The sequence below is a fragment of the Notamacropus eugenii genome, chromosome 3 (assembly GCF_028372415.1).
Source record: "Notamacropus eugenii isolate mMacEug1 chromosome 3, mMacEug1.pri_v2, whole genome shotgun sequence".
NCBI classification, from domain to species: Eukaryota; Metazoa; Chordata; class Mammalia; order Diprotodontia; family Macropodidae; genus Notamacropus; species Notamacropus eugenii.
Window position 1 is genome coordinate 253,369,509 of NC_092874.1, and position 72,089 is coordinate 253,441,597.

At 35.8% G+C, this 72,089-nt stretch overlaps 1 pseudogene; it reads left to right on the forward strand.

Annotated features, from left to right (window-relative positions):
- Positions 1-38,104: 38,104 nt before the first annotated feature.
- On the forward strand, positions 38,105-38,956 carry LOC140532027 (matrix metalloproteinase-26-like; annotated as a pseudogene).
- The last annotated feature ends 33,133 nt before the right edge of the window (positions 38,957-72,089 follow it).

Sequence of the window (72,089 nt, forward strand, 5' to 3'; positions counted from 1 at the left end):
CCTATAAGTGGTATTGCTGGATCAAAAGTTCGACACAGTTTTATAACCCTTTGGACATAGTTCCAAATTGTTCTCCAGAATTGTTGGATCAAGTTCTTTTAACTGATCTCATGTTAAGACAATTCTTCAATTCAATTGAACAACTATTTATTAAGTGTTCACTATATGTGAAGCACTGTTTTATGGTGGGAAGAGAAATGCCTTTGGCGTAAGAAGCATTGACTTTGGATATAGATTCAACTACTAGCTACTTCTGTAATCCAAGGGAATTTACGTCATTTCTCCATCTATAATTAAAGCGGATGGATTAGATTAGCGCATCTATGAAATAGCAATAATAATGGAAAAGTGATGACTAAGAATTGAAAATCAAAGGGATTTCCATCAATTGGAGAATGACTAAATATGCTCTGGTATATGATTGCAATGTGATATCATTGTTCTGTAAGAAATGCCAAGCAGGAGGATTTCAGAAAAACCTGGGAAGACTTACATGAACCGATGCGTAGTGAAGTTAACAGAACCAGGAGAACATTCTACATAGTAGTACCAATACTGTTTAATGAAGAAATGCTAATGACTTAGCACTTCTCAACAACACAATGATCCAAGATAATGCCAAAGGACTAATAATGAAGCATATTAACCACCTCCAGAGAAAGAACTGATATGGGTTGGGTACAGAATGAAGCATACTATATTTCACTTCCTATTTTTTCTTCCAATCTTTTGTATCTTCTTGTACAAAATGAAAATTTTGGAAATATTTCACATGCATAAACTATATCTGATTGGTTACCATCTCAGGGAGAGGTAAGGGGAGGAAAGGAGGAAGAAATAGAATTTGGAACTCCAAACTTGAAATAAAATATTTTTAATTGAAAAAAATAAATTATGCCTTTAAAAAGTTCAAAAAAATAGGTCTAGATCTGTGTTTTAAGAAGATTATTTTGGCAACTAAATGTCAAATTTGGAATCAAGTGGGCAGAGACATGAGCCTGGCAGACCTACCAACAGGGTGTTGTAATAGTCCAGCCTTGAAGGGAGGGGGCTTACACAGGTTTATTGCAGTGTTAGAGAAGAAGAGGGGGCCTACAAGAGTGGTGTTATGAAGGCAAAATCAATAGGAGTTGGTGATATGTCAAAACTGATGTTGACTGGAGGATTGTGTCCTGGGAGAGAGTGACAGATTCTGAAGCTGCAATATTTTACATTTATTTTTATTTTATTTTTATGAAAACAATTCAGTGTCTGGGGGTTAGGAGCCTAAAAATTAAATTATTGATTTTTTTTAACAACTTCCCAAGACAGAAAACAAAAACGTATACTGGAATCCCTCCTAGCAATGAATGGCCCAATGCTTAAAGGCTTATGGTCTGACAAGAATAAAAAGAATATGTCAATGTATAACCTATGTCAGGTTGCTTGCTTTCTCAATAAAGGGGGGGAGGGGAAGAAGGGAGGAACAAAATTTGGAACTTTAAATTTGAAAAGAGGAGTTCTGAAAATGTTTTTACATGTAATTAGAGAAAAATAAAATATTATGCTTTCAAAGGAACATGTCTAGAGGTATTAGAACTGAAATGATGCTTGCAGAATCTCCTCTGATTTAGAGAAAGTGAGAGAGGAGGAGTCAGTGGGGTACCTAGAGAAACAATCATACTCAAGGTGGGAAGTAGGTCCACCAAAAGATGAGAGACTGAGTAAGGTTGACAATCGTGCTCATTAGTACAACTCCACATACCTGAAAATTAGTTGCACTCTACCACTCCACCATCAACAATACTATTTCCATCTTTATTATAGATTCTTTGTCAATCTGAGCTCATTATAGTAGTTCAGACTTCTATGGAGCTCAACATTTTAAAAAAATTGCTTTGCCTACAACAACCTAGTGAAAAAAATAGAACAAATCTTGTTACTCATTGATGACCTCCCTGTGCCTAGAAAAGGTTCCAGTAATAATCTAAAATGTTTCATCATTTTATAGACTTAGAGATGGAGGGCAATCCAAAGATCATCTAATGCAAAATTTTATTTTATATGTCAAAATCACAGAAGTAATAAATAACAGAGCTGCAGCTCCCAACCAATCCCTTTCATTTCACGTCATCTTGGAATTGCATGGATCTAACTTACATATACTCATATAATATTTCTTCTTAGACTTGATGGTGAATTTATGCAAAGAACAGGTAAGAAATAATCTATCAAGTTCATTATTTGCAGATATTACAAAATATCAATTATTTTTATTATGAACTAGGATATAAAAAATTAACTTTCCATATACTAAGTCCCCCCAAAGTGAATTGAACATGAAATTGTTACATTAATAACTAAATCTTTTTCTTATTAGAATACATTAAATTTAATTTAGTAATATCATTACATACCTTTGGGATCTAAATCTGACACCATCCCCCCTCTGGTATCTGGTAGACACAACCCAGTGTTGAAAACTGGAGAAAATACTGGCAGGAACTTTCTCTATGAACATAAATTCACAGAACAGTGACCTAGAAATGATTTGTAATATTGGTTTTATTCCTGCCATTTGGTCATCACTAGTTTCCTATCATGATCCATAATTTTAGATCTCAAGTACACTGTTTATTTTCAAGGTTTCTTCAGTGTGAGGAGTTTAGAATGATTTGAGCATTACATGAAAAAAACATAATTTTCAAGACACTATCCTTTCTAGTCTACACAAAAATGGAAATCCCAGACTTCATATCATAACTCTCAATTTACTCTTAGAATTTCTTTTTTTCTGTACCACTTGATAGGATCAATCTTATTTTCTACTCTTTCTGACTAATAAAGTGGTTTAAGATGAAGAAAAAAACTGCATATGTATAACAAAATCTCATTTGAAGACTTTTTGAGGCAATATAACTTTAAAGGAAATTTAAATTTATTTTCTGTAGAATGCATGGAGCAATACACATATAGAAATCAGCAGCTTGAAAGAAGCATCAACATTTCATATTTTCTGATATTTCTCTGCAAAGATTATGGTAGAATGTGGAATGAAATACAAGCTTCTTCTGTTTTGTTTTTATCTTTGTATTTTGAGGTTCTAGCCCCTCACAAATGTTAATGAATATATAAGTATGCTTAAAAGGAGATTATTATAAATATTTCAAACAATCAATACTTTCATCACTATAGTTAAAGACTTCGCTAATAGAGATTGCAGTCCCTAAAGATCTTAATAGATAGTTATTTAGACAAAATTACTGTAGACAAAATTTTTTTTAAAGATCATCTGATGTCCATTTGGTGATGAGTCTGAAATTGGCTAGACTAATCCCTGGCTAATAGACACACAATTTAGAACTGAGTGTGAATCCTGCCTCTGATTCTTGCTATTTATGTGAATTAAAGTAGAAACTTAACAAATATATTTTAAATCCAATAATAATAGCTAGATTTATATTTTGTTTTAAACGTTTCACAACATTTTAAAATATTATCTCATTTGACCTTCATAGCAATCCTGGGAAGTAGGTGCTATATTATCTCCATTTTACAGATGAGGAAACTGAGGCAGAGAGGTTGACAAAGTAATATATATGACAAGTGCCTGAGTCCGGATTTGATCTCAAACTTTCCTAACTCCAAATAGAGAACTCTATCCACTTGCTTATCAACAGTGTGGGAAAAGCCCACATTCCTCAAAGGACTTGATTCTTTCTTTTCAGATTCTCAGATTTTCTTGTTAGAACTTATCCCCCATTTTCCTTCATGTCAGGACAGTTGTAGATCTGGATCAGAAAGGAGCTCAAAAGTCATGTATTGCCTTCCCTTGATTTTCCCAATAAGGAAAACTGGGCTTAGACAGCTTTAAGAGATTTGGGAACAAGGTTACAGTGGTAATAAGTGGCAGGTCCAGGATTTGAATAAGGTGCTTATGACTACCAATTCAGCCCTGTTTCATACTATTCCCTCAGATTCTGTATCAAAAGGGCAGGATTCACAGCATTGATGGTGACTGAATATGCCAGCATAGTTCTCAATAGGAAAGGATAACAGACTCTCCATATAGAAGACAGAAGAAAAACTTTTACTCAGACACCAGACAGCCAAATTCCAGAATCAACAAGCAAAAGTAGTCATAGTGACCAATAAGTCAGTTCACATTATCTCTGCAGGGGGTCAAAGTCATTCCCAAGCCTTGCCCCCCTCTGCCGGTACCTTCTCACAAGCAAACACTCAAGAGCCTGAGCCTTGCTTCTCTTGCCTATGTCCTTTCTCCTCTCACCTGTCTGAGCTCACTCATTTTCTCCAGGTTCTGCTCCACCTATAGTATCTCCCATACCATGTGTCTCAGGTTTCCAGGTGATTTAAGCAGGTCATATGGACCTATTAATGAATGAGAAAACATCTTTCCATTTTCATTGCTTTTACAGTACTGGAGAAGGAACTTATGGTAGTGAGGGTTTAATCAAAACGAATGATTAATCCTTGTGAATGTTAATTAACTTTTTTTTTGAAACATTGAACCAAATTCTCCCTGTGCATAAGCTACTCCCAGGGTGCATCAAGATTTGTGGAAGACTTTTGTCATTAACAAATTACCACTTCCATGTGCTAAATATGCTAATTGAAAACATTTAGAAGAAGTCCCATCAGGCACTCTACATCATCATTTTTTTCACGTATACTTATAGTGTTCCTTTCCACTTTCTCAGATCTTCTAAATATTTGCAGCCATTTTAATGACTAATTCATACACTAATAATTACATACAGTAGGAGGTACCTTGGGAAGCAGTTTTTTATAGTGGAATAAATACTAAACTTAAATCAGGAAAGAACAGGACCGAATCTTGTCTTTGATACCAGTTAGCAAGTAACTATGAAATTTTCTACTTCAGTTGTATCATCTGCAAAATGGGACAAAATCATGTGTGATCTTTTACTGAACCTTAGAAGAATTCACATGCCATGAATTTAATTATCATTTGATGATACATCTTCTCATAACAATTCATTCTAGAATGTAATAATGTTACAATGTATAGATGAAATTAATGTAGATCGTTATATGTTATTTGAAAACAGCTAAGGCACAGTCATATTTAACAAAACATAAAAGATGAACTTGGGAATTACAATACAGTGTGTTTACAAAATTTCAAAAAATACTGATATTGATTAATGATAAACATGAATGAAAAAGCAATAACCCATACTATTTAGAAAAGGGACAGAGAAGTGGGAAGAAATTACTTAATTAACCACATGATGGGGTTTTTTTTTTTGGTCATTTAATAGTTATACAGATCTTTGTAGTGTGCATTGAGTAGCTAAATCACAGTGTCCCTTATGGTCGCTCAAATCTCTTGAGCAAATTGTATTTGAATCGCCATCTTCTTACTTTACCTTAATTTCCTTTGGAAATATTCTTTCTAGAAAACGAATTGTTAACTCATATGTTGTCTGGTCATCCTGCTGGTGAAAGCTCTTATTTAAAATGATAAATTGACATTAGAGCTTATTCGCTAGTCTCAAAAACCTCTTTAACACAAGTTAATTTACCAAGGTTTGATGATACCAAGTAACCCAACAAAATCAAAGTTTTCAATTTACAAAGATCCAAATCTAAACCCATAATGACCAAATTAAACTACTCACATCAGGTCTTAACCAGGGAGATTAATGGATCATCAATACTGTGTATCACTGAATTTTAATCAAAATAATAAATCAATAATATGAAACAGGATAATTAACCCATAAAGTTCAATTATTAACTCACATAACTTGGGCAAATGCTATAAACAGATGATCATTTAATCCCAGAATTTAAAAGAAGGAGGAGAACAGGCTATATTTATTTTGGGTGAATTGAGTGGATTATTTTAGACCCCACGTTGCTTGTTGGTTCGTTTTTGTGGGTTTTTTTTTTTTTTTAATGAAGACCCATCTTCAAAATGTGATTATTCTTCTGGTAATGTATAGCATTGAGTCAAGAAACATCAATTTCTAATTATTTAAAGTCATTAATCACAGAAAGGGTCATGGAGAGGAGCATGATGGGTACAGTGAACCATAGCATGTGCCAATATAACATTTTTGAAGAATCAAAACACATAGGGTTCCACCAGAAAAGGAAGTGGGCAGGTTTTGCATATATATGAAGAGTAAGAGATAACAGATAGCCTGGATATTACATTGTCATCCAATGCTTCCATAATGTGATCAGGGAATAAAAAAGCACCTCCAGCACATTCTCTGGATGTCTGCTTGTGAAGAATTTATGGGAACACATTAGCTAAAATACTATAGAATGGACAAACATTTAATGAGAAGAGTACATTTTTTCTATGAAGTCACAGTTCTATCACAATTAATCACAGAATGTTAGAACTACAGATGTGCAGGAGAGGCCAAATATCATCTAATACAACTCCTTTTCTCTCAGCTTGAATGAGGTTCTACATTTCCTACAAGTGATGATTATCCAATCTTAATTGTTTTACTTAAAAGGAATCACAATGCTTGAAGATAGATTATATATCTATATCTATCATACGTTTATGAGTGTGTGTGTGTATACATATGTGGGTGTGGGTATATATATATATACATTCCTAAATTCCACAGAGTAGCTCGCGTAATGGATTAATTTGGAGAGGAATATTGCACATTAAGGTAAATCACTTAACCTATCTGGCCTCAATTTTCTCATCTGTAAAATGAGGGGTTAGGCTCAATCAGCTCTAAGATACCTTTCAGATCTAAATTTGTGAGTACAAAAACAAACTAACAACAACAAAAAAAAAAACAACAAAAAAACAAAAAAAAAACAAAAAACGTTTCAAGTCCAGTGTTCTTAGGCAATTATTTTCATTCTATTTTGGCTTCTGTTCAATGATGCACCTTTCTACCTCACTGCTTACAGCTAATCATAATTCATCTTCAAGAAAAAAAGCTCGCCAGGACAATAGTTATTTTTTAAATAAACAAGGTTAACAACTTCTAGTTACAGGATGATAATTCAGTACATGAAGATAAATGGAAGTGTTCTATGTTTTGCATAGAGTCCACACAAGAAATTGCTGACAATATCCCAGGTGATTCATCCACTCTTGCATTAATTGAATATGCATTTATTAAGCCCCTACTATGTACTTAATAAACTGTGCCTCATGCTAAGGATAAAAAGACAATAATAGCAACACCTACCCTTAAGTAACTTAAATTATACTGGGGCTAAACATTACGTAAACAAATAAGGAAATGTAAACCACATGCAAATTAAATAGAAAGTTATATAGAAGTAGAAGGTTCTATAAACTGGATTAGGGAATCAGGAATGATAGAATTTAAGGGAGCGCATTAGAGCTGGGACTTTTGGCTAAACATAGGGAAAGAGCTTGTTCAAAATAATAATAATAATAACAATATAGCTAACATTTATATAGTACCTATTACATCATCTCATTTAATGTTAACAGTTTCCTGGGAGTTAGTGCTAATATTAATTCTTTTCTTTTAGGCATGGAAGCTGATGCAAACAGACTTCCATTGACTAGTCCAAGGTCACACAGTCAGTAAGTATCTGAATTTGGATATGGAATCAGTTCTTACTGAATCTAGGCCCAGTGCTCTATACATGGAGCCTCATTGTTTGTTGTCGTTGATGTTATTGTCCTTTGTTCTCTAAAAGGACCGTGATGTCAGGCAGATGATGCCATGACTTGCAAGCAAATTGAATTTAAGTTAGGGAATGCTGTGCAAAGACACCAGCCTCACTTTCACCTCTAGAGTCATCTGGATGCAGAGCCAAGATGTAATCAGAATGACTGGAGATGATCCCCATTGAATCATCTAACTGAACCTTGAAAGAGTAGATCTAGAGTTTAAAAGGCCAACAGAGAAATTTAGATAAAATCAATAGAAAGATAATTAACTTTCCTAAGTTTGGTAGTAACAACATGAGGACTTAGGATTATCAATTTAAAATATTATATGAATGATGAATTAGAAATATGAAAGATGAAGGCCTATTAGAAAGCATTTGCCAAATTTCAGGTGAAAAGTAAAATTCTAGATGTTTAGGGATGTTCAAACAATGGTGGTTGTCATGTGAGTGGAGAGAAAAGAATGGGAGAGAAAGGGGAGGGCTGAAAAGAGAAGGAGCAAAGGGAGCATGAAAGGGTGATAGGCAAGAGGAGTGAGAGGAAATAAAGGAGAGAAAGAGCGATACAGACAGAGAGAAATGGAGACATAGAGATAAATACACACTTCTTCAAATTTCTATATACACACATGCATACATGCACAAATATATGTGCATACCTATAGATGTGCAATATGTCAAGGGTAAATACTAGATAAATGTTGTATACACATAAAAAGGAAAACCAGTTCCTTAGTGCATGCTTAGATTTGCCCCTCCTAAAGGGTTAGAAAAGGGGTTTATTGAAAATATAAAGCAAGAAGAGTAGTTACTAGCAGTTACAGTTTGCTTCACCATGCAATGTCCTCCTGGAGAGTAGGTTCAAATTCAAAGTCTAATTTCCATGTGTACCAAGGCACACATGGAAAAATTATATGTGGCAAAACATTACCTTCAAATTTCTGTCCAGGAAGGGATTTTTTTTTTCCTTTCTGAAGTGCTCTTGAAGTTCCTATTAGGTATAGTTTTCTGTGAGGCTCTCAATATCAAATTCTAGAGTTTATAGTTGGCCCTTTTCAAGGACATAGTCCTTGAAGTCCCAGCTATCTTCAAGAAACTTACTGTCTACCTCTTTCTATCCTCATTTCGTCTGTAATAAGACATTACCAACTCTGGTGAGAAAAACCACTACTATTGACTTCGGTGACGTAAGGACTTTTGATAGATCTCCCTAATTTATGTTGCTACCACCTAGAACACTGTACCTCCAGCTACTCATTCACTTAAGATAAAAGAACTCACATACAAAAAGGGAGATGCTATCTGTTCCTGGACTCATGGCGTCCTGGGAGGGAGTGTTGTTTTGCTTCTGCTCCCTAATGCAGTACTCTACAGAAGATTTTTTTTTTCATATTCATTTGCAAGAAGTAAGAGAATTATAGAACTACATTACTTTTGCAGGCATACTCACTTTCAACTCAGCACTTCTTGAACCATCAATTCTTCTAGTTCCATAACTAATTAGGAGCCCTTTGTCATCAGAGGACCGGCCCCTCAGTGACTCCCATATAGAAGTTGGCCTTCAAAGTTTTTATGGCAAACTGGAAATCTCTTCACATACTCTGTCTGGAGGATGCTCTTAGGTTTTGAATTTCACAAGCCACTCTCTTCATTTTTTTCTATGCGTATACATATACTATTATATTACATTGCCACACTGCATTACTACGTTCTACATTACATTACTATATACATTAGGGGCAGCTAGGTGGTGCAGTGGATAGAGTGCCAGTGCAGGAGTCAGAAGGACCTGGGTTGAAATCTCACCTCAGACACTTGACACTCACTAGCTGTGTGACTTTGGGCAAGTCACTTAACCTCAATTGCCTCATCTTGGGTCATCTCCAGTCATTCTCGTGAATATCTGGTAACTGGATTCAGATGGCTCTGGAGGAGAAGTGAGGCTGGTGACCTGTACAGCCCTCCCTCCCTCAAAACAAAATCATTTCTCTGATGGCATGGTCTTCTTCGGCAAGGAAGGATGAACACACACACTATATACATTACTATTTTAAGGATATATAATTTCATTATGCATACTTCCATTACTGAATCAGATAGCCATTTTCAATTATTATTTTCCTGGAGTTTTAGCATCCCTGTGACTAGATAATTAATCGCCTTGCAGAAATCCTGAGGTCATTAACCTCGTGAACTTAGATATACTGGCTGTTAGACAAAACAAATGAAAAAACACACACATAGATTTTTCAGGTAATTATCAGTGTATATCCAACGTCTTGGTCCAATCACTGTAAAGAGGAAGAAAGTAACTTCTGAGAAGCCCAGCACTAGATTTGGTGTTAGAGAAACATCCTGGGCTCAAACCCTGGTTTTATTACTAACTTCTGGAAATTAATTTAACCTCCCTTGGCCTCAACTTACTTATCTGTTAAATCATGGCACTGAGTAAATTTTCTCTAAGTTTTCTTGCAATCCAGAATCCCTGTTTACATTCAGATGTACATTTTAAAGGGGATATGTTAGAATTAATCTTTAATTTTAAAAGAATAGTGACTGTTCCAATTTTACCTTATTTAGAAAATAATATGTTAAAATATGGACTCAAGCTGATGTGATAACTACAGGACTGAAGCTGGCATGGATGGACTCTAATAAGAGCTCATAATGTCATTCAGCTAAAAGAATATCCACTAACAGTAGAGGCACTGGGACTGGCAAGTAGAGAGAGCGCTGAGTCTGGAATTAGGAAGACCTGAGTTCAAATTTGACCTCAGAGACTTGCTAGGTGTATGCCTCTAGATAAGTCACTTCACTTCTATTTCTCAATTTCCTCAACTGTAAAATGGGGATTATCATAGTACCTACCTCCCAAGGTTATTTACTGTGAAGATGAAATGAAATATCATTTATAAAAGCACTTAGCACAAGGCTTGATACATAGTAGGCATTTAATAAAGGCTTATTCCCGTATTGTCAACGTGTTTTGACCCAGTGTAAGTCCATGAGACATAGATAAGCTCAGAAATGAATCTAGAAATAAGCAACTACCTTTTACTCTAAGCATGAGTTCTTCCCTTAAGATATGGGACAATGGCTCCTCCCTATGGAGGTAAAAACAATTGGAAGTGATTCTGATGCATTTATGTGATTCATCAAATGATATAAATGAACTGAAATGAGTATTGTTAGAGAACTAGCAAAAGCATACAAGAAAAAGGAGATAATAGATTATGTAAAGTGAGAAAAATATGAAATATCCTGGACACAAAATTGAATGGACACATTGATGCTAGAGAAAAACTGTGTTTTTCTTCTTTTTCTGGTCTTTTTGAATGTACTATAATTGAGACTTTTACTAAATTATGAAAATTGCTCATCTCACTTCATGATAGAAGAATTCAGATATTTTATGTAAAATTAAGCGAACTCCTCTTCATTTTCCACTCTAAAACCATTCTGAATATTCAGCACTTTACATAAGATCTCTTTAGTTAATGGAGAGGGATAAAAAAGACATAGATACATGGGTTTAGAAGTTTTATACAACTTTGTTATGAGGATTATATTCATAATATTATGTTTGACTACCATCAATCGCTTTCATTTATACAACCCAAAGACACATAATAAATGCTTAATAAATACTGTTGAATTGAATAATTATCATAGCCAGAAAATTGAACAATTCCACAATATACCTTATGAACATTAGAAGATAAACATTCTTTCCAATTGTGATATACCCTAATAGTATTTTTAAGTGGGAATTATGCATGAGTTCTGATTTTTCATTCTCCATAGTTGAGTTTCTTTTGCCTAATTTAGTGCAATTAATTCATTACTTACTAACTGCTGTTTTAGATCATTTTTGCAATTTGTATTTTGTTAGCTCTTCATTAATTTAGAATGGAAAAAAAGCAATTAATTTCATACTGAATTCCAAGGTTGTCTTTGCTCATGCAAAGTTTTCGTGTATATCATTATTTTGAGGGAAATAAAAGAATTCTAAAAGCCTGATAAGTTTCTTCTGCTCAGACTAGCTTACATTTTCATTTTATTTTATATTCTTGTGGGAATAATAGGGCATTATAATATTTATTTCAGATGGTTAAATTCCTGGAACCTTGATTGAAAAATGACTTAGGATAATAGACTCTTATTGTCTATTATCATCTGGCCAGAGAACAAAGCTTGGATTTACCCTATTCTTAAGCACTGTACTTTCAAGAAGGCAGAAAAAATGAAAATAAAATTGAATCATAAAATGATGCAGTCATGTCTGACTCTTCATAACCTTTTTGCAAAGATACTGAAGTGCTTTGATGTTTCTTTCTCCAGCTCAATTTCCAGTTGAGGAAACTGGGGTAAGCAGGGTTAAATGACTTGGCCAAGGCTGTATAGCTAGTAAGTGTCTAAGGTCAGATTTGAAATCAGAAAGATGAGTCTTCCTGACTCTAGGCCTGGCACTCTATCCATTGTACCACTTAGTTCACCCTCAGTTTACAGAGAAGAATAATGATCATAAAGGTTGAGTTATCCAAGGCGGCACAGATAGTGGGGAACAGTTAGGATTACATCACAAGTCTTTTGCCTCATTGACCAGTGTACTTTTCACTATGCCAGGCTGATTCTCTAGTAAGTTAACTGAGAGCTGGGTGGCACAATGTATCCACTCCAGGCCTACAGTCAAGAAGACCTGAGTTCAAATGCTACCTTGGAAACTGATTAGCTGTGTTACCCTGGACAAGTCACTTCTCCTATACCTACCTCAGTTTCCTCAACTGTAAAATGGAGATAATAATAGTACCTACCTCAAAGGTTTGTTATAAGGATCAAATGAGATAATAATTGCAAACTGCTTAGTACATTGCCAGGCTGTATAAATGTCAGCTGAACATAGTAAGTGCTATATAAATGCTAATTAGCTATTATCTGAATGGCACAATTCTTTTCACATGTTATGTTTACTTTCTAAAGCAGAAGTTCTTCATTTCTTTTTCTCTGTCATGGGCCCCTCTAGCCATCAAGTTACACCTTTGCAGAATAATGTTTTTTGCCTATATTAATAATTGATGGAAATGCTAAATTTCATTTAGAGGTTAATGCAAACAGAGACATAAAAACTTTCCAGCCAAGTGCATTGAAATGCTCCTGAAATCTATCTGAAAACCTTTTTGGGTGCCCAAGGACTTCAGGTTATACATCGCTGCTCTTTTCAGTCATTTTTTAGTAATTCCTGACTTTTCCCAAACCATTTTAAGTCTTCTTGACAAAGATACAAAAGTGGCTTGCCATTTCCTTCGCCAGCTCATTTCGTAGATGTTGAAACTGAGGTAAACAGAGTCAAATGACTTTCCCAGGATCACATAGATAATAAATGTCTGATGCCAGGTTTGAACTAAGGAAAATGAGTCTTCCTGACTCCAGGTCCAAGACTTTGCACCCCCTTGCTGCCCATCACTGTTGTAAGGCAGTCATTGGAGAAGTTATCCTTTTTCGCATTAAAATGTTATTTTATATATTTTATTATAATAATATTGGTTTATATAATGTTAGCACATATGAATGCATCAGGGCAGAGCATTCTAAGTCATTGTGACAAATCACTGGGGTTTACAATATCTTCTTATGGAATAGCATTTGACATGCAGGTCCTTCAGCCTCTGATGTCACAGAGAATAAACACATAGTAGAATATCAAGGATAATCAGCTAGATTTTTCAATTTTTTCCAACCCTCTGAAGTGGCCAAGCAGATCAGGTGTTTTATATTCTTTTCAAATACATATAGATATCTACCATGTCCTCTCAAAGTCTACTCACCTCTAGAACAATATCCTCAGGTCCTCCAAGTAGTCCTCATATGGCATGATCCTGAGGATCTGCACTCCTCTGGTTTCATCTTATTCTCCATGACCTTACCCTAATATCCATCTTTTATTGTCATTTAGAAACATCGTTATGATGACACCTCCTATTTCATCTACAGTGGAAAAGAGGTTGCCACTAAAGAAAGGAAAGACTAAGGTCAGATATTTGTATTTGATTTTTCTATTTAAAAAAAGAACAATATGGCTTTACTATCAAAGACATTTAAGATACTCACGATGACCTATACTCGGGAAACTCTATGCTATCTCTTTAAGATTTCCATGTGATATGTAAGAAATCATTGCATATAAAGATGTTGCTGCCCCTCCTAGAAGGGATGTACAGTTGCCCCCGCCCCCCATTCTGTCATTCCCATGCCGCTCTCTGCCATTTCCACATCTTGAAAACAAAGATCATTGACCAGACTCCAGAGATCATCATGTCCCTAAGAAGGAGGCTCTCATTTTTCCAGAGGAGAGAACAAGCTCTATCTGGAGAGGTGAAAGGATTCACCTCCTCTGAAAACGTATGGTTGCACTAAAAAAAACAAAACAAAACAAAAAAAAACCACTTTAAATTCATATAAATTATCAGCATTCCTAAATATCACAAGCAAAATGTTGTAAGCTGAGATAATAAGACAATCCCTTTAAAATAACTCTGTCTAGAGTGTAGACAATATAAGACACCTGGGAGTACACTTGCTGAAAGATACCCAGGAACTATACAAACAAAATTATGTTTAAAAAAAAAAGGTTTTATGCAAATAAAATCAGACTTAAATGTCGGATAATATTCATTGTTCATGGTGAGGCAGGGCCAACATAATAAAGATGACATTTTACCGAAATTAATTTATAAATTCAATGCTATTCCAATTAAATAACAAAAAATAAATTAGAAAAAAATTACAAAATTCTCATTTGAAACAACAAAAATTCAAGGATATCAAAGTAACTAATGAAAAAATGTAACAGAAGAAGACTTAGCAGTACCAGATTTTAAACTATATTATAAGACATTTATTACTGAAAATATCTGGTATGGGCTAAGAAACAAAAAGATCCATGGAATAGAATAGACATATCATTTACAGAAGCAAATATGTATAGTAATATTGTTATTTGACAAATGTAAAAACTTATATTTTGAGGATAAGAATTTGTTATTTGGGAACAATTATTGGGAAAAGTGGAAAGTAGTATGACAGAAATTGTGCATAGACCAACATCTTCTACCAAAGATATAAATATATCAAAATGAATATGACTTAGATACAAAGAGAGATATTACAAGGAAATATTAAGAATATAGAAAATATTGCTCATCAGAATTATGGATAGGCAAATAATTTATGAATAAACAAGAGAACAGAGTGAGGTATAAAATGGAAATTTTAATTACATTAAATTAAAAAGGTTTTGTACAAATAAAACAAATTTAATCAAGATCACAAGAAAAGCAGAATTTTGTTTTGTTCTGTCTTTTGAAGGAGGGGTTATAGACAGTTTCTCAGATAAAGGTCTCATGTATTAAATAATCAAAGAACTCAAATCTTTAAGAATGCATGTCATTTTCCAGTTAATGACTGATCAACAGATATGAATAGCCAGTTTTTAGAGGAAAAAATTAAAGTTATCTATAGTCATATGGAAAAGGCTCTAACTTGTATTTCTCTAATCAATAGAGAAATACAAATTAAAACAATTCTGAGATACCACCTCACACCTATCAGATTGGTTAATATGACAAGGAAAAAGACAATGATAAATGTGGGAGAAGATGTGAGGAAATTGGAACACTAATGCACTGTTGGTGGAGTTGTGAATTGATCCAACCATTATGGAGATAAATTTGGAACTATGCCCATAGAGCTATAAAACTGTGCATACCCTTCAATCCATCAAAAACACTACTAGATCTGTATCCAAAAGACATCATAAAAAGGTTAAAAGGATCCACATACACAATATTTATAGCAGCTCTTTTGGTGATGGCAAAACTAGAAATTGAGGGGATGTGCTTCAATTGTAGAAAATTGAAGAAGTTCTGGAATATAAATGAAATGGAATACTGTTGATAACATAAGAAATGATGAGCAGGCAGCTTTCAGAAAAATTTAGAAAGACATGAACTGATGCATAGTGAAGTTAATCAAACCAGGAGAACATTGTCCACAACAACAGCAACACTGTGCAATAACCAACTATGACAGATTTAACTCTTCTCAGCTACAATGATCTAAGACTGGGGTGCGGAACCTTTGGCCTCAAAGTCACATGTGGCTCTCTAGGTCTGTGGCCTTTTGACTGAATTCAAGTTTTACAGAATGAATTGCTTTATTAAGAGGATTTGTTCTGTGAAATTTGGATTCGATCAAAGTGCACTTTGATTTCTTTTGGTGCACTTGAGGACCTAGAGCGGCACATGTGCTTTAGAGGCTAAAAGTTCCCTGCCTCTGATATATAAGGCAATACCAAAAGACACCTGATGGAAAATGCTATTCACGTGCAGAAAAAGGACTATGGAGTCTGAACGAAGAGCAAATCATTCTATTTTCTCCTTTTTTTTTCCTTTTGTTCTGTTTCTTCTTTCACAATATGACTAATGTGTAAACATGTTTAATGTGATTGTATACATATAGTTAAGGTTGAGAACTAAAATATATAAATAAAAGAAGTTGGAAATACTCTAAATAATTATTGATGAGGGAAATGTCACTTAAAATGATGTTGAGATATCATTTTAAAACTTATCATGTTATCTAAAATGATTGAAAGAAAAAACAAAATAAAAAATAAAAGGGATGTGGAAAAATTGGGACACAAATTCATTTTTTATGGAACTGTGGAATGACTGAGTCATTTTGGAAACTCCTGGGGTAGCCTGTTTCATTTTATTGTCATTCATTTTGTGGGGGGAGGGGGAGATACTGCTTTACATCAAGTCTAAATTTATATCAACTCTTTAAACTCACTCCCTTCTCATTCTGCCCTCTGTGGGCATAAAAAAGGATGAATTATTGTTCCAAGCAATAGATTTTCACCTACTTAGACAGCCATCATATTTCCCTAATTCTTTTCTTCTCCAGCATTAGACATTAATTGCTTTCAAACATTTTTACTTGCTAAATTACTTATTTATTAAATTTCTAATTTACTTACCTAATTGCTCTTCTCAAAATTGTTCAGCTTATGAACATATTCTAAAATCTAGAACCCAGAGTGAAACACAGCATTCTAAATGTGGTTTGACCAGCTTAGAGTTCAGTAATTTCTTTAGTCTCAATATTACTCTTCAATTCAGCCAAAGATTGGCATAGATTCTGTTTTAGGAGGGCTGCCATATCACATCTGATTCTTAGTTAAAAGAGTCAAATTAGGAGATCCCAAGCACCAAGACTCTTTCTTTGTAAAATAACATTGTCACTTGTGATTAATCCTTCTAGGAGATTTCAAGATATATTACCAAATGGGGATAAAAAGATCCACATTTAACTCAGTTTACATGACAGCTATGTATTTTTGAAACATTTTGCCTCAAGGGTAGATTGAATGCATTAACCTCCATTTCTACAAAGTCTGTTTTCTGTATGGCATACTTCTAGGTGAGAGAGAGAATACTGTGGTGGAAGAGCACTGAACTTAGAGTGATAGGACCTGATTTTATGTCTTAAGTCTCCTACATTTTGACCTTGAGACTATCGTTTGATGTCTATGTGCCTCAGTTTTCTTACCTGTAAAATGAGTATGTGTGTCTGTGAGTGTGTGAATATGTGTGTGTGTGTATTATCTGACCTCTTAAATCATTTTTATTGAAGAGATAGCATCTGAGAAAGACTCTAGAGAAAAGGAAGAGTTCCAATAAATTCATGGGAAGAAGATAGTATAATCCTAGTACATTATTGTATAAGTGTGGGTAGGGGAGAGTAGGATGATATGTAGTGTTTCTTTTTCCTGTTAATTTTGGCAAACAAACTGATTTAAAAAAAAAAAGCATGAGGGAATAATAAATGACACCCAACTGCAGTTAGTATTTCCTTTTATTTTCCTCTTGTTTTCTCTTGATATGGGTTTGACATTAATTAATTCCTTAAAGATTTATTTTACTCATTTGAGAAAGAAGATATTACGTAGAAGACAGATCTCAGGACAAGCTGAGTCCTCCTGTGACTCATTACCCATGGGACCATCTGGACAATGAAAAGAAGAATTGGTTCCTTAATCCCAATAAAAGTTTGATTATCTACTCCATGTAAAGAGATTAGGAAGGTCTCTTCCAAATGCACACTGCATAGTATGAGCAATAGTCTATTTCACTGAAGAACTAAACACCACCGAGGGCAAGGCAAAGTTAAATGATTTCCAATTACTAAAAGCAAACATATAAACATCTGTAATTCTAATGGCCATAATAAATCTTAGCAGTTAAAAGAGGACCATCCTGACTAGCTTGATAATTGGATCAATTTTTCACTTATGGGCTGTCAATTACTTGATGTTTTAATGCATGTAGAATGCAGCTAAAAACTATTTTAATTAGAATAACAGAACAAAAAAGTAACCTTACAGCTCTAATAGTGGTTTTAAAGCACAAAATATGCATCTGAATGTTTATTTACTACACTGAACTTAATTAAAAGTATGGGTTCACATTGAATATGAACTAAACAGGATAAGGAGAAAAAATAATTAGCAGTTAGGTATATTTTAGTATCAATTCCATATGGTTAAGTGTACTTCCAATGTTTAACATACATAAAGTAATATTTTCTTTTGAAAAATGTAAGTGGTTATACTCAAAGTGTGTGACATTAAATCAGTGGTTTGAAAAAATTCATGTAGCCAAATTCAAAATAAAAACATAACTTTTTGGATATTCACTAGTTTCAAACACTTATTTTCCTACAATTAAAATAACACTTTATTATATATATATATAATTTTATTATATTTATATAACACTTTAACTATATATGTATATGTGTATATACATATATGTATATATATATATGTATATATATATATATATATATATACATATATATATATACATATATATATATATATATATCCTCATTTGATTACCACACCAACCCCATAGATAGGAAGGAAAAGAATTATTGTAATTTCCAGTTTGCCAAGAAAAGTTGAAGGAGATTATGTGATTCATCCAAAATTATGTTGACTAATTGGTGGCAACTAGAAATCAAACTATTTGAATTCTTATCATTGCTTCTTTCACCATGTATTTATGCCTACGTCAGCATGAATTCCTTCACCTCCATCTTTTAACTGGAAAGGCATTAACGTCTTTCTTAGTCTTCACATGACCTACTGAGTTAATTTCAAGTATCACAACTTCTTCCATAGGTTAAGAATTCGAGCCATAATTCAAGCGAACAGCAATTCAATAAACATTTATTAAACACCTACTACAAAGCCATGAACTAGGTTCATCGGATATGGATAACAATCAAAACATAGATATTATACTTGAGAATTAGGAGGGGAGATAAGCTACCATACTATGAAGTTGAATATGATGAATGCAAAGAGATCAAAATACTGACAAGTTGTATGATGTTAAGCAAGTCACATAATATGTTACACATAAATGAAGGGACTAAGATAGATGTTTTCTTAGAATTCATTTGATGTAAAACTATAAATGCCATCGGAGAGAGATATTATAAGATTGGACATGAATTTGACTAAGGGAATCAAGGGAGAGAGAAATAAAAGGCAAGGTAATTTAAAGGAAAATAAAATGTTTAAGAAATATTTTTTTGTGAGTGAACATATTTTGAGGGCATGCAGTCACATCACTTGAGCTGGTGACAGCCGAAAAATTTGTCCTTTCAATTTTATATACATCCATGTACATACAGATATATAGTTGCAAACAAGTGTTTCCATATTTTAAATACTCCATGCCTACATACTGAAAGCATTCTTCTCCTCATTGGCTTTTTGAACTCTTTTGCCAATTGAGTTAGCCTATTTTTCAGGGTGTTATTTTCTTCAGCATTTTTTTGGGTCTCCTTTAGCAGGGTGTTTATTTGTTTTTCATGCTTCACTTGCATGTCTCTCATTTCTCTTCCCAGTTTTTCCTCCACCTCTCTAACTTGATTTTCAAAATCCTTTTTGAACTCTTCCATGGCCTGAGCCCATTGAGTGGGCTGGGATACAGAAGCCTTGACTTCTGTGTCTTTCCCTGATGGTAAGCATTGTTCTTCCTCATCAGAAAGGAAGGGAGGAAATACCTGTTCACCAAGAAAGTAACCTTCTATAGTCTTATTTTTTTTCCCTTTTCTAGGGATTTTGCCAGCCAGTGACTTGCCTTCTGAATATTCTCTTCACACCCAGTTCGCCTCCAGATCCTCCCAGCCAGTGCTTGGGGTCTGAAATTCAAATGCTGCTTCCCAGCCTCAGGGCTTTGGGTGGGGGCAGGGCTGCTATTCAGTGTGAGTTCAGGTGCTCAGGTGGGGGCAGGGCCGACTCACAGGCTCAGTTCCCTCAGGAGGTTTATGCAGAGACCTTCAACAACGGATCAGGGCTCCTGCCTGTTTGGGGAGTCCAGGTCTGCTCCCGCCTCTGCTGCTGCCTTCCGAGGGGGCCTGAGTTATGGGGGCACCCCACTCCCCTCTCGACCAGCCAAAGAGACCCTCTCACCAACCCTTGTCACCTGTGGGTGGAGGGACCCACGTGGCCTATGGAGATTCCATCCCCAAAACCCGCTGGGATCCGCTCCTCTCTGTGCTGTGTGGCCAAGGCAGAGCTGTGCTCAGCTCCTGGTCCGCAGCATGACAGACCTTTTGGTAGAGGTTTTCAGGCTCTCTGGAACAGAAATCTCATCTGCTCCATTGTTCTGTGGCTTCTGCTGCTCCAGAATTTGTTGGCAGTTCTTTTTTACAGATATTTTATGGGCTTTGGGTTTGGAGCTAGCGTATGTGCGTCTGTCTACTCCGCCATCTTGGCTCTGCCCCCATACATACTTATATATGAGTAAACATGAATGTTATTGCTTAGTCATTTCAGTGTTGTTCGACACTTTGTGATTCACTTGGGGTTTTCTTGGCAAAGATATTGGAGTGGTTTTCCATTTCCTTCTCCAGCTTGCTTTACTAATGAGGGACTGAGGCAAACAATATAGGAAGGTGACTGTAAAAGGAAGTTCTGTGTACTGTGAAATTATTATTGGATAAAAAAGAACTAACAGTTCTCATTATCTACATAAAAAAAAAAACCTAGGTTCTTTTTTTCTGATTTGGATTTTCTCAATATCTGGGTAGAAGATGGTAATAGTCATAACTATATAGTGCTTTAAAATTTTCCAAGAAGCTTACAAATATTATTCCATTTTGTCCTTACAATAACTCTGGGAGGTAGGTGATATCATTACTCTAGTTTACACATGGGAGAATTGAGGCAGACAGAAGTTAAGAGATCTACCTACATTCACACAACTACTAAGTATTTGAAGCTGGAGTTAAAGTCTTTCTCTAAGTGCAGGGCTTTGTTCACTACTATATAGAGAGGAAGGCACAAACATAAGTATTTGGTAACAGTTTGGCTGATTTTGCTTTTGTTTATGTTTTCACAAAGGGATTTAGTTTTATGGAGACACACACTATATTTAATTTTCTTTTGAGTTCAAGTTCACGGTTCATTTGCTACAAACATATGTCTAAAGTCTCTTAGTCTAATGCCATAGAGAACAATTGAAAACACTGGACATAAAGAATCTATTCTCTATTGGCTAATAAAAGTGAGACAAGGACAATTAGGTCAGCCGCTTAGGTTTTTCCCAAGGCAAAAGGAAACCATAAATTAGTTATGGAATGGAACACATGATGACATCTTGATCTATAATTTTGTCACTTTAATTAAGAACCAAGCACTGCTAATTCATGACCACCCATTTTTGAAACAGTAATTCCCGAGAAAAATGGAATATATATATATAGATATATAGATAATATATATCTCATCTACATTAAGCTTCAACAAATCCCCAATAGATATTTATTTTTTTTAATGAAAATTAGTAAATTTGTTTTAAGTTTGCATAAATATGCATATATAATAAAATGCTTATATATCATTTTCAGGATGAATTGTCATTTACATTTGAATATGGGTACATGTGTTGTTCTAGACATTTTTGACACTTTGAACCAATGGCATTCATCTAAATTATGTCCTTGCTTCTCAATCACTGCTATCTACCTAAAAATATACCTTTCAAAAAGAGCCCTATTACCCTCTGTTAATTGCAAAATAAATGGATCTCCAGAAGGCCACTGTTCTACTGAACATATGTGCACTAGCATAAATTACTTCATCAGATTAGCTGGTTGATACTTTGGGCCGTGAGATAATGAAACAAACTAAAGAAGAGATACTGAAGGAGAAAGTTTGGAAAGACCAACAGTTCACAGGCTAAGGATTTAGGTTACCAAGAGAAGGGCTGGTGCCTCAAGAGAGAAACTTAATAGAAGTCTCTAGAAGAAAACAAGATTCCCATCAGTACTAGTCAGGAAATAACAGGAAGACTCTGCCTTATTGAAGCTTTATATCTCCCCCAAGGCCTGGCACTATGCTCTGGCCTCATTCAATTCTTAGTATTTGAATTGAGTTTGCAAAATTGTGAAACAGAAAACTGTCTCTTCTTTACTATACTCCTCTTCAAATCTACTTTCCACACCCTTCCACATATCTATCATCTTAATTCACTGTAATTCAAAATGATTTGATAGACTCATTTCTGGGCACCAAGATGATGGAGTGTTCCAAATCCTGGAACAGCAGAACCAGGAAAAACACAGGATGAAACAATCTAAGTCTAAGAAACTTAGAAGATTGAGAAGAAAGGTCTGTCTCACTTGAGTAAAGGGGAAGTGCATTCTATGGCATGAAGCATTCCAGCAAGTCACACCTCAGCAAATCAGGGGGAGATCCAGAGTCTCATTCTGGTGAAGCACACAAAGGTCAGCACTGGAACCCCCCTTCCCCACATGCCTTAGCATAACCAGTGGATCTGCAAACTGTAGCTCCAAGAACCACCATGTGCTTCAGTACAGCTCCAGGGAAACAGATATACTTCAATGGCCTCACCTCCACATGCATCAGTATAACCCAGGACAAACAGGCATCTTCCAGTAGCCACACCACTATGTACTCCAGGGTAGTCCTGGGTAAACACAGAAACACCCATAAGGCCATGGCATATGCCAGACACCACCAGCAGGAACACAGTTTAACACCAGGTAAGCTGCTAGACCCCTGAACCTCCTGCAGCAATAGCCACCCCACACCCACAGACCAGCACCAGACACCATGCAGTCTAGGGCCCTTAGGGGAAAAATGAGTGCAGCATCAGGTAAACAGACAGTACCTGCAGTCACTGGCACATAAGCCTGGGTTCAGGGCTCTGGGTGCAGAATTTAAATTTAAAAGAAATAAAAAAGGCAAAAAAAGATGAGAACAAGGTAAGAAAACTTTATCTGACCATTGAAAGGTATTATAGTGACAGGGAAGACAAACTCAAACTAGGGCAACAGTGTCCAAGGACCTATGGGCAAAACCACAAAGGAAAATAGAAAGTGGTCTCAAACTCAGGAAGACCCCAAAGAAGAGCTCAAAAAATATCTAAAAATCACATAAGAGTTTTAGAAGATAAAAATGGGAAAGAAAAAGAGAGGTATGTAAGAAAATTATGAAAAGTAAGAGTCAATATCTTGGAAAATTGATGAAAAACTACAACTGGCCAAATAGAAAGGGAGATACAAAAATGCACTGAAGACAGCAACTTCTTACAAATTACAACTGACTAAATGGAAAAAAAGTACAGAATCTAATTGAAGAAAACAGCACCTTAAAAGTTAGAACTGGACAAGTTGAAGGTAATAACTCTCTGAGACATCATGAATCAATCAAACAAATTTTAAAAAATAGGAAAAAACTGACTTGTAAAACAGGTCCAGGAGAGACAATACCAGAATCATTGGACTATGTGAAGGACTTACTCAAAAGGAGGGGACGTGGACAGTATCTTTCAAGAAATTGTCAAGGAGAATTTCTCTGATGTCTTGGAACCAGAGGAAAAGATGGGCATTGAAAAATTCATGAGGAAATAGATCCCAAAAGAAAAGCCATAAATAACAGTATAGCCAAATGTCAGAAATATCAGGTTAAGGGAAAAAAAAAACTACAAGCAGCCAGAAAGAAGTAATTCAAATATCAGGTTGTCACAAGCAGAAGAGCACGTGTAACAGTATTAGATCAGAGGTCATGGAACATGATATTATTGAAGTTTAAGGAGTTAGGAATACAACCAAGAATCACTTTCCTGGTAAAATTAAACATAATACATAAAGGGAACAATGATCATTCAATGAAATAGAAAGATTTCAAGTTTTCACAAGAACACCAGAACTAAATCAAAAACTTGACTTCTAATAGCAAGGACCAAGAGAAGTATAAAAAGGTAAAAAGGTAAAAGAACACATAAAGGATTCAAAAGAGCTAAACTATTTACATGCTTACAGGGGAAGATGATACTTCTGATTCCTAAAAATTCTATCACTAATACTATAGCTAGAAGGAATATATATAGACAAGGTGTAAGTATAAGGTGAATTTGAGAGAATAATAAAAAATTAAGAGCTAAGAAAGAGGAGTCTAATGGGTGCAGAATGGAGAGGCAGAATGGGATAATTTAGTTCACATGAAGAAGTGTGAAAGATATATCACATTGGAGGGGAAAATGGGAGGTTGCGTAATAAGAATCACTTGAACCTCACTCTCATCAGTATTGGCTCAAAGAGGGATACACATGCACAGTTATTTGAACATAGAAATCTATCTTACAAGACAGGGAAGTAGGAGAAGAGGAGATCAAGTAAATGAGGTGAGGTGTGGATTGACAGATGGGATAGCATATCAGGGAAGGTGGTAGACAGAAGTAAAACACTGGTAAAGATGGAAAGGGTTACAGGAGAGAGAGCACAAACAGGAGAAAAAATGAAATGGAAAGAGATACGAAGGTAGTAATCATAACTTTGAATGTGGATTGTATGAATATTCTCATAAAATAGAAGTAGAGAGCAGAGTAGATCAAAAAGAAGAATCTTACAATACCTTATTTACAGGAAAGACACTTAAAACAGAGAGTAAGTACCAACAACAGTACACCAGGTGTGCCTTATCACAATCATATGAATTAGACAGACACAGTCACAGAAGGGGGTTCATCAGTCACTTGAACATGCCCATGCTCTAGTATAGCCCTAGGGGAGGAGGAGATTTCTTTTTTTTTTTTTTTAAAGTGATTGTTTTTTTTTTTAATTTTTTAATGTTTAACAATCACTGCCATACAATTGAGATTTTATCCCCCCCACACCTACCCCCCATTACCCCCCTCCCTCCCCACGACTGCATACAATTCTGTATAGGTTCTACATAGACTTTCCTATTGAGTATATTTTCACTATAGTCATGCTATGTAGTCAGACTAAAATAAATGAAAGAAATCATATAACAAATCAAAACATGATACACAAACACATACACATACACAAACATGATCTGCTACATTTTTTGAGTGACTTCCATATTTCTTTCTCTGAGTGTGGAAGGCATTTTGCCTTGAGAACCACCTTTGGGATTTTTTTTTTTTTATAAGAAGTTCTTGCGTTATTACAAAATTCCAAGTCTACCAGAAAAAACTCTCGCACACTGTGGTTGTTGCTGTGCACAAAGTTCTCCTGGTTCTGCTCCTTTCACTCAGCATCAGGTCATATAAGTCCTTCCAGGCCTCTCTGAAGTCTTCTTGTTCATCATTTCTTATGGCACAATAGTACTCCATTACATTCATATACCATAATTTATTCAGCCATTCCCCAATTGATGGGCATTCCCTTGACTTCCAGTTTTTGGCAACTACATAAAGTGCTGCTATAAATATTTTTGTACATGTGGGACCCTTTCCCATTTTTATGATCTCTTGGGGATATAGTCCTAGTAGCGATATTGCTGGGTCAAAGGGTATGCACATTTTTGTAGCCCTTTGGGCATAGTTCCAAATTGCTCTCCAGAATGGTTGGATGCGCTCACAGCTCCACCAACAATGAATTAGTGTTCCAACTGTCCCACATCCTCTCCAGCATTTATCATTTTCTTGTTCTGTCATGTTTGCCAATCTTATAGGTGTGATGTGGTACCTCAGAGTTGTTTTGATTTGCATCTCTCTAATCAATAGTGATTTAGAGCATTTTTTCATATGATTATAGATATCTTTAATTTATTCCTCTGAAAATTGCCTGTTCATGTCCTTTGACCATTTATCAATTGGGGAATGACTTGTATGATTATACATTTGAGTCAGTTCTCTATATATTTTAGAAATGAGGCCTTTATCCCCGAGCTTAGCTGTAAAAATTCTTTCCCAATTTACTACATCCCTGGAGGAGGAGATTTCTTGCAGCCAGACCACCCTTCCCTCCTCCACATCTCACCCTGTGAGCCTCAATGTAACCCTGGGGAAACTCAGATAAACTCTGCCTGGCCTTGACCTTGACACACACCAGCCAGTTTTGCACCAGGTAAGATGTAGAATTATATAGTTTCTAGTTTAAAGAACCAGAAACCACAGCAGTGGCTTATACAAAGCCAGTACACAGATCCCTAGCTCCTAGCATAACAAATGTGGGACAGAGTCCTGTGTAACTCAGAACCAGAGATCCATTTTAAAAATCAAGGAAAAGACAATCACCATGAGCAAGAAGCAAATCAGAAAAGCAAAGACTATAGAAGGGAAGACCAAAATACGAATTTAGAAGAGTACAACATTGACATTAAACCCACATAAGAATCCTCAAAAGCAATCCAGATCTCAGACAAAGTGAAAGCAAAAGCAGATTTAATCAAAAGATATAAGGAAGTAAATTATATACTACTAAAAGCCACCACAGATAACAAAGCAATATCATTACTAAATATATATGCATCAAGTGGTATAGCCTGTAGATTCTTAGAGGAGAAGTTCAGGGAATTACAGGAAGAAATAGACAGCAAAACTGTATTAGTGAGAGACCTCAACCTCCCCCTCTCTGAACTTGGTGAATTTAACCTCAAAATAAACAAGAAAGAAGTTAAGGAGGTTCATAGAATTCTGGAAAAGGTAGCTATGACAGAACTGTGGGGAAAATTGAATGGGGGTAGCAAGGAATATACCTTTTTTCTCAGAGGTACATGGTACATACAGAAAAACTGGCCATGTACTTGGTCATAAAAAATTCACATTCTAGTGCAGAAAGGCAGAAATATGCAATGCAGCATTTTCAGATCATGATGCAATAAAATTAGATGTAATAAGAGGCCATGGAAAAATAGACCAAAACTAATTGGAAACTAAATAATCTAATAATAAAATTTGAGTGGGTCAAATAACAAATCATAGAAATATCACTAATTTCATTCAAGAGAATGACAATAATGGGACAACCTAACAAAACTTATGGGATGGAGCAAAAACAGTTCTTAGGGGAAATTTCATATCTCTGAATGGTTGCATGAATAAAATAAGAGAAAGAGGAGATCAATGAATTGAGCATGTAACTGAAAAAGCTAGAAAAAGAACAAATTAAAAATGCCCATATAAATATCAAATCAGAAATACTGAAAAACAAAAAAGAGATTAATAAAATGTAAATTAAGAAAAGTATCGAACTAATAAAACTAAGAGTTGGTTTTATGAAGAAAACACAATAAAATTGATAAACCTTTGCTCAATTCAATTAAAAAAGGAAAGTAAACCAAATTTCCAGTATCAAAAATAAAATGGGTGAATTCACCTTCAATGAAAAGGAAATTTAAAAAACTAGTTAGAAATGATTTTGCCCAACTCTATGTTCATAAATTTGACCTTAGTGAAATGGATCAGTATTCGCAAAAATATAAATTCCCCAGATTAACAGAAGAGTAAGTAAAATACTTAACTAACCCCATCTCAGAAAAAGAAGTTGAACAAACCATCAAAGAACTCCCTAGGAAAATATCTCCAGGGTCAGATGGATTTACAAGTGAATTCCATCAAACATTTAAACTATAATAAATTCCAATAGTATACAAACTATCTGGGAAAATTAGCTATGAGGGAGTACTACCTAATTCTTTTTTAAGATACAAATATAATTCTGATACCTAAAGTGGGAAGAGCCAAAACAGAGAAAGAAAATTATAGACCAATTTCCATAATGAATGTATATGCGAAAATTTTAAACAGGATATTAGCAAAAAGATTACAGCAACTTATCAAGAGAATAATACACTATAATCAGGTATAATGTATATCAGGAATGCAGGGCTGGTTTAATATTAGGAAAACTATCAGCATAATTGATCATATCAACAAAAAATGAACAGAAACTATATGATTGTCTCAAAAGATACAGGAAAAGGTTTTGAAAAAATACAACACCCATTACTATGGAAAACACTGGAGAGCACAGGAGCCTTCCTTAAAATAATAAGTTGTATCTACTTAAAACCATCAACAAGCTTTATAAGTAATGGAATTAAACTAGATGCATTTCCAATAAGATTGGGGGTGAAACAAGGATGACTATTATCACCACTGTCACTTAGTATGGTACTAGAAATGTTAGCTTTAGCAATAAGGGAAGAAAAAGAAATTGAAGTAATTGAATAGGCAAAGAAGGCACTAAGTTATCATTGTTTTCAGATGATTTATTTAGAGAATCCTAGAGAATCAAGTAAAACACTACTTCAAACAAAAAGCCACTTCAGTAACATTACAGGATAGAAAATAAGCCCACATAAATCATTTGTATTACTAATGTAGTGCAATAGCAAGAGACAGAAATAGAAATCCCATTTAAAGTTACAGTATGCACTATGTAAAATATTTGAGAGTACACCCAACAAAACAAACCCAGGGAATACATGAACACAATTACAAAACACTTTTCACACAAATAAAGTCAGTTCAGTAGACTGAACTAATATAATAAAAATTACAATTCTCCCTAAATTAATTTACTTATTAAGTGCCATACCAATCAAACTGCCAAAAATATTTTATAGAGCTAGAAAAGATAAAGTCAAAATTCATCTGGAAGAACAAAAGGTCCAAAATATCAAGGGAATTAATAAAAAGAAATGCTAGGGAAGTTGGCCTAGCCATACCAGTTCTCAAATTGTATTATAAAACAAGAATCATGAAAACCACTTGGTACCAGCTAAGAAATGGAAGAGTAGATCAGTGGAACAGGTTAACTATACAAGATACAGCAGTCAATGATTATAGCATGCTATTTTTGATAAGTCCAAGGAACCCAGCTTCTAGCATAAGAATTCACTGTTTGACAAAAACTGCTGTGAAAACTAGAAAATGCGGAAACTGGGTATACATCAACATCTGACCCTGTGTACCACAATAAAGTTCAAATGGGTACATGATCTAGGTGTAAAGGTTTATATGTTAAACAAATTACAGCAGCAAGCAATAGTTTGTCATATTTATGGAGAATGGAGGAATTAATGACCAAACAAAAAATAAGGTACATTGTCAAATGCTAAATGGATAAATTTGATTACATTTTATTGAAAATGCTTTGCACAAACAAAGCCATTGCAACCAAAATTGGGAGGGAAGCAGAAAACTAGGAAAGAATTTTTGCAACTAGTATCTGTGAAAAAGACCTCATTTCTAAAATATATGGAGAAATGAGTCAAATTTTCAAGAATACAAGTTATTCTCCATTTGATAAATGGTCCAAGGATATGAACAGCCAGTTTTCAGAGGAAGAAATTAAAGGTATCTATAGTCATGAAAAAAATGCTCTAAATGACTATTGATTAGAGAGATGTAAATCCAAAGAACTCTGAGGTACTACATCACATCTATCAGATTTTGGTTCACATGACAAAGCAGGAAAATAATAAATGCTGGAGAAGATATGGGAAAGTTGGAAAATTCATTCATTATTCATGGAATTGTGGGTTTATCCAACCATTCTCAAAATCAATTTGTGACTATGTTCAAAGGGCTATAAAAAGGCTGGCTCTTTGAGCCAGCAATATGACTTCTAGGACTGTATCCCAAAAAGCCTGTACAAATAGGAAAAAGGACCCACATCTACAAAAAATATTTATAGTAACTCTTTTTGTGGTGCTCAAGAACTGGAAATTGAAGGAATGCCCATCAACTGGGGAATGGCTGAACTTTTTGTGGTATATGAATATAACAGAATACTATTGTGCTACAAGAAATAACAAATAGGCAGACTTCAGAAAAACCTGGAAAGACTTATGTGAACTAATGCTGAATGAAGTTAGCAAAACCAGGAGAACATTATATACAGTAACAGCCACAGTGTATGAGGACTGCTTCTGATAGACTTAGCCCTTCACAACAATGCAAGGGCCTATAACATTTCTAAAGGACTCATGACACAAAATGCCATCCACATCCAGATAATAACCGTGGAACTGAGACGCAGAATGAAGCAGACTATTTTCGCTTTTGTTATATTTTGTTTTGTTTTTCTCCTGGTTTCTTCCATTTCTTTCAATTCTTCCATGCAATATGACTATTGTGAAAATATGTTTAAAATGAATACATGTTTAGGGCCCATATTATGTTGTATGCCATCTTGAGGAGGGAGGGGGAGAAAAATTTGAAACTTATGGAAGTGGTTGTTGAAAACTGAAAATAAATTAAATAATTAAAAATTTTGGGGGGAGAAAGCAGGGCTAGCAATCCTGATCTCAAAGTGAAATCAATAGTAGACATAAATAAAAAATAATAAGGAAGGAAACTAGATATTGCTAAAAAGTACCATTGAAAATGAGGCATTATCATGGACAATGAAACAATAAACATATATGCATCAAGTGGTATGACATCCAAATTCTTAAAGGACCCAGTTAAGTAACAGGAAGAAACAGACAACATAACTATGCTAATGGGGCACTTCAACTGTCCCCCTTCGGAACTTAATAAATCCAAATAAATAAGAATGAAACAAGGAGTTAAATAGAATATTAGAAAAGTTAGATGTGTCAGACCTATTGCATAATTTAGACATAAATTGGACACTATAAGCAAATGAAAAGAGCAAAGAATAGTCTACCTGTCAGATCTATGGGGAGGAGGAATTCATGACCAAACAAGAAATATAGAGCATTAAGAAATGTAACTGTATTAAATTAAAAAGCTTAAAAACATGTCACCAAGATTAGAACAAAATCAGAAAACTGGGGAAGAATCTTTACAGCAAATATCTCTGATAAAGATCTATTTACTCAAATACGTAGAGGACTGTGTCACATTTACAAGACTAAAAGCCATTCCCCAATTGAGAAATAATTAAAGAATTTGAAAAGGTAGTTTTCAGATGAAGAAATCAAAGCTATCTATAGGCATACGAAAAAGCACTCTAAATTACTTTTGGTTAGAGAAATGGATGTTGAAATAACTTTGAGGTACCATCTCACACCTATCAAATGGATAATATGATGAAAAAAATGAAAATGATAAATTTTGGAGAGGATGTGGGAAAACTGGGAAACTGATGGACTGTTTGTGGCATTGTGAATTTATCCAACCATTCTTTAGACCAATTTGGAACTATGTCCCAACAGATAACCAACCTGTGCCTTATATAGCAATGCCACAACTAGGTCTATATTCCAAAGGGATAATTAAAACAGGGACAAAAGAAGATTTTCAAAAATATTTACAGCACCCATTTTATGTTGGCAAAATATTGAAAACTGAGGGGATGCCTCTCCATTGAGGAATGGCTGATCAAGTTTTAACATGTGAATATAATTCAATACCTTTGTGAAACAAGATGAACCATCAGATTTCAGAAAAAACTTGGAAAGATGAGGGGTGGAGCCAAGATGGCAAAGTAGAAAGATGCACATCCTCTAGCTCTTCCCCCACAGCCCATAAAATACCTGTAAAAAATAATTCTAAGTAAATCCTAGAGCAGCAGAGTCACAGAAGGAGAGAGTGAAAGAGATTCCCAGCCAAAGGTAACCTGGAAGGCCGACAGGAAAGGTCTATTACACAGAGCCCAGAACAGAGTGCAGCCCAGCCTTGGTCATGCTGCACTGGGAGGAACAGAACTGGAACAGGCCTTGGGGGCAGAATCCCCAGCAGCAGAGGAGGTTCCCATATCCCTCAACACACAAGCATCAAATAAAGCCTCAAAGGTCAGTGAGAGGACTTTTCTAACTGGGTGAGAAGGGATGAGAGTCCATCCCTAGCCCTGGCCCCAGGCAGTGACTGCAGCAGCAATGGTGGCACAGCTGCAGTGTCAATTTCAGGAGCCTTCAGCCTAAAGCCTCTGGGGGAATTGAGCAGCTGATCTGAATCCCAGCCTGAGCATAGCCCTGGGGTGAGGAAGAACACTGGGCTGACATGGCACATCTGGAGATGGTTGTGGAGAGGGAATTTTACTACATGCAGATTCTGGGCAGAAAAGTTTTTGATAGCTCCTAGACCAGTGTGCAGGCCAGGAGAGGAGTGAACTTCTCTCCCTTGATTGTGCAAACATGGAGGAACTGAGAACTTTCGGTTCCCCAGACTATACCCTCCTCTTGACAAAGGACTCAAAAGTCAAGTAACTAGCTGGGAAAATAGCCATAAAGGGGAAAAATAAGACTGAAGAAGGTTACTTTCTTGGTGAACAAGTATTTTCTTCCATCCTTTCAGAGGAGGAAGAACAATGCATGTAGTCAGATGAAGTCAAGATTTCTGCATCAAGTACCTCCAAAATAAAAACGACATGGACTCAGGCCATGGAAGGACTTGAAAAGCAAGTCAACAACTTGCTAAAAGAGACCCGGAAAAATGCTGAAGAAAATTACACCTTTAAAAATAACCTAACTCAATTGCAATAACAGATCCAAAAAGTCAGTGAGGAGAAGAATGCTTTCAAAAGCAGAATTAGCCAAATGGCAAAGGAGATTCAAAAGCTCACTGAAGAAAATAATTCTTTCAAAATTAGAATGGAACAGATGGAGGCTAATGACTTTATGAGAAACCAAGAAATCACAAAACAAAACCAAAAGAATGAAAAAATGGAAGATAATGTGAAATATTTCATTGGAAAAACAACTGACCTGGAGAATAAATCCAGGAGAGACAATTTAAAAATTATGGGCCTACCTGAAAACCAGGATCAAAAAAAGAGCCTAGACATCATCTTTCACGAAATTATCAAGGAAAACTGCCCTGAAATCCTAGAACCAGAGGGCAAAATAAGTATTCAAGGAATCCACAGATCACCGCCTGAAAGAGATCCAAAAAGAGAAACTCCTAGGAACATTGTGGCCAAATTTCAGAGTTCCCTGGTCAAGGAGAAAATATTGCAAGCAGCTAGAAAGAAACAATTCAAGTATTGTGGAAATACAATCAGGATAACACAAGATCTAGCAGCTTCCACATTAAGGGATCGAAGGGCATGGAATAGGATATTCCAGAAGTCAAAGGAACTAGGACTAAAACCAAGAATCACCTACCTAACTGAATATAATACTTCAGGGGAAAAATTGGTCTTTCAATGAAATTGGGGACTTTCAAGCATTCTTGATGAAAAGACCAGAGCTGAAAAGAAAATTTGACTTTCAAACACAAGAATGAAGAGAAGCATGAAAAAGTAAATAGCAAAGAGAAGTCATAAGGGACTTTACTAAAGTTGAACTGTTTACATTCCTACATGGAAAGACAATATTTGTAACTCTTGAAACTATTCAGCATCTGGATATAGGGTGGGATAACACACACACAAATGCACACGCACACGCACACACACATAGAGAAAGAGTGCACAGAGTGAACTGAAGAGGAGGGGATCATATCTTAAAAAAAATGAAATCAAGCAGTGAGAGAGAAATATATTGGGAGGAGAAAGGGAGAAATGGAATGGGGCAAATTATCGCTCATAAAAGAGGCAAGCAAAAGACTTTTTAGTGAAGGGAAAAAGAGGGGAGGTGAGAGAAAAACATGAAGTTTACTCTCAGCACATTCCACTAAAGGAAGGAATAAAATGCACACTCATTTTGGTATGAAAACCTATCTTACAATACAGGAAAGTTGGGGAGAAGGGGATAAGCAGGGTGAGGGGTATGATGGAAGGGAGGGCACGGGGAAGAGGGAGCAATTTGAGGTCAACACTCATGGGGAGGGACAGGATCAAAAGAGAGAACAGAAGTAATGGGGGACAGGATAGGATGGAGGGAAATATAATTAGTTCTTACACAACACTACTATTATGGAAGTGATTTGCAAAACTACACAGATCTGGCCTATATTGAATTGCTTGCTTTCCAAAGGGAAGGAGTGGGGAGGGAGGGCAGATTGGCAGACAGGGGCAATTAGAACGCTCAGTGTTTTGGGGTGGGGGGAGGGGACAAAAGGGGAGAAAATGTGGAACCCAAAATTTTGTGAAAATGAATGTTAAAAGTTAAATAAATTAATAAAAAAAATAATAAATAAAAAAAAGATGCCTGTAATCTCCTTCTGACCAGTTGTTCAATTTCCTTACTCTCTAGATTGAAAGCTCCAGAAGTTGCTGCTGATTTAGTATTCCAAAGGCATGCTCCTGGTTTTTTGGGGCCAGTGCAGTGGGCTGTACTCCACTGTCAACCTGATGGGACACACCTTTCCAACCTTCTAAGTTATCTTTGCTGTCTATGTGCTAAGAGGTCTAGAAAAAAATGTTTCAGTGATTCAGTCACCCCAAGGTCTGCTTCTAGTTACAGGGGCCAGGGCTGGTGAGGTATGCAATAGACTGTACACCTCTCTCACCCTGTTACAACAGACATCTCCAGCCAACCTTGCAAGTTGTCTTCCTTTCACTTTGTCTTTCTGTGGGTTCTGCTGCTCTGGATTTTGTATAGAGTTATTTTTACAGGAATTTGGAACGGTTTGGGGGAGAGACCTCAGAGGAGTCCCTGACTGTTCTCTGCCATTTTGCCTCCACCTCCCAGGCCCTTATTTTTAAGATTTGATAGATGAACATTGTAGAGGGGCTATACAAAGTACAGAATCCAAATGGTTTGATAAATCTTGCTTTGTGGGCTAAAAATGATGCATCAACTAGATATGGTATGTCAGCAGAGTGGTTTTGGATTGGGTCAAGCATGTGGCAATCTCCACTCACTAAGTGGTCATAAGATTGTCATAAAATGGGTACCTGCTCATGTTGGACAGTAAAGAATGTTCTAGAGGTACAAACAATGAGTTGGGAATTCAGTTACCTCCACTATGCTGGGCTTTGTCACCTTAATGAAGTAAAACAAGGGTAGAGTAGGGGTAGTAAGCTTCCAATGATTAAGTAAGTGAACTTACAACCTTCAATTCACAGATCTGGGACCTAATATGATTAATACTGATTGGAATAGAGTAGGAATCCAAATGAATCATTTCTCACATACATACAACTTGAAGTATATACATGCACTCAATCTTGATTAAGAATGACTTGATTAAGTCTGAAAGCACTTACCTCTATGATCTTACTTAACTTTCACTCTTACACTACCACTAAATGGATGACCCAAGGAGCAATATCCACCTTTTGAACATATATACCCAAAACCCCAAAATACGTATAGAGTTTGTCCAGAGAACTGTAGGAAAGTGTATTTCCATTTGATTACAATGCTTTACTATTCTCTGACAACATATTTCCATGCAACAACTCATTCACTCAAATTAAACACTAACCCACCAACCTCAATGTACCTGCAAAATATTACTTACCTTCCAAAAGGAAGTAGAATGTTCAAAAGTTAACTAATCACTTTGTTTACTCTTTAAAAGATATTTTGCATCACAAAGCTAGCCCAGTGTAAGACAGATTTGTAAAACCTGCTCCGTAATATGTAACAAAAAGATGGAAAAGATAATTATCTCTTTAACATGCCTACTTTGCCAGTTAACAGATTTAGAGGGTTATCATAATACTACTTTATAAATGAGAGCAGCAGTAGGAACGGAAATGAATGTGGATTCCAAGTGTTGGAATCTATAAACCATTTCCACCAAAGACACACATCTGTTACTGACTTAAAGTTTGCCATGCTTAGCACTTGGCCTGAAAATCCAATTTCTGTAGTGAATTGATTGCAGAATATGACTAGGTGTCAAATATAAACTTAATGGGACCTTAGAAATTATTTATTCCAACATTCTTTTATTCTACACAGTCCCAAAGTGACTCTGTACCTGGAACCAAACACATGGTCATAGAGCAGGAATCTTCTACTTCAATTTATTTTTCTTTCCATTGCTATGCCATATCCTCAAATTCTGACATTAATTAATTAATGAGTAAACAAGTGAACAAATAAAGCCAGCTTTCACTGTGGCAGAGATCATCTTTCCATTGATTTATGTTGTTTTTAAAGTGAATCCATAAAAACTTCATTATCTTTGAAATCTATGTGCATAAAATATTTTTATTGAAACAATATGGTATTGTGCCAAACAACATTTAATCATTACTGCTATCTGTCTAGGTTTTCAGTTATTTGGAAATGGAAGGAGAAATCAGTTGGTGGTGTGCCTGCTTATAAAATATCAACAAAAATTAATTACAATCCGGATGTAAAAGTTCATGGCATGATCGTGTTAAGGGACCCTAAATTTATGTCAGACATGAATTGATATAAGAATATTTTAATTCCATCCTGGAAATCAGAGCCAAAAGCTATTCATATGAAATAGAATATCTGTCTACCCTCCCAAGAGCTGGTGCAGGTAATTAAGAACAAGGTAGTATATCTTTCTTTACCTCAGCAGGAGACGATATTTACTTTGTAAGATAATGGTAAAATGGAGAGTAGTTTAGATATTCTGGTAAAATGAGCTCCTAGCAAAAGGAGTACAATAGGATAGTAATTAGTAGTGTTAGCAAGATGTGTCACATGTATAAATGTGCTGATGCATAGTATGCAAGCAAATTCATTGACATACATGCTGCAACTGGCTTCTAAAAGGAAACAAAAAAAAGGTGGAGAGACTGCATTATCATGAGTGCTTGCCAAAATGCCTATGAGTTTTGTGATACTTGAATACACCAGAAACCCTAATGTAGATAATATTGATTTGTAGTAAATGAATCAGTTAAGAGATGAACCCAGACCCAGACTCAGATACAAAATATCAATTTGTCCTTTAGTTTCCAACTTCTTTTCCTCCCATGTCAGACATGGCCTAATTTATAACAAACATACTCTAATTACTTGGACTGTTTTATTTAGTAGATTTATAGGTACACAAATCCTAAAAATAAATGTAATCTCATCAATTTGGGAATTCCCACTAATGGTTCGTACTTTAATCATGCCATGTCTAGCCATGTTTTGTGACATTTGCTCATGTTCAACCAAAATTGGCTATTTAAGGGGTTCATCTAATATGTTGTAATCATTTTTTGCATTCTCCAATTTTCTGAGCATGCTAATGGAGTGCTATTGACCTGTCATTACTTTTACATTCCATGTGATCAACTAATTTCTTCTTCTGATCACACAATTCCTTGATCACAATATTTACTAATATTACAAAATTTGATTTATAATCAAAATCATAAATATGATTACATGACATGACAATATATGATATGATAATCATAAGTATGATGGTCACATATCCACAAAATTCAACAAGGTAAATCAAAATCATGAATTTTTGCTCTCATGGGAAGCTTGGGGGTCAGCCAAAGGACTTGTGATTTCTTTTATTTTAATTAATTTATTTTTAGTTTTCAGCATTCACTTCCACAAGCTTTCGAATTTTAAATTTTCTCCCTCTGTCTTTGCTTCTCCCTCCCCAAGATGGTAGACAAACTGATATAGTCTGTACATATATATTCACATTAAACATATTTTCACAGTAGTCATATTGATGAAAAGAACTATAACCAATAGGAAGAAGAAACACAACAAAACAAAAGAGAGATAGAGCAAATAGAATGCTTCAATCTGCATTCAGGTTCTGTAGTTCTGAATGTGGATGGCATTTTCCATCATGAACCTTTTGGAGCTGTCCTAGAGCCTTGCATTGTTGAGAAGAGCTAACTCTATCAAAGTTAGACACACTTCTATCATCATACAATGTAACTGTTACTATGTACACTGTTGTCCTCGTTCTGCTCACCTCACTTAATATCAGTTCATATAATTCTTTACAGATATTTCTGAAGTCTGCCTGCTCATCATTGCTTATAGTGCAAGAGTATTCCATTACATTCATATACCACAACATGTTCAGCCATTCCCCAATTGATGGGCATTCCCTCAATTTCCAGTTCTTGCCTACCACAAAGAGAGTTACTATAAATATTTTTGCACATGTAATATTTTAACTATATTTGCTTTTGGCAGTTATTTCTCTCCATTTGTTAAGTCTGATTTTTGATGATTAAATGATTTCTGTTTTCTCTCTGTTCTTTCTCTGAGATTAATCTCTGTTGTGGCAAATAATTTACACTGGTAAACTTTGGAATGAAACTACTTCACTCAAAGTCTATGCAGAAGCAACTATATTCACGAAAATGTATCACTGAGATAGCCTGCAGTAGAACTGGAACTTTAATCAGGCTGTCTCCTCTTCTCATCCTTGTCCTTTTCCTACTTTGCTGTTTGTTCTTTCCAGTAATCCCCAAAACTGTCCTTGATGATTTGGATTTCTTTACGGACTACTTCTGTCAATGTTTCTTCACGAAAGAAGAATCTCAGCACCAAACTCTGGAGGCTCAATTGCACTTCTTACAACATTTCTTCAGGGTGGAAGAAAATGGATGATTGGAGGACCCCAAAAAGGCCATCATAAGGAAGCCTCAATGTGGGGTCCAAGATTTTGCTAAGGACTCATTTTTTTTTTCCTGGAAAGTCCAAAATTAGAAATAACTTCATAACCCACAGTATCATCAACTGTACAGGGAACATCAACTTTAAGACAGTTGGAAAGATTTTGTAGAAGGCAGCAGAAGTCTGGAGCAGTTGATGTCTTTGAAGTTCCAAAGAGTACATAAACAGGATTTAGACAATGAGTTCGCTTTCCTGGCTAGAGATTGTGGAGATGCCTACCCCTTTCATGGAGGAGGAAACATCTTAGCTGATGCTTTTGTCCCGGATTCTGACTACCAAGGAGTTGTCCACTTTGACAATGATGAAGAATGATCATATTCTGAAGAGGAAATCATCCTCTTCTTGGTGGCTGTTCATGAGTTAGACCATGTCCTGGGCTTAGGACACTCTCAGGATTCAGAATCCATCATGGTCCCCAATTATCAATATCAGGACCCAAGACTCTTCAGGTTCAAGGGATCCATATCCTTTATTAAGAGAAAAAGAAAAGGCCATATGCTCAAGTTCTAGCCTTAGTGCACATGGATGCTTTTCCATAGAAAGTGTATATTTCCCTGACCCAGCAAGCAAGCCAATAACTCATGAGGAAGTATTTCCCATGTTAATTTTGAGACCTGTTGGAGCTAAGAGAACAAAGATGTGGGGGGAGAAGAATGGTCTAATTTAGAATTTGAACTCTGAACAAGAGAACAAAGGAATATTTTAAATATGAAAATGAAAATCCATTGTCTAATGCCTTCTTTAAAGAATAAGAGTAAATTTTATGTATTTCTAAAAAAAATACAGCATTGGTACTAAAGAGACAAGGTCATTAAAATCACTTTTAATTGTCTGTCATATTCTGATTTATAAAGAATTTTGCATTCATTAGTCCAGAAATAACCCCCTGAATATGAAAGAGCAGAATGTTAATCCTAACAGAGATACTTATTAACTGTGTCATCATTGGCAAGGCACTGAACTTCTAAGTTTATCAGGTAACTACCTAGAATTTAACTACTATGTCTAAAAAAAGTTAATATTTGCCATAGCTGGAGGAAATTCACATAACAATCTAAATGTATGACATTGCAGTTTCTTTCTATATTCATATAGTTCCTGCAATCTATATTAATCAATAGAAATTGGAGAAACAGTCAATATGGTGTTTGCTGCCAACAACTCCAGGGGAAATGCCAAGAGCAGAACAGAGGTCTGTACACAATGTTTGTAGATCTGGCCAAGACCTTTGACACTGTTAGTCGTGAGGTCTTGTGGAAAATAATATCAAAATTTGGTTGCTCAGAGAGGTACATCAATATTGTACATCAATACCATGATAGAATATTTGCCCAGGTTCTGGATAGTGGACAATGCTCTCATGCCTTCCCAGCCTCTAATAGAGTGAAACAGGTCTGCATACTTGCTTCCATGCTTTTTAGCATGATGTTTTCAGTCATGTTGTCAAATGCTTTCAGTAAGGATGAACAGGGCATCAAGGTCAACTACCATATTGATGATAAGTTCAACTTGAAAAGGCTACAAGTCAAGGCCCAAGTGGAGGGAGTGTTGGTGCATGATTTTCTGTATGCAGATGATTGTGCACTCAAGGCAACCTATGGAGCTGAGAAGCAACAATCAATTATCTGCTATGTGGGCTAATTTTGACTTAATAATTAACACCAAGAAAACACAGGTGTTCCATCAGCCACCATCACACCATCCGTATGTGGAACCATCAGCTACAACAAATTTTGAATGCTGTGGATAAGTTCACTTACCTAGGTAGTGTACTTTCCAGGGATGCACACATTGACAATGAGATTGATACATGCATTGCCAGAGATAGCTCAGTGTTTGGGAGGCTCTGGAGAAAAGTTTTGAAGAAAAGAGGTGTTAGACTGACTACCATACTGAAGGTCTACAGAGCCATTGTGCTGACCTGATTGTTGTATGCCTGTGAAACATGGACAGACTACCAGTGCCATGTCAGGAAACTGAATCACTTCCATTTGAACTGTCTTGGGAAGATTCTGAGGATCATCTGACAGAATAAGGTAACAGACACTGAGGTCCTTGGTTGAGCTGAACTGCCAAGCATTCAAATTATGCTTAACGGAGTGCAACTCCAATGGGCTGGTCATGTTGTTCAAAGGCAAAATGTATGCTTTCCAAAAAGACTATTTTATGGAGAACTCACATGGGGCAGGTGATCACATGGTGGTCAGAAGAAGCAATACAAGGACAGTCTTAAAGTCTCTCTCAAGAACTTTGGATTTGCCTGTGCAACATGGGAGACACTGGCACCAGACCTCTCAGCATGGCATGCACAATTAAGAAAAGGTGTTGTGCTCTTTGAGCAAAGCAGATTTGAGACAGCACAAAATAAATATAAGAACCACAAATTTGGAGTATCTGGCCTAAATATTCATATGGACTATCTGTTCCCAAATAGTGGTAGAGCATTCCAAGCTCATATTGGTCTGATCAGCCACAATCAGACACACTGAATCTTCACTTTATCATGGTGATGCCATTTTGATCCTCTTCAAAAATGAAGGACAGCAACCAACCAACCATTAATCAATAAGTACTTATTCAATAGTTAGATATTAAATTCAATATATCCAGTATTAATTGACTAAATAAAGATGCAAAAGAAGGAGAGGAAGCAGTATCTCCCACTACAGATCTTAAAATCCTGTTAGGAAGACAAAGTAACAGTCAGGCTCAAAGATGTAGACAACAGCAACAAGAAAACAATAAAAGGAGACCTTAGAACTGTAATGCTGAGAAAGACTTCCAGTGCAGAAAGAATTTGAAACAAGCTTAGAAGGAAGTGAAGATTTGGGGAAAAGTCAGAAGAGTTTATAACAGAAGAACTGCATAAGCAAGGGCACAAAAAATGGAATGAGAATGATACAGGTCAGTAAGGAAGTTTTCATGAGTACATTCTCCTCTGGTTTTCATGATACAGTGGATGGAATGATGGGCCTGAGGTCAGGAAGACTTACCTTCCTGAGTTCAAATCTGACCTCTGACACTTACTATCTGTGTGACCATAGGAAAGTCCCTTAACTCCATTAACCTCAGTTTCTTCATCTGTAAAATGAGCTAGAGAAGGAAACAAGAAACCACTCTAGTATCTTTGCCAAGAAAACCCCAAATGGCTTCATGAAGATCCAGACATGACTGAAATGATTGAACAACAACATTCCCATAGCTTTGCTCTCACCTGGCTGATCACTCTTTCTTAATTTCCTTTCAGCTTAATCCATTTCATATATTCATATGTGTTACTCAATGACCAGTTCTAAAACCTCTTTTCTATACTCTCTCCCTCTCTCTTAGTGATCTCATTTGCTCTAATGAAGTTATTGTCATTTCCGTGCAGATGGATCACAGATCTACATATCAAATTGTAATCTTTTCACTAACCTTGAGTCTCTCATCAGCAAACATCTATTGGATATTTTCATATTTAATGTGCTGAAGAAATCTCAAATCTCAGCATGTTTGAAATAGGATTCATCATTGTTCCTTAAAAACATACCTCCTCAAACTCCCAACTTCTGTTGAAGTTTCAACCATTTTCCCAGGCTTTCTAATGCATAACCTTGAAGTCATCCTCAACTCCTAAGTCTTCTCATAACTTTAGTTCAGACTTTCATCACCTTTCACCTAGATGATTTTAATAATCTCCTAAGGGATCTTTTGGCTGTAAATCTTTCCATATTCTAGGTTTTCCTCCACACAGAAGATAAAACAATTTTCTTCAAGCAAAGTTTTCAACACACCATTCCTCTTATCAACAATGTTCCGTGGGTCTCTATTGCCTTTAGGATAAAAAAAAAATACCTCTTATTTTATAACATAACTTCCAAACTATCTCTCCATTCTCATTGTACTTGACTCTTCTATTTTTAGTCTTGTGATCCAGTCAAACCAGCTTTCTGCGTTTCTCATACACAGAGCTCCATCTCCCACATCCATGTCTTTGTGTTTGCCGTGCCTCATGTCTGGAATGTTTATCTTCATCATTTCCTCCATTTATATAGTAGAATCCCCACTTCCTTCAAGACACAATTCAAGCACCACTTTCTGCAAAAATCCTTTTTTTGATTTAACCAAGTAACTTATATTTAACCATTTTGCATTTATTACATTTATTATTTTTATATCTATTCTAAATATTTTTGTACACTGTAGCTTAAATCTTCACTAAAACTTTGAGAAAGGCTGTAAGGGGGAGGGACACTGTGTGCACTAAGACTTTTGGAACACCTTGTATATGTGTTTGTTGTCTCCATGCAATGTTTTGGAGAGTGTGTGTGTGTGTGTATTTGTATTCTAGAATGTAAAACAGTTCAAAGAACAGAGTAGAGATGTAATAATTGCTTGCTTATTGATGAGACACTAAATCACTTGCCATCCAGAAGATAAAAAGAGTTGTACTCTTCCAGTGATGGTTTCATTAATAGATAATTAAAGCAAATTTCAATAAAATGCTGTAACTGCTTTGAAAAAAAAGTGCATATCTTTCTCTCTGTGTGATCCTCAACCTTCCCAAGTGTAAACAAAAAAGATAAGGATGGTTTTACAACTTTCTTGAGATTTAGTGACCCCATTAAAATGACTGGAAGAACCCTATCTCTTCTGGCAGATCATTAACCTGGAGAAGGGTGTTAAAACTATCTACAGAAGTTGTATCTAGAAGGGACATGAAATATTTAAATCCTTTCCTGTAGTTCATTTCAAAGTTGCCTAAAATAAGAATTTAGGAAGGAGACAAGCATCCATTAAACATTTACTATGTGCTAGGAATTGGGCTAAGCAATTTGTAGACATTATCTCATTTGATCCTTAAAACAAAACTTAAAGGTAGGTGCTATTATATTCCCATTTGACAATTGATAAAATTGAGGCAAACAGAGGTCAAATAATATACCTAAGGTCATACAACTGAAAAATGTCTGAGACCAGATGTGAACTGAGGTCTTCCTAACTCCAGACTCCAGACTCAGACCTCTATGCACCACTCTACTGGGCTGTTTTATTGAATAAAACAGGGACAAAATAAACTTCACCCTCTTCACATCCCTAAACCATGGAAAGCCCCCACTGTTCCACTCCAGGCTTTCTGTTATCTGTATCTCTATTCCAAATATCTTACCTGAACTCTAGTCTCATATACACAGCTGCTTTGTATGCAACTCCACATTTTACTGATGATATGCTTGCAACTAAAGTGTTCATCCAAGTGGAATTTATTATCTTCTGTCCAGGAAATAAAACCCTCTTCTAACATCTCCATTTCTGTTGATGGGCAGGACCTTCTAGATAATCATTCATAACTGAAATTTTGGGACTACCATTTATTCTTTCACCTCCCTCATTGCCAATCTACTCCCATTCAATCAGCTACAGAGTTAAGTTTTAGTATTTTCTGTTAAATTTTCTCATGTATTTCTCTACATCTGATAGCAAATTTCCTTCCTAATAGTTCCATATCCATCATAAAGGCCCAGCTCCATTCTGATTCTATAGTGCTCCCCTGCTTTCTAGGCTTTCAAATATAGAGAAGGATTTCAATGGCTAAAGTGAACCACCAAAAAAAGGTAGTTTTTCTTTTTTAAAATTTTTTATTTGCTTTCAGTTTTCTACAATCACTTCCTTATACCTTAAATTTCTTCCTCTCCCTCTCGTTCTTTTCCCCTTCCCTCCCCACGCTCTCCACAAGACAGCATGCAATCTTATATAGGTTCTACACATACATTCCTATTAAATGCATTTCCACCTTAGTCATATTGCATTGAAAATTTAAAATTAAAGGAAGAAACTCTAAAACAAAACAAAGCATAAAACAAGAGAAAATGGTCTGTTTCATTCTGCGATCCAATTCCATAGTTTGTTTTTGTTTTTGTTTTTTTTTCTGCATGTAGAAGGTATTTTGCCTCAAGAGCCCACTGGCAATTTTTTAGGTCGTGCATTATTGTGAAGGACTAATCTACCAGAAAAATTCCTCACACACACTGTGGTTGTTGCTGTGTACAAAGTTCTCCTTGTTCTGCTCTGTTTTTTTTCTTTTAAATTGAATTATTTTATTTGTTTTCAGTGTTCTACAGTCATTTCCATATATCTTCAACTATTTTTTCTGTCCCTCCCCCTCCTTCCCACCTCCCTCCCCACTCTCTCCCAGAGACAGCATACAGTTTTATATAGGTTCAATACATGCATTCATATTAAATACATTTTCATCTTAGTCATGCTGTATAGATGAATTAAAATGAATGAGAGAAATCATAAAACAAAACAAAACAAAGCATAATACAAAAGAAAATGGTCTTCTTCATTCTGTGCTCAAATCCCATAATTCATTCCCTGGATATGGAAGCCATTTTACTTCAAGTGTCCATTGGGAATTCTTTAAGTCCTGGCACTGCAGTGAAGTACTAAGTGTACCAGAAAAATTCCTCACACAATGTGGTTGTTGCTGTTTAAAAAGATCTCTTGGTTCTACTCCTTTCACTGAGCATCAGTTCATATAAGTCTTTCCAAGCCCCTCTGAAATCTTCCTGTTCATCATTTCTTATAGCACAACAGTATTCCATTACATTCATATATCACAATTTATTCAGCCATTCGGCAATTGATGGGTATCTCCTTTATTTCTAGTTTTTGGCCACCAAAAAGAGAGCTGCTATAAATATTTTTGTACATGTGGGAACCTTTCCCAATTTTATGATTTCTTGTGGATACAGTCCTAGAAGTGGTATTACTGGGTCAAAGGATATGTACATTTTTGTAGCCCTTTGGGCATATTTCCAAATTGCTCTCCAGAATGGTTGGATCAGCTCACAGCTCCACCAGCAATGAATTCTTCTTCCAGCTCTCCCACATCTTCTCCAATATTTATCATCTTCATGTTCTGTCATGTTAACCAATCTGATAGGTGTGATGTGGCATCTCAGAGTTGGTTTGATTTGCATCTGTCTTATCAAGAGTGATTTAGAGCACTTTTTCATATGACTATAGATAGCTTTAATTTCTTCCTCTGAAAGCTGCCTGTTCATATTATTTGACCATTAATCAATTGGGGAATGACTTGTATTCTTGTACATTTGACTCAGTTCTCTATTTTATAAATGAGGCCTTTATCACAGACACTAGTTGCAAAACTTCTTTCCCACTTTTCTGCTTCTCTCCTAGTCTTGGTTGGATTGCAATTGTTTGTGCAAAAACTTTTCAATTTAATGTAATCAAAATTATCCATTTTGCACTCCCTAATGTTTTATATCTCGTTTAGTCAAAAATTTCTCCATTCTTCATAAATCTGATAAATACACTATTCCTTGCTCCACTAATTTGTTTTTGATATCAATCTTTATACCCAGATCATGTACCCATTTAGACTTTATTCTTGTGTACAGTGTCAGGCACTGGTCTATGCCTAGCTTCCATCACACTGTTATCCAGTTATCCCATTAATTTTTGTTGAACAGTGAGTTCTTATCGCAGAGAATGGGGTCCTTGGGTTTATCAAACAGTTGGTTGTAATATTCATTGACTACTGTGTTTTGAATACCTAACCTATTCCTCTGATCTATCCCTCTTTTTCTTAGCCAGTAGCAAGTGGTTTTGATGATTGCTGCTTTTTGTACAATTTGAGATCTTATAGGACTAGGCCACCTTCCCTAGCATTACTTTTCATTAATTCCATTGATATTCTAGACCTTTTGTTCTTCCAGATTAATTTTGATACTATTTTTCTAGCTCTACAAAATAATATATGGTAATTTAATTGGTATGGCACATAATAAACCAATTAATTTAGGTAAAATTGTAATTTTTATTATATTAGCTCAGTCTACCCACGAGCAATTGATGATTTTCCACTTACTCAGATCTGACTTTACTTGTGTGAAAAGTTTATTTGTAATTGTGTTCACAAAGTACCTGTGTTTGTTTTGCAAGGTAAACTGCCAAAAATTTTACAGTGTCTACCCTAGCTTTAAATGGAATTTCTCTTACTATCTCTTGGTGTTGGACTTTGTTAGTATGTATTTATAAACATGCAGATGATTTTCTGAGTTTATTTTGTAACCTGCAACTTTGCCAAAGTTGTTTATTATTTCAAGTTGATTTTGCTTAATTCTCTGGGATTCTCTAAGTATATCATCATATCATCTGCAAAGAGTGATAACTTAGTTTCTTCCTTGCCTATTCTAATTGCTTCAATTTCTTTTTTCTTCTTTTACTGATAAAGTTAACATTTCTAGTACCATATTGAAGAATAGTGGTGATAATGGACATCCTTTCTTTACCCCTGATCTTATTGGAAATGCATCTGGCTTATCCCCATTGCATATAATGGTGCTGATCGTTTTAGGTAGATACTGCTTATTATTTTATGGAAAGTTCCATTTATTCCTATACTCTCCAGTGTTTTCAATAGAAGTGGGTGCTGCTTTTTGTTAAAAGATTTTTCTTCATTTGTTGAGATACTCATGTTGTTAATGCTGATGTTTTCTTAATATTGAAACAGCCCTGTATTCCTGTTATAAATCTCGCCTGATCATAATGTATTATTCTCATGATAAGTTGTTGTATTCTTTTTGCTAATATCTTATTTAAAACTTTTGCATTTATATTCATTAGAGAAATTGGTCTATAATTTTCTTTCTCTATTTTGGCTCTTCCAGGTTTAGGTATCAGAAACATATTTGTATCAGAAAAATAATTTGGTAGGACTCCACCAATTTTCCCAAATGATCTACCTAGTATTGGAATTAACTGTTCTTTAAATGTTTGATATAATTCACTTGTAAATCCATCTGTTCCTGGAGATTTTTTCCTAGAGAGTTCATTGATGGCTTATTTAATTTCTTTTTCTGAGATGAGATTATGTAAGCATTCAGCTTCCTCTTCTGTTAATCAGGGGGATTTATGTTTTTAAAAACATTCATTCATCTCATTTAGATTGTCGAATTTATGGGCATATAGTTGGACAAAGTGATTTCTAATTATTGCTTTAATTGTCCTCCTCATTGGTGAGTTCACCCTGTATATTTTTTATATTGGGAATTTAGTTTTCTTCTTTCTTTGGTAAACAAATTGACCAAAGGTTTATCAATTTTATTGGGGTTTTCATAAAACTAACTTTTAGTTTTATTAATTAGATCAATAGTTTTCTTAATTTCAATTTTATTAATCTCTCCTTTGATTTTCAGTACTTCTAATTTGGTATTTACTTGAAGATTTTCAATTTGTTTTATTTTTTTGTCTTTGTCAGCTGCATGCCCAATTCATTGATCTCCTCTTTCTCTGTTTTATTCATGTAGGTGTTCAAAGATATAAAACTTCCCCTAAGAACTGCATTAGCAGTATCCCATATTATTTGGTAGGTTGTCTCATTATTGTCATTTTCTTAAATGAAGTTGTTGATTGTTTCTATGATTTGTTGCTTAACGTATTCATTCTTTAGGATTAGATTATTTAATTTCCAGTTAATTTTTGGTTTATCTTTCCATTGTCTTTTGTTACATATAAGTTTTATTGCCTTATGATCTGATAAGGATGCATTGACTATCTCTGCCTTTCTGCATTGAATTTTGAGATGTTTATGCCCTAGTACATGGTCAAATTTTGTGTATGTGCCATATAGCACTGAGAAAAAGGTAAATTCCTTTCTATCCCCATTCTATTTTCTCCAGAAATCTATCGTATCTAAGCTATCTGGAGTTTTATTCACCTCCTTAACTTCTTTCTTGTTTATTTTGAGGTTAGATTTATCAAGGTCAGAGAGGGGAAGGTTGAGATCCCCCACTAGTATAGTTTTGCTGTCTATTTCTTCCTATAACTCCCTTATCTTCTCCTTTAAGAATTTGGATGCTATACAACTTGCACCATATATGCTTAGTAATGATATTACTTTGTTGTCTATGGTCCCTTTTAGCAGTAGTTTCCTTCCTTATCACTTGATTTTATCTATTTCTGCTTTTGCTTTGTCTGGGATTAGGATTGTTGCCCCTACTTTGTTTACATTAACTGAAGCATGGTATATTCTGTTCCAACCTTTTGCCTTTACCCTGTTTGTATGCCCCCTTCAAATGTGTTTCTTGTAAACAATATATTGTTGGATTATGGTTTTTAATCCATTCTATCATCCACCTCTGTTCTATGGGAGAGTTTATCCTACTCATATTCAGTTATGCTTACTATGTGTGTCCTTTCCTCCATCCTCTTTCTCCCCATTTGTGTTTTTAGTTCTCCCTTCTCCTTTCTCCTCCACAATAGAGTTTTAATTTTTGACCATTGCCTCCCTCAATCTTCCTTCTATTGTTTCATCCTTTCTTCTTTTTACTTCCCTTTTCCCTTACTACTTCTTCCCTCTCTTTAATCTCCCCTCCCTTTTCTTTCCTTTTTCTCCTCCTGCAGCCTGTAGAGATACTTAGATTTCTATACTTTACTGAGTTTGTTGCTCCCTCCTTGAACCACATCAGATGAGAGTAAATATCAAACAATTCTCATCTCCCTCCCCTCTTTCTCTTTACTGTAATACAATTTTGTTCCTCCTCCTGTGATGCAATTTACATTTTCTTCTATTTTTTCATGCTTTTAGGTTCTGTTTGGCTGATTTTTGATGTATTATAGAGTCATTAGCTTCTGCCTGCCCAATTCTAATTTTTATCAAATTTTCTTCAGTTAACATTTGCATCTCCTTTGCCATCTGTCCAATTGTTCCTTTCAAGGAGTTACTTTCTCCAGTTAATTTTGTTACTTCCTTTTCCATTTGTCCAATTTTCCCAGTTAGATTTTGTGTTTCCTTTTCCATTAGATCAATTTTCCTTTGAAATTCTTCCATGATTTATTTTTTCATATTTTTTAAAATCATTGACCAGTTTTTCTTCTATTTCCCTAATTTGATTTTTAAAATTCTTCTTGATCCCTTCCAAGAATGCTCTTTGGGCTTGAGGCCAGTTCATATTCCCTTCTGAAGTTTCAGATGGGAGTACAGTCTCAGTGTTGTACTCTTTGGCATTCCTGCTTTGGTCTTTGTCCCAAAGAGAAATTCTAGGGTCTTAGGTTTTCTGGTTTCCTTCTTGCTCATGATGATCTCTCTTTTCCTGGCTTCTAAGTTGGTTCTCTGCTTTTTTGGCACAGGGATCTCTGTCCCACTGTTCTTGTGCTTAGCACTTGGGGCTTTGTGTATTGTGCCTTCTGGTTGTTTCAGCTAGAAGCTAGAATGCTGTAGGGGAAGTTAGGTCGTGCAGTGCAAAGAGCACCAGCGCAAGAGTCAGGAGGATTTAAGATCAAATCTCACCTCAGACACTTGACACTCACTAGCTGTGTTACCTTGGGCAAGTCACTTAACCCCAATTGCCTCATCCTGGGTCATCTCCAGTCATCTGATGAATATTTGGCCACTGGATTCAGATGGCTCCGGAGGAGAAGTGAAGCTGGTGACCTTCATAGCCCTCCCTCACTCAAAACGAAGTTAATTGCAAGTCATGTCATCATTTCTCTGATGGCATGGTCTTCAGCAATGAAGGACGAACACACACAGAATGCTATAGCTTACCTGTTCCTCAGCTGGCTGATGTGCGAAAGCAGAGGCCAGGTGAAGTCTTTCTGAGTTTCCCTGGAGTTACCCTGGAACTAGCTTCATTAAGTGTGGGGGAGGGGTGGCCTGGCCACAGGAGGTCTCCTCTCCTGAGCACAGTCAGTGGTTGATGAACCCCGTTTTCACTAGCATCTTCCCTATTTACCTGGCTATGCTGAGGCATACCCATGGTGCTGATGCTGATGATGGTGGGTTGCATCCCACTGGTGCTCAGGATCTTCTCCTGGTTCACTGAGGTGGAGCTCTCTGAGGGGCTGTGTGGGACAACTCTGGTCCTGCACTGGTCCCCTTCAGCCACAGAAAGAGGGACCCCCCCTTTTTCAATTTTCCTAGCCTCACAGGCTAAGAGACGGTTTACCCCTTTGGCTAATCTCACTGTTCCAGAACTTTTCCTGGCGAAATATTTTATGGGTTTTTCAAGGTCAACAAGGGGAGGAGTAGAGGATTTACAGATCACTTCACCATCTTGGCTCCCGGAAGTTCAATTTGATGACTTACAGACATTTAATTTGCGGGTTGATAGTCTCAGGAGGGGCTGCTGCAGTTATCTGGGATTCTGTGGTTCTCTCTCACTCAGTTCCCCTGGAATCCCATCCTGGGCTGATATGTTTGAGATGCACCCAGTTTTTCTTGAGTTGAGTAAAAAACTTCAAATCTTTACACTAACTCATGTAGAGATGATATCAAATTCACTATATTTGTGGGTGGAGAGGAGCAGAAAAATGCAAGAGATGATATCAAACAGAATTAACAAGACTTACTACCTGATTAGGCATGATATGTGATGGAGTGGGAAGAGGAAAGGATGACCCTGAGGTTGTAAATGTTCATGACTGGAAGGTGAATGGTGCCCTACACAGAGATAGAGAAGTTAGGAAATGAGGTGAGTTCAGGGAGAAAAATAACAATTTTTTAGACATAGTGAGGTTCAGATGCTTACTGCATAGGCATGTAGAACTATTGTTCAGTCATCTAAAGTGGATCTGAAACTTAGGAGAGAAATGAGGACTGAGTGAGAAATTTCTCCCCAGTTCAACCTTCAGAAGCTTCAAATAGTCCACAAAATAAATTATTGAGCTTGTATTCAAGGCCAGCTGTAGCATATTGTGGTTCCAATTTTGTCTCACATTGCACTTTTCTTTATTTTTCTGGGTTTTTTAATTAATCAATCAACTTATTTTCAGTTTTCAACGTTCACTTCCATAAGATTTTGAGTTCCAAATTTTCTCCCCATCTCTCCCCTCTTCCCACCTCAAGACAGAGTGAATTTTGATTACTCTGTCCCCCAGTCTGCCCTCACCTCTATCATATCCTACATTCTCTTGTATCTTCTTCTTGCATCTCTTTTATCTTCTTGCAAAGCAAGATAGATTTCTATACCATTTTTCCTGTATGTCTCATTTCCCAGTTGCCTGTACAAACAATATTTAACATCTGTTTCTAAAACTTTAAGTTTCAATTTCTATTCCTTCATCCCTCCCCACCCACCTCATTAAGAATGCAAGCAATTCAATATAAGTTACAAATGTGTAATCATGCAAAACACTTTCATAACAGTCTTATGAAAGAATAGCTATATTTCTCTCTATCCTATTCTGCCCCCTTTTACTCTATTCTCTCTTTTTGCCCTCTCTTCTATCATCCCCCAGCCCCACTTATCCCCTTTACCCCAAATTTGCTGTAGTGTAAGATAGATTTTCATATCAAATTGAGTGTGCGTGCTATTCCATCTTTAAGCCAAATCCAATGAGAATAAGGGTCACTCTTTCCCTCTCACCTCCCCCCTTGTCCCCTATATTGAAAAATCTGTTTCTTGCCTCTTTTATCTGAGAGACAATTCACCCCATTCTATTTCTTCCTTTCTCCTTCTCCCAATATATTCCTCCCTCACCCTTTAATTTTATTTCATTAGATAACAGCCCTTCATATTCTACTCACCCTGTACCCACTGTTTATATGTATATAATCTCTCCAACTACCCAAATACTGAGAAAAGTCTGAAGACTTACAAATATAATCTTTCCATGTAGGAATATAAACAGTTCAACTTTAGTAAGTCTCTTATAAATTATTTTTTCCACTTACCTTTTCATGTTTCTCTTGATTCTTTTATCTGAAAGTCAACTTTCCATTCAACTCTGGTCCTTCCATCAAGGATGCTTGAAAGCTCTCTATTTCATTGAATAACCATTTTTCCCCTGAAGTATTACTTTCAGCTTTTCTAAACAGGTGATTCCTTGTCTCACTCATACCTCCTCTCACCTCTGAAACATGATATAACTAGCCCTCAGATCCCTTAATGCAAAAAGTGCTAGGTCCTATGTTATCCTGAGTGTGTTTCCACAATACTCCAAGTGTTTCTTTCTAGCTGCTTTCAATATTTTCACCTTGACCTGGAAACTCTGGAATTTGGCCACAATATTCCTAGGAGCCCTCATCCTGGGATATTGCTCAGGAGGTGTTAGGAGGATTCCTGTGATATCCATTCTAGGCTCTAGAACATCAGGCTGGTACTCCAGGACAGCCTCTTGAAAGATAATGTCCAGGCTCCTTACCTGATCATGGCCTTCAGATAGTCCAACAATTTCTAAACTGTCCCTCTTGGATCTATTCTCCAGGTCATTTGATCTTTCAGTGAGATGCTTCACATTGTCTGCTGCTTCCTCATTCCCTTGGTTCTACTTTATAATCTCTTGATTTTTCACATAGTCACAAGCTTCCATCTGCTACATTCCAATTCTTCAGGAATCACTCCCTTCAGTGAACACCTGGACCTCCCCCTCCATCTGGCCAACTCTGCTTTTCAGGGCATTTCTCTCCTCATTGGCCCTTTGGATAGCTTTTGCAATTTGGGCTAATCTATTCCTTAAGGTGTTATTTTCTTCAGAATTTTTGGGTGCCAGGCCTAGAGGCCTGTATTGGGCTACCCGAGTCTTTCTTACCTCACCTCTGAGGTCTTCAGTTGGCCAAAACCGGATGCTCATATGAGAGAAAGGACGTTCCAGAGTCGAACAAGGGTTGAGCTTTATTTCAGGGTCTAGTTACAAGTGCAGGGGGGTCTTCCTTAGGAGGAAGAGGGGGAGATTTCCTAAGGAGGCTAGGATCTTAAGGGCTTGGAAATAGAAGTACAAGCGGGGAGAGAGGGGGAGGGGAGAGAGAAGAGAAAAGAAAAGGAGCCTACTGTCCTCTTGGCTCCTCACGTGCTAAGAGAGCTTTCAGGCTTCCTCAATCCTACTTAACCTTCAGCTGCACAGTTTGCATCTAAATACCGTGCTGTTAGATAACAATAGTGTGCCCAGATCCAGGACCATCTCGAGGGCAGGGAGACTCCACCCATCACGTATCTCCCGGGGAGAGGCGGAAATACCCGAGCTAGCCGAGCTAGCTCAGTCTGACCTTCTCGAATCCCCGCTGTTCATGGAGGGCCTCGTAAGACTCTAAGATTTAGAAGTCCCACTTTTACCCGCCCGAGACCATCCACACGGATTTGAGCTTCCAATCCCAACATGTGGGATTCCCTTTATCAAGCAAGTGATTGAGTTTTCATTATTTTCTTGCATCATTCCCATCTCTCTTCCCAACCACTCCTCTACCTGTCTCACTAGATCTCCAAAATCCTCCTTGAGCTTCTCCAGGGCCTGAGACCAACTCATATAGTTCTTGGAGACTTTGGATGTAGAAGCTCTGATCCTGTTGTCTTCTTCTCTTTGAACATTTTGATCTTCCTTGTCACCAAAGTAAAATTCTCTAGCCTGATTCCTTTTCTGCTTTTTTTCTCATTTCCCTATCCATTTATTTGACTTTTGAGCTTTTTGTCAAGGTGGTTGTCTGCTTCTAGAGGAGGTGAGAGGTATACGATCAGACACTCAAACCCCCCCACACACACAATCTGTGGGCCTAGAACTCCAGAACCAGCTGCAGGCTCCTCCACTCCCTCCACAGCCTTGTGGCTGGGGCCAGACCACTCTACTTTTTCACACAGTTCTTCCAGGAAAATCCCAAAGTAAAACCTCACCTCAGAGTATATATACAATTTTCAGAGCTTTAGGGCATGACCCTTGAGATGCAATGCCTCATTAGAAATTAACAAAAAAGTGTCTGAGGCATATTAATAGGCAGGGAAGATTCTTAACTCTTCTCTCCCACCATTAACATTACACCAGTTCAACTGCAACATTAATTTATTATTTTTCAATGTAATTAAACTTTCAGGTTCTCTATTGACAAATTCAACTACACAACCAGTTATAAAGTGCCTCATACATATAGGACATAATATTAAGCATTAAGGATAAAAAAGAAGAGCACAATATTTTCTTTGTTCAAGAAATTATATACTATTGAGGGACATGTAATATGTAGATATTACTAAATCAATAATGTGTTATTTTTTTCATCCTCCCCTGCTGCAGCTCCTTAGTTTTTTATGTATATATATATATATATATATATATATGTGTGTGTGTGTGTGTGTGTGTGTGTGTGTGTGTGTGTGTGTGTGTGTGTATGTATGTATGTATACTTACTACAAATCTCCCCTAATCAAACTCTTCTTAATGGGCTGGCTCATTAATGGGGTGGGGAAGAACTTTAATCAATACAAACAAAACTGAGTCAACAGTTTCCTAAAGGAGAACCAAAAAATGCTGAGGAAAATAACACCTTTAAAAATAGGCTAACTCAATTGGAAAAAGAGGTCCAAAAAGTCAATGAGGAGAAGAAGGCTTTAAAAAGCAGAATTAGACAAATGGAAAAGAAGGTTCAAAAGCTCACTGAAGAAAATAGTTCTTTAAAGGAGAGACTAGAGTTCAGGGAAACTAATGACTATGAGATAAATCAAGAAGTAAAAAAAAACAAAAGCAAAAGATTGAAAAAATAGAAGATAATGTGAAACATCTCATTGGAAAAATAACTGACCTGGCAAATAGATCCAGGAGAGACAATTTTAAAGTTATGGGACTACCTGAAAGCCACGATCAAAAAAGTACCTAGACATTATTTTTCGTGAAATTATCAAGGAAAACTCTCCTGACATTCTAGAATCATAAGGCAAAATAAATATTGAAAGAATCCACCAATCACCCCCTGAAAGAGACCTGAAAAGAGAAACTGCTGGGGATATTGTGGCCAAATTTCAGAAGAAAATATTGTAAGCAACTAGAAAGAAACAATTTGAGTATTGTGGAAATACAATCAGGATAACTCAGGATCTGGCAGTTTCGACATTAAGGGATTAAAGGGCTTGGAATAGGATATTCCACAAGTCAAAGGAGTGGGATTAAAACCAAGAATCACCTACCCAGCAAAACTGAGTATAACACTTCAAGGGAGTAAATGGTATGATAAAGAGGACTTTCAGGAATTCATGATGAAAAGACCAGAACTGAATAGAAAAATTGACTTTCAAACATAAGAATCAAGAGAAGCATGAAAAGGTAAATAGGAAAGAGAAATCATAAAGGACTTTCTAAAGCTGAGCTGTTTACATTCCTACATGAAAAGATAATATTTGTAACTCTTGAGACTTTTTACAGTCTTTGGGTAGGTGGAGGGATTATACACACATACACACACACACATGTTGACAGAGAGTACAGGGTGAGTTGAATCAGAAGAGATGATACCCATAGTCTAATAAAATAAAATTAAGGGGTGAGAAAGAAAAATATTGGGAGGAGAAAGGGAGAATTGGAATGGGGTAGGCTATCACTCATAAAAGAGATAAGAAAAATTTTGTTCAGTGGAGGACAAAAGGGAGGAGGTAAGAGGGGAAAAGTGAAACTTACTCTCCTCACACATGGATTAAGGAAGGAATAACATGCTCGCTAAAATTAGCATGAGGGAAGTAGGGGAGAAGGAGATAAGTAGGATGGGGAAGAGATAGAAAGGAAGTCAAATGGGAGAAGGGAGTAATTAGAAGCAAACACTTTTGGGAAAGGACAAGGTTAAATGAAAGAATGAAAAAAAAAAAGGTGGGGGGACAGGATAGGATGGAGGACAATATAGTTAGTCTTATGCAACATGATTATTGTGGAAGTCTTTTGCAAAATGGCACATATATAGCCTGTATTGAATTGCCTGCCTTCTTAGTGGGGATGGGTGGGGAGAGAGGGAGGGAGGGAGAGAAGTTGGGATTCAGAGTATTAGAAACGAATGTTGAGAATTATTATTTCATATAACTGGGAAATAAGAAATGCAGGTAATGGGGTATAGAAATTTATCTTGCCCTACAGGAAAAGAGAGAAAATGGGGATAAGGGAAGAGTGGGGTGTGATAGAAGGGAGGATACATTGAGGGATGGGGTAATCAGAATGCAGGGTGTTATGGGATGGGGGCAGGGGAGAGATGGGGATAAAAGTTGGAATTCAAAATTTTGTGGAAATGAATGTCAAAATCTAAAAATAAATAAAATGGAGAAGTTGGGGGAGTGGGCAGTGTTACAGATGTGGAATATTGCCAGGAGTGCTGGAGCCAGCTTGAACTGACTCACAAGAGCTTACTGTTAAATTTTCAGTAAGAACCATTTATAACTGTGGAAATTAGCAGATACTAAAAATCAGGACTTGATTTATATTTTGCTCATTGTCAAGAAAGTGATGAAGAAAATATTAGAGATGAAAATTAAATTTAATGTATCATGGCTATGTTTTCTTTTTCTGGAGAGCCAGTAAATGTTTCAATTTGCTAGCATGCTCCTGAAGGCTGCATTCACCTTCTAATGAGTTCACTGTGCTGTCAATTTTATCTTACTGTTTTACTTTGTTAAAAGACAGCTCACATGGAGTGGAGATATTCAGGAAATTAATAAATAAATATATTTTGGGAAAAAAATGTCTTACTGTTTCTTCTCAGTTTCCTTTCCTTGATCTTTATCCATGTCATATTGTCATGTGTGTTCAATAATACTCTCAGCTAAATCCTCTTCTTTTCTCACTATGAATCATCTCACTTGGTTATCACATCAATAGCATAAATTCAATTATTATCTTTGTGCTCCTTAAGTCTACTTATTCAGCCCCATCCGCTGACCTCCAGTATTGCATCTCCAAATTCCTGTTAGACATCTTGATATAGATCTGCTGTAGACATCTTAAATTCAATATATCAAAAAGTGAACTTGCTAGGTTTCCTGAAAATCTTCTCCTCTTCTTGACTTCACTATTACTATCAAAGATACCACCATCTTCACAGACCCCTAGGATTACAACTTGTGTTTAATTCCTCTCTCTCATCCCTATTTACAATCTTTGACAAACTCCTGATATTTCCTCTGACACTGTCCCCACCCTGGTGCAGGCCCTTTATCACTTAACACTTGGGCTGTTGTGATAACCTGATGGTTAAGCTCCCTGCCACAAGTCTCTCCCCATTGTAGTCCGTCTTTCATTCTTCTGTCAAAGTAATGTTCCTAAAGTAAAGCTATGGCTATATAACCACACTACTCAATAAATACAAATGACATCTGTTTACTTCCAGGATCAAACAATTTTCCTTTGTTTGTTGTTCAAAACTATTCATAACATACCCCCCCACACACACTCCTACCCACTATTTTTATGTCTTACTTTGTATTCTCACATGTATACTGCAATACCCTGACACTAACATCCTTACTGTTCCTCATACAAGATACTTAATGTTTCAACTACAGTCATTTTCACTGACTGTAATTCATACCTGGAATTCTCTCTGTCATTGGTATTTTCTGACTTCCCTGAATTCTTGAAATTCCAGCTAAAACCTCACCTTTTACAAAAATTCCTTTTTTCAATCCTTTTAATGTTAATGTCTTCCCTCTATTTTTTTCTTCAATTTTTCCTGTATATGTCTTATTTTTACTGAGGGAATTGTGGGAATTGAGTGAATCACACTTCTTCATCTTGGAACTCAATTTAGGATCTAGCTGTATTTCATTGCTATTCAACTGTGGGTCTAGTCCAATTTTTGTCTTATGGGGGAAAAAGTTTGATAAAACTATAGCAATTGTGAGGAAAAAAATATTATATTGTTTGAACATAGCCTGTGTGACTGGAAAAATATACCTCCTTTACCTATTGTGCAGAGACCCTGAACTAAGGATATAGGCTATGCTCACCAGAAACTCAGTCAGATCCAAGATTAATGCAAAGAGTTTTCTCACAAGTGTCTTATCTGAAAATGGACCTCATATTGTTTACTCAGTTACTGCTTTTTTGATCATGGCTTTCAGGTAGTCCCATAATTTTTTAGTTGTCTCTCTTGGATCTATTTTCCAGGTCAGATAATTTTGCAGTGAGGTATTTCATATTATCTTCCATTTTTTCATTGTTTTGTTTTTGTTTTATAATTCCTTAGTTTGTCATAAAATCATTAGCTTCCATCTGCTCCATTCTAATTTTTAAAGAACTATTTATTTCAGTGACCTTTTGAACCTCCTTTTCCATTGGATTAATTCTGCTTTGTAAAACATTTTTCTCCTCATTGGCTTTTTGGACCTTTTTTGCTAATTGGGTTAGCTTATTTTTAAAGGTGTTATTTTCTTCAGCATTTTTGGGGGTTTCCTTTAGCAAGCTGTTGACTTGCTTTTCATGATTTTCTTGCATCACTCCCATTTCTCTTCCCAATTTTTCCTCCACCTCTCTTACTTGCTTTTAAAAATCCTTTTTGAGCTCTTCCATGGCCTGAGCCCATTGCATATCTGTTTTGGGTGTTTGGGAAGCAGAAGCCTTGCCTTTTATATCTTTCCCTGATGGCAAGCACTGTTATTCCTCATCTGTAAGGATGGAAGAAAATACCTGTTCACCAAGAACGTAACCTTCTATAGTTTTATTTTTTTCCCCTTTTGGGGTATTTTCCCAACCAGTTACTTGACTTTTGGGGCCTTTGTCAGGAATATTCTGGGGACCTGTAAGACCTCAGATCCTCCAAGATGGCACAATCAAGGGAGAAGAGTTTGCTCCCTGGCCAGGTGTGAGGCTGAGATACAGATCAGCTGTTCAATTCCCCGAGGGGTTTTATTCAACAATGGATGGTGATAGCTGCCTGTCCAGTCACCATAGCCACAGCCACTCCCTGGAGCAGAGGCTAGGGAAAGAAGCTGCTCCCTTGTCATGGAGGTGAAAAAGCCCCTTCACTGACCTTTGAAGCTGCCTTTCCTGCCTGTGTGTTGAGGGATTTGTGAACCAGGCTGCTGTGCTGGGAATTCCTCTCCTGAGGCCTGCTCTGGTCACAGCCAAGGCTGGTCTGGGCTGCGCTCTGCTTCAGGTAAGAAAGACATTTCCTTTACACCTTCTAGGTCACCCTGGCCTGGAAATCTTTTCCATGCTGTCTTTCTGTGGCTTCTTCTGCTCTAGAATTTGTTGAGAGTCTTTCTTTACAGGTATGTTATGGACTATGTCTAATTTTTTCACAAATTAAAAATCAGATATACTAATTTTTCATCCTGATTTATATTCTGTTAATAGTTTTCTCTTAATGTGTAAAAATGTCTCCTTCTGTATTCAAAGTTCGGTGCCAAACTGAGGAGGCCTGCCCTGATTTCCTTTTTTATTATTATTAATTTATTTATGTTTAGTTTTCAACATTCATTTCCATAAGATTTTGAGTTCCAAATTTTCTTCCCATCTCTTCCTTCCCTCACCCTGAAACACCTTGCCATCTGATTAACCCTTCCCCCAATCTGCTCTCCCTTCTATCACACCCTGCCCTTCCTTTATCCTCATCTTCTCTCTTTTCTTGTAGGGCAAGGTAGACTTCTATATCCCATTACCTTTATTTCCAACTTCTCTCCCTTCCTCCCTCCCAAATCTCCCTACTGAGAAGGCAAGCAAATCAATATAGGCTACATATGAGCAGTTTTGCTAAAGACTTCCATAGTCATATTGTGAAAGACTACTTATATTTCCCTCCATCCTATCCTGCCCCCTATTTACTGTATTCTCTCTTTAGACCTTGCCTCCCCCAAAGTGATTACTTCTAATTACTTCCTCCTCTCATTTGTCTTCCCTTCTATTATCCCCACACCCCACTTATTCCCTTCTCCCCTACTTTCCTGTAGTATAAGATAGATTTTCATACCAAATTGAGTGAGTATTTTATTCACTCCTTAAGCCCAATGTGAAGAGTAAGCTTCACTTTTTCCCTCTCACCTCCCCTTTTCCCCCCTCCATTGAAGAAGTTTTTTCTTGCCTCTTTTATGAGAGATAATTTGCCCCATTCCATTTCTCCCTTTCTCCTCCTAATATATTCCTCTCTCACCCCTTAATCTTATTTTTTAGATGTCATTCCTTCCCATTCAACTCAACCTGTGCCCTCTGTCTGTATACACACACACACACATATATATACATATGTAAACACACATATGTATACATATATACACAATATATGTTTGTATAATCCCTCCAACTCCCCAAATGCTGAGAAAAGTTTCACAAGTTATAAACAACATCTTTCCATGTAAGAATGTAAGCAGTACAACTTTAGTAAGTCCCTTATGATTTCTGTCTCCTGTTTACCTTTTCATGCTTCTCTTGATTCTAGTGATTGAAAGTCAAATTTTCTATTCAGCTCTGGTCTTTTCATAAAGAATGTTTGAAAGTCCTCTACGGCATTGAATTACCATTTTCTCCCCTGGAGTATTATTCAGTTTTGCTGGGTAGGTGATTCTTGGTGTTAATCCTAGTTCTTTTGAATTCTGGAATATCATATTCCAGACACTTCAATCTCCTTAATGTAGAAGTTGCCAGATCTTATGTTATCTTCATTGTATCTCCATAATACTCAAATTATTTCTTTGTGGTTGCTTACAATATTTTTTCCTTGACCTCTTAACTCTGGAATTTGGTTACAATATTCCTAGGGAATTTCCTTTTCAGATCTCTGTCAGGAAGTGACTGATGTATTCTTTCAATATTTATTTTACCCTCTGGTTCTAGAATATCAGGGCGGTTTTTCTTTATAATTTCATGAAAGATGATGTCTATATTTTGGGTTTTTTTTAATCATGGCTTTCAGATAGTCCCATAATTTTTAAACTGTTTTGCTGGTTAGGTGATTCTTGGTATTAATCCTGGTTCTTTTGACTTCTGGATTATCATAGTCTAAGCCCTTTGATTCCTTATTGTAGAAGCTGCTAGATTTTGTGTTATCCTTATTATATTTTCACAATACTCAAATTGTTTCTTTGTGGGTACTTGCAATATTTTCTCTTTGACCTGGGAACTCTGGAACTTGGCTACAATATTCCTATGAGTTTTCCTTTTGAGATCCCTTTCAGGAGGTGATTCGTGGATACTTTAAATATTTATTTTACCCTCTGGTTTTAGAATATCAGGGCAGTTTTCCTTGATAATTTCATGAAAGATAATGTCTAGGCTCCTTTTTGACTATGGTTTTCTGGCAACCCCATAATTTTTAAATTGTCTCTCCTGGAACTATTTTTCATGTCAGTTGTTTTTGCAATGAGATATTTCACATTGTCTTCTATTTTTTCATTCTTTTGGTTTTGTTTTGCAATTAATCCATTCTAAGTTTTAAAGAACTATTTTTCTCACTGAGCCTTTGAACCTCCTTTTCCATTTGACTAATTCTGCTTTACCTCCTTTTCCATTTGACTAATTCTGCTTTTTAAAAGCATTCTTCCCCTCATTGGCTTTTTGAGCCTCTTTTGCCATTTGAGTTAGTCTATTTTTAAAGGTGTTATTTTCTTCAGCATTTTTTGGGTCTCCTTTAGCAAGCTGTTGACTCACTTTTCATGGTTTCTTTGCATCTCTCTCATTTCTCTTCCCAATTTTTTCTCCACCTCTCTTACTTGATTTTCAAAATCCTTTTTATCTCTTCCATGGCCTGGAACCATTGCATATTTATTTTTGAGGTCTTGCATGCAGAAACCTTGATTTTTATATCTTCCTCTGATGGTAATCATTGTTCTTCCTCATCTGAAAGAATGGAAGAAAGCACCTGTTCACCAAGAAAGCAACCTTTTGTAGTCTTAATTTTTTTCCCATGTTTTGGACATTTTCCCATCCAGTTACTTGACTTTTGGGTCTTTCGTCAAGAGGAGGGTATGTCCTGGGGACCTGTAAGTTCTCGGTTCCTCCAAGGTGGCATAATCAAGAGAGAGCAGTTTACTCTTCTCCTGTCCTGTGATCTGGTCTGGGGACTATCAAATCTTTTCTGCCCAGGATTAGCAAGTAGAATTCCCTTTCCAGAGCCTTCACCAGCTCTACCACACCAGAACTTTTTCTCACCCCAGGTCTTCCATTCAGGGCTGAGACTCAGATCAGCAGCTCAGTTCCCCCAGGGTCTTTATGCTGAGGACTCCAGAAATGGAAGCTATTATTGCTGCCTCAACCACTTCAGCCAGGTTTCACACAGGTGAAAAAGTTTTCTCACTGACCTTTGAAGCTATCTTTGGCATTCGTGGGTTGAGGGATTTTGGAACTCCATCTGCTCCCTGTGATTCCACCCCCTACACCTATTCCCATCCTGTTCCTACCCATGCAGTGTGGCCTGGGCTGGACTGGGCTCCACTCTGCACCCTGTGCGATAGACCTTTCCTGTAGGCCTTCCAGGCTGTGTTGGGCTGAAAATCTCTTTCACTCTGCTGTTTTGTGTCTTGTCTTGCTCTGGAATTTGTTTAGAGTCAGTTTTACAGATATTTTATGGATTGTAGGGGAAGAGCTAGAGTAGGTTGTCTTTCTGTTCTGCCATCTTGGCTCCACCCCTCCCTGACCACAATTTCTTATACAATTGACATGCATTGTTTAAAAAATTAGGGTATTTAGAAGCTCAAGACTTTATTCTCTCAATTATTTCATATTTCAACCAGCATACATGCATATTTTTTACATGTCAATTTCATTGTACTGTGATCTCCTCAAGAATAGAAATTGTCTTCTACCTTTCTTTCTGTTCCCAGTAATTACATTATTGTCTAATTTATACTAGATGTTTAATCAATGTTTATTGACTGAGATCAACTACCACCTGTGACTGAATTAGAATATGTATGAAGTGGTAATAGAATAGCCTGATGAACTGGGAATAATATTCAAAAGTGTATTAGTATGGATATTGAGGTCACTAAGATGAAAACAGAAGATAGCTGATAAACATTTAAAGAAAGAAGAGAAAATTCTTTGAAATGTTGTCAATTCAGCATGCTTCTTGTTTTCTGTTTGTTCTTCTAAGCCCTTCTTTGTCACCATCATTTAGCAATCTGTCCTCTTATGACGTTTACTATATATATCTAGAGTACATTCTCTATATGCATTTTTATGCTTTGATATTTTGGAGGGATATGAGAATAGTTCTTAATTTGAGATGGTGACAAGGGATACAGTGTCTTCAGGAAAAAGACAAATTTCTTCATTTAGCATCTTTCCAATCAAACTAGCAAAGTTATTTGTCCAAGTCTGTTCCAAACTTAATAAACTCAAGTAGCTCTCTATTTTCTCTAGGATATATTTTTTTATTTGTCTAGGAACTAATTTGTCTAGCTTTTCAAGTCTTTTATAATCTGTCCTCAGCAACCAATCTATTTTTCAGACTCCCTGAATACTTGTGCTCCCCCATTCCATAAATTTGATACAGATATATGTACAATTAGATGGATGGATAGATAGATACATAGAGATACATAATGTTATATAGATATAGATTGAGAAAAGTTTAGATGTGTAGATATTGATAAATAGGCAATCACAGATATATAAACAAAATGTATGCATACTCATAGATAGATATAGATAATTGGTAATTGGTAATCTGGTGTGAAGTTATCTTAAATTTTCAATTTAATTTTAATCTCTATAAAGTCAGATTTGGTCTGTTAGAAATATAAGTAGGACCTTAAAAATGAAATCCCATAAAATGTTGATGACATGATATTAGCGTTTATGGTGGAACACAAAATGTGTAGCAATGAGGTCATTAAGTGAGGTACAATCATGTGAAGAGTTGCATTCATTCACTGTTCACGTTTATCTGCTAACATTTACACTTTGTGTTGATTTATGACAATCCCTAAAAGATTTGAATTCCATTAAAAACAAAATTAGTAGTTTATCTGAATGACCTAGTTCTCATGAAAATATCCTTAGTAATGAAGAATAAGAAAAAAAAATGAAATTGAAAAAATGTAAAGCAGAAAATAGATTTATTTCTGAAAGTAACATTTATGAAAGCTTTTCAAGAATGAAGTTTTGTAAGTGACTAAATGGATTAGAATGACTAAGAACACATGAATTCAAATAAATGAAAGGTTAAAACAATAGTTTAGGAGACAGAAGCTCATTTTAATTTTGGTGTATTGTAATGCAAAAAAAAAGGTACCTGTATAATGGCTTAAATGAAAATAAAAACACTGATTATCCAATTTGATCAAAAAACTGAAGAACTCTAAAATTTAATTTGAAATGACTTTTTGTTTAATTTTAATATACCAATTAAAGAAAATGCCAATAAACTCCAATAATAACATTTTAGCTTAGGTACTAAATTTTGATTGGCAAATTTAAGTGTCTATAAAAGTTATAGAATTTAAAAATAGAGCATGACTGCTGAAATTTGAGACAGTTTAATTTTCACAAAGGAAGCTTTCCGAAGGGTATGTATATGTGTGTGTGTGTGTGTGTGTGTGTGTGTGTATGTGTGTGTGTGTGTGGAGACTGGAGTTGGGCAGGGTGCTAGAGATTTTATTTTCCATTTCCATTGGATTCATCCTGCTGCTTATCATTTCTTTAAATCATCTCAGTGAAACTTTATCACATTCCCTACAGGAGCTCTTCAAAGTTTTCCATTCTCCTAATAATTTAAAATACACTATTGACTTTTCTATACTTCTTGACCTCATCTCTTGTATTACCAAAAAGATGTTGCCACCTAATGTTCGATCTATCCTTCACATCTCATTTTTTTCTCTGAATTTTCATCCATACTTCTTTCCATGAAGGCTTCCAGGACAAAAATATCCACCCTTGTTGACAAGTTTAACTCATGTCTATGTGATCTTAATTGTATCTTTTCATACCTTCCACAGGATTCTTTCTACACTTTTATTTTTTTTTCAATTTCTCCCTCTCTGATGACTGTGTTGTCTTTGTTTACATAGAAATCCAGGTCCTCCTATTATCAAAACAATGCTTAATTTTCCTCTAATCAGAATAAATAACATGCTGATTCTTTCATCATATCCTCTCTTCTATTTAATTATAATTTTAAAAGTAATCTAACCTTGCTTCTTTACCCCTCCTTGACTTCTCAACCAATTATAATGTGATATATATTTTTCAAAATCACTATTTCTAAAGTCACTAATTTTCTCATTTATCATTCTTCATACTCATTTACCTCTGAGGAATCTGATTCTCTTCTCTTCTCTTCTCTTCTCTTCTCTTCTCTTCTCTTCTCTTCTCTTCTCTTCTCTTCTCTTCTCTTCTTTCTCTCTCTCTCTCTCTCTCTCTCTCTCTCTCTCTTTCTCTCTCTCTCTCTCACTCTCTCCTTCTCTCTCTATCTCTTTCTCTTTCTTTCTGATCATATATTTAAAGCTAGAAGAATACAAGCCCTTACTTTTACATATGATGAATTTCAGACCTGGAGAAGTCAAGCAAATTGCCTAACGTGCTACACTTAATAAATACCAGAGATAAGTGTTGAACTTAGTCCTCCTGACAGTACTATCCAGTGGTCTTTCTTCTTTACCACACTAAGATAATCTCTATTTCCTTTACTTCTACAACTTCACATTCACCTTGTTCTCCTCCTTGTATCTAGAATCATTCCATCTTTTTCTCTTCTATCATATGCTCTTTGTTCTGGGTGCCACAACAGAAGACTGTCAGGGTCTTACCATGTCTGGCTTAAATACAAATAAAAGAATAAGTGGGGTACAGAATATATTGACAAAAATGAAAAAAATTACTGATCTGTTTCAGAGTATCATGATCATTCAATCGTCTAGTTTAATCTCTGTTCTCAAGACCTCAAATAAATTTAATAATAACTCAATATATATGTCTTTTCAAGAAAACTTCAAGGGAGCCAAGATGGTAAAGCATCGGGAATAATTCATCTAAATTCTTCTAACATTCCCCTCCAAACAACTATAAAAGTCTCATTTAGTGCCATATCAGTGAAACTCTCAAAAAATTTTGTACAAAGCTGGGAAAAGTAACAAAAAAACTAGAAGAACAATAGGTCAAGAATGTCAATGTGATCAATGAAAAAAGGTGAAGGAAAGTGGACTAGCAATATCAGATCTCAGATTCTATTACAAAGCAGTGATTATCAAACCAATCTGTTACTGGCTAAGACAGAAAGTAGTAGGTAGATGAGTGGAATAGATTAGTTAAACAATACATAATAGCAAAGAACCATAGTATAAACTCAAAGGTCAAAGCTTTGATCTTTGAAAAAAAACACTATTTGATAAAAATTTCTGGGAAAACTGAAGAGCAGTTTGTTAGAAACTAGCAGTGACCAACATCTCACACTTTATACCAAGAAAAGGTTAAAATACGTACATGATTTAGACATAAAGACTGAGTCATAAGCACACTGGTGTAGCATGGCAAATTTTGTTTAACATATCTATGCATAACAAAAAATATTATGGTAAAATAAGAGTTAAAAATGATCACACAATTCAAAAGGGATAATATTGATTCTGTGAAATTAAGGTTTTACTCAAAGAAAATCAATGCAGCCAAGATTTGAAGGAAAGCAGAAAACTGAGAAAAAAAACACAGTAAATTTCTCTGACAGAAGCCTATATATTTCTTAAATATATAGGGAACTGAGCCAAATTTATATATAAAAGTATGATCCATTGCCCAACAGATAGATAGTGAAATAATACATGAATAAACAATTTTCAGAAGACAACAAGGCTATAGTTATTTGAAGAAATGCTCTAAATCACTACTGATTAGAGATATTCAAATTAAAACAACTTCCATGTACCACCTTGCTCCCATCAGATTGACTAATATGACCAAAAAAAAGGAAAATGACAAATATTGGAGGAGATGCAGGAAAAAATAATGACATTAATGTATTGTTGATGTAGGTGTGAACTTATCCAACCTTTCAGGGGAGCGATTTTGAACTATTCCCAAAGGGCAATGAAACTTTGAATTCCCTTTGGTCCAGCAATATCATTTCTACATATCTCAAAGATAGCAATGAAAAATGAAAAGTTTTATGTACAAAAATGTTGTAGCAGTTCATTTTTGTGGCTAAGAATTGGAAATTGAATGGATACCCATTGGTTAAAACTGAATAGACAAGTTATGGTATATGACTATAGTGGAACACTATTGTGCTATGTGAAATCACAAACAGGATAGTTTCAAAAAAAAAAAAAAACCCTGAAAAACCTACATGAACTAAAGCAAAATGAAGTGAGCAGAATCATGAAAATACTGTATGCAATAATGGCAACATTAAACGATGTTCAGTATGAATGCTTTAGCTATTCTGGTCAATATAGTGACCTAAGAAATTTCTGAAGGAGTTATGATATTGAATCCACTTCCAGAGAAAGAGCTGATGAAGTCTGAATGCAGATAGAAGCATAATTTTTCAATTTCTTTGTTCCCTTCCTTCCCTCTGTTCTTCCATACTTCCTTCGTTCTTTCCTTGATTTCCTTCCTTTTTTCTGCAACACAAGTGACATGGAAATATGTGTTGCAAAATTGATATCACATTTCTTCCTTTACAATGACTGGGGGAATGTTGTAATGGAAGGAAAGAACGCCAAAATTCAAATTAAATACACGCACATACATATATGTGTGTATGTATATGTATGTACATATATATAGTGTCAAAATAAATGAAAAATCACTTTTTCTTTAAATTTATTTATTTTCAAATTTCAACATTCACTTCGATAAATTTTTCTTGCTTTTTTAATGCTTTTTTTAGTTGAATTATTTTACTTGTTTTCAGTGTTCAACAATCACTTCCATATATCTTAGAATTTTTCCCTCTCCCTCCCCCCTATTCTCCTCTCCCTCCCCACTCCCTCCATGAGACACTGTACAATCTTAAATAGGTTCTACCTGTACATTCCTATTAAATGCATGTTCCATAGAAAAATTAAAATGAATGGAGGAAACAATAAAACAAAACATAACATAACATAATACAAAAGAAAATGATCTGTTTCTGTCTGAAGTTCAATTCCATAGTTCTTTCTCTGATGTGGAAGGTGTTTTTCCTCGAGTCCATTGGAAATTATTTAAGTCCATGCATTTCAATGAAGTACTAAGTCTAACAAAAAATTCCTCGTACACTGTGATTTTTGCTGTGTACAAAGTTCTTCTGGTTCTGCTCCTTTCACTTGAAATAAGTTCATATAAGTCTTTCCAGGCATCTCTGAAGTCTTCCTGGTCATCATTCTCACAGCGACATAGTATTCCATTACATTCATATATCACAACTTGTTCAGCCATTCCCCAAGTATGGGCATCCCCTTGATTTCTAGTTATTGGACACCGCAAAGAGAGCTGCTATACATATCTTTGTACATGTGGGACACTTTTCCATTTCTATGATATCTTTGGGATAGAGTCTCAAAAGCAATATTGCTAGGTCAAAGGGTATGCACATTTTTGTAGCCCTTAGTGTTTCAATTCTCCCATATCTTCCCCAACATTTATCATCTTCTTGTTTTGTCATGTTAGCCAATCTGAAAAGTGTGATGTAGTGTCTCAGAGCTGTTTTGATTTGCATCTCTCTAATCAATAGTGATTTAGAGCATTTTTTCACATGATTATAAATAGCTTTAATTTCTTCCTCTGAAAATTCCCTGTTCATATCCTTTGACCCTTTATCAATTGGGGAATGACTTGTATTCTTTTATACTTGGTTCAGTTCTCTATACATTTTAGAAATGAGGCCTTTATCACAGACATTAGTTGCAAAAACTCTTTCCCAGTTTTCTGCTTCTCTCCTAATTTTTGTTGCATTGGGTTTGTTTTTGCAAAACCTCTTCAATTTAATGTAATCAAAATTATCTATGTTGAAATTCATAATGTTTTCTGTCTCTTATTGAGTCATAAATTTCTCCATTCTCCATAAATCTGAGACATGTACTATTTCTTTCTCCCATATTTTGTTTATAATGTCAATCTTTATACGTAGACCATGTATCCATTTGGACTTTATTATTGTGTACAGTGTCAGACATTGGTCTATGCTCAGTTTCTGCCACACTGTTATCCAGCTTTCCCAGCAATACTTGTCAAATAGTGAGTTCTTATCCCAGGTTCTTGGGTTTATCAAACAGTAGATTGCTATATCCATTAATTACTGTGTTTGGATACCTAATCTATTCCACTGGTCTACCCTTTGTTTCTTCACCAGTAGTAAATGTTTTTGATGATTGCCATTTTATAATATAATTGGAGATCTAGTAGGGCTAGGTCGCCTTCCCTAGCATTTCTTTTCATTAGTTTCTTTGTTATTCTGGACATTTTGTTCTTCCAGATGAGTTTTGATATTATTTTTTTTCTAGCTTTAGGAAATAATTTTCTGGTAGTTTCATTGGTATGGCACTGAATAATTAAGTTAATTTAGGTAGAATTGTCATTTTAATTATATTAGCTGGGCCTACCTATGAGAAACTGATGTTTTTCCACTTCCATATATCTGACTTTAGTTGTGTGAATAGTCTCTTGTAATTGTGTTCATATGGTCCCTGGGTTTGTTTTGGCAGGTAGACTCCCAGATATTTTATAGTGTCTCCCATAGCTTTAAACAGGATTTCTCTTTCTATCTCTTGCTGTTGGGCTTTGCTAGTAATATATAGAAAGGCATATGATTTATGTAGGTTTATTTTGTAACCTGCAACTTTGCCAACATTGTTTATTATATCAAGTAGTATTTTTACTTCATTCTCTGAGATTCTCTAAGTATATCATCATATCATGTGAAAAGAGAGATAACTTATTTTTTTTCTTTGCCTGTTCTAATTCCTTCAATTCCTTTTTCTTCTCTTATTGCTACAACTAACATATCTAATACCATATTGAATAACAGTGGCCAATAACAGAATCCTTGTTTCACCCCCGATCTTAGTGGAAATGCATTTGGCATGTCCCCATTGTATATAATACTTGCTAATGATATTAGGTAGATAATGCTTACTATTTTATGGAAAGTTCCATTTATTCCTATGCTTTCCAGTGTTTTCAATAGGAATGGGTGTTGTATTTTGTCAAGTTTTTTGTGCATCTATTGGGATAATCATGTGGTTTCTGTTAGTTTTGTTGTTGATATGATCAATAATGCTAATACTTTTTCTAATATTGAACCAATCCTGCAATCCTGGTATAAATCCTACAGATCTAATGTATTGTTGTTATGATAAGTTGCTGTAATTTTTTTGCTAATATCTTATTTAAAATTTTTGCATCTATATTAATTAGAGAAATTGGTCTATAATTTTTTTTCTCTGTTTTGGCTGTTCCTGATTTAGGCATTATAGCATTAGAATTAGCTGTTCTTTTAATATTTGATAGAATTCACTTGTAAATCCATCTGGCCCTGGAGATTTTTTCCTAAGGAGTTAATTTATGGCTTGTTCAATTTCCTTTTCTGAGATGGCATTATTTAAGTACTCAAATTCCTCTTCTGTTAATGTGGGCAACATTTTTTTAAATAATCATTCATCTCATTTAGATTGCCAAATTTATGGGCATAAATTTGGGTGAAGTAATTTCTAATTATTGTTTTAATTTTCTCCTCATTAAAGGTGAGTTCACCCTTTTCATTTTTGATATTGATAATTTGGTTTCCTTCTCTCTTTTTTAAAATGAAATTGACAAAAGATTTATCAATTATATTGGTTTTTTCGTAAAACCCACTCTTAGTTTTATTTATTAGTTCAATAGTTTTCTTAATTTCAATTTGATTAAGCTCTCCTCTGGTTTTCAGTATTTTGGTATTTACTTGGGAATTTTCAGTTTGTTCTTTTTCTAGCTTTTTCAGCTGGATGCTCAATTCAGTGATCTCTTCTTTTTCTATTTTATTCATGTACTCATTCAAAGGTATAAAACTTCCCCTAAGAACTGCTTTTGCAGTGTCTCATAAGATTTGGTAGGTTGTCTCATTATCGTCATTCTCTTGAATGAAATTGTTGATTGTTTCTATAATTTGCTGTTTAACCCATTCATTCTTTAGCATTAGATAGCAATCATAACTGTGAATATGAACGGGATAAACTCTCCCACAAAATGGAAATGGATAGCAGAATGGTTTAAAAATGATAATCCAACAATATGTTGTTTACAAGAAACACAATTGAAACTGGGGCATATACACACATGCTAAAGATAAAAGGTTGGAACAGAACATTTTGTGCTTCAACTGATGTAAAAAAAAGTAGGGGTAGCAATCCTAATTTCAGACAAAACAAAAGCAGATAGATAAAATCAAAAGAGATAAGGAAGGAAACTATGTCCTGGTAAAAGGCACCATAGACAACAAAGCAATTTCATTACTAAACATATATGCTCCAAGTAGTATAACATCCAAATTCTTAGAGGAGACATTAAGGGAGTTCCAGGAAGAAATAGAAAGCAAAACCATACTAGTGAGGTAATTCAACCTTTCCCTATCTGAACTTGATAAACCTAACCTCAAAATAAACAGGAAAGAAGTTAAGGAGGTGAATGGAATTCTGGATAATGTAGGTATAATAGATCTGTGGAGAAAACTGAATAAGGATAAAAAGGAATATACCTTTTTTCTCAGTGGTACATGACACATATACAAAAATTGACCATGTACTAGGCCATAAAAATCTCACAATCCAGTTCAGCAAGGCAGAGATAGGCAATTTATCCTTCTCAGATGATAATGTAATAGAACTTATACGTAATCAAAGGTCATGGAAATGTAATTCACAATATTTTCAATATCATATTTTATCCCCATCTCCTCCTCCTTGCACAGCAGGACAGTGGGTATTCTGATTATCCTTTCCTCCTAACTTCTCTGTCTTCTATTTCCCCCCAGTCTTTATCCTCTTCCCTTCTATTTTCCTTTAGG